A 72,089-nucleotide genomic window follows, 5' to 3' on the forward strand; every position below is an offset into this window, starting at 1 on the left:
TTAAAAACAAAAATCTTGAAATGAAATATGATCTTGACTTAATGGTAGACACATATATCAAGTTATACATTTAAGTCAGAGCTTCCAAGTACTTAAAAAATCACCGGAAATACCTAAGAGAGGTTTTGAAAAGAGTTTTATCCTTTTATTTGATATTTGGAAGAAATATCTGTTATGGGTACGTAGGTCACTAGCTATTTGCTCCTGGGCTTTCCCCTGAATTCAGCAAACATCGATAAACTTCCTGTTAGGTGGCCACTGTCTGAACTGTCATTCTTTGAAGACCTTTCTTTTCAGAAGACAACACTGAAAGAATGTTTCATTTCTGTGTGATTTCAGTTGGTGGTACTCTGGGGATATTTTAGTGAAGTCATTTTGAACATAACATTATTTTGCCACATACTAATCATCAGGCATTAGTTTCCAGTTCTGTAAAGAAGTAAATATTGGCAAGGTAAGGGGAGAAGGAATATATTTTATAGAATATTACGATAAAGCTCAGGACCGACCGTTGACTAATAGGTGTTTTAGTATGTTGTTATAAATCTCTAATGGGAAGTTAAGGGCATTACCCACAAGTAGAATTGTGAGCTCCAAATCACCAAGTAGAGATTTAGAAATAAATCTCTGGGTAGATTTTGTCTCCATTAAATGAGTATAAAGAGAAAAATGAAGTTTGAATAGAAAGCAATTCACTGTTGTTTCACATCTGATCCTTATTTACATTCGTTTGTTCAATTTATACCTTAAGGAGTCATAAAAATTTTTCTAACAGGTATACATTGAACGCTTTTGTATCATGGTCAGAGGCTAAGATAACTGACCATATATTTGCTTTCTTTCCATAACCATATCCCCTACCTTGTCTTGGTTTATAAAAATTACCTGGGGAAAATAGAAATTTGTTGTTTTCATAAAAATAGTATAGTAATTATTGTGTTATATTTGGTGAGAAAAACAAATTTTGAACAATGTATTTTAATCTAAATAAAATGTGAATTTTGTTTTTTAAGAAAATTACCAAATAAAAAAGGAAATTACAAAAAAATCCTTTATAACCTTAACAAAAACAAACTCTTTATCAAACTCTTTAACAAAATATTGGCAAGTGAAATCTAGCAATATATTAAAAGAATGATACACCCAACAAAGTAGTTTATCCCAGGAATTAAAAGTTGGTATCACATTTAAAAGTCAATCAATATTATTCATCATATTGACAAAATAAAGGAACAACACCGTAGAACCTTCTCAATAGGTGCATAAAAATCACTTGACATATTACAAAGTTCATTTCTTATATAAAAAAAAAGAGTCTAAGTGGAAATAGCAGGCTACCTCCCTCACGTGATAGAGAATATTTATGTAAATATTTATGTAAATCATATAGTTAATATAATGCTCAATGGTGAGGTACTATGTGTTTTCCCTATAAGACTGGACACGGGGCAAAGATTTCCCCCTCTTAATGTTGTAATGGAGGTTTCAGCCAGTGGACTAGGACAAGAAAATGAAATAAAGAGCAAATATGTGTTTGGGTAGAAAATTCTAGAGAATGTATAAGCAACTATAGAACTGATAAAGAAATTTTTAAATATTGCAGGATATGTGAACGATATTCTAAAGTAATTTTTTTATATAACATTGATTTGCTGCTAGTAAAAATTTAAAATTCCATTTAACAATTGATAACAATAAGAAAAATATAAAATGCTTAGAAATAAATTAAAAACATGTAAGACCTCTCCACTAAAAATTACAAAACATTGCTAATCCAAATAAGTGGAGATATATACCATGTTTAAGGACTAGAAGACTCAGGTAAATTTGAAAAATAAGAAAAGGGTTGGAGGATTTATACTACCTGAATTTAAAATTTACTAAAGCTACATTAATCAAGACAGTGTGATGCTGGCATAAAGACTAACAAATACCAATGGAATAGAATAGAGAACTGAAAAACAGACTCACACTCATATAATCAATCAATTTTCAGTGAAGTCACCAAAGCAGTACAAGAGGGCAAGGAAAATCTTTTCAATGAAAGGTACCGGAATAATTGGATATTCAAGTGACAAATGTTTGCCCAAAGAGAACCTGAATTTTCTTTTAGTGTTGCTCTTGTCCAATACACTAATCCGATGTATTATCCTTTTCTACTTACACATTAGTAATGTGATATCAGCTAATCAAAGCACTATTTCCACCATCATAGTAATATTCCCACTGCAGGACTATTCTTTATCTTTTTATAAAAACAACCTTTTTAAGTTACAACAGCAATAGTTTTTTCATTAACGAAAGTTCCAATGTTAAAGTATAAGGTAAAAAAAAAAAAAATGACCCATGATCACACAATCCAGACATTTTGAGGTCGTCTTTCTAATCTTCTATATATAATGTCACAAAATTTGTATAATGCATTGCAACCTAATATTGTTTTGCATGTGATTTTCTTTTATTCAGGACTCCTTAAGAGTGTATTCTTTTTGTTTGCACGTAATGTGACAATAATAACTTTCATTTCAACATATTTTCATGACATTTATAATTGCATTTTCTGAAGACATAAATTTTAACTGCAAGCTCAGGGTGCCTGGGTGGTTCAGTCAGTTAAGCATCCGACTTTGGTTCAGGTCATGACCTCATGGTCCATGGGTCCAAGCCCCGCGTCAGGCTCTGTGCTGACAGCTCAGAGCCTGGAGCCTGCTTCAGATTATGTGTCTTCCTCTCTCTCTGCCCCTCCTCTGCTCATGCTCTGTCTCTCAACAATAAATAAATGTAAAAAAAATTTTTTTTTAACTGCAAGCTATACCCCAATTACTCTTCCAATAGACATCTATTTCTGGAGTATATGTTAGATCCATAATGACTCTTCTTTTACGGAAACTGCCCATTTCACAATCCCCTACACACAATGTAACTTTGCTGTTGAACAAGCATGGCTCAGAGAAGTGATCTTGGGACAAATTTTGTTTTAAATTTAAACTTTAAATTGATTTTGTCTGCTTAGTTCTTCTCTTGTCCCTGATGAAATTTAGGGAAGGTCACAAACTGAGCATTTCAAAATTAAATTTAATATCCTGTCACAAGAAAAAACACAGAAGCATTCTCTAGGCAGCCAGATTTATAGTAGATAACCTGTTCTAAGACCACAGTTGACTATACATTGCTAGCAACATGAATAAAATGGGCCAATTATACTCTCACCCAGGAATTTCAAAATTAAGCCCAGAGTAAAGTTTGCCTCTTTATGTGGCTCACAATTATAACCCACTTTGTGGACTGGAGACCGGAGAGAGGCGGTCTTTAGAGAGAAAGAAGCAGGAGGAAATGCACAAAGAAGAAACAGTTATGGACCAAGAGCATTTCCTGGATTCTGTCAGCTGTCAGTTGCTGGTTTCACTTCCTTCCAGAATGCCAGTGGCGCTCCTGACTTGGGGTTCTTTGAAACCCCCAAATCATTGCAATACCCAACTCCCCAATTGTTTTTGTCACACTGAGTTTCTGCTAAAGAGGCCCCAATAATACAAAACTAAATATGGATTATGGGAGGTTTCGTCCACCAACCCTGTTCATGATTATGACAGTCTTTGTCTTGGCCCATGGAAGAGGGCCCTTTTCTGACCTATTTCCTCAAAGGTTCATGTTGGCTTTATAGTGCCCCCTGCTAGCCACGACTTACATGCCCCCACGTTTCCTTACTCACTACTTATATGGCCCCCACTCACTACTTATATGGCCCTGACTTACTAATATGTTCCTTGCTACTCAATACTTGTATGCCTCCTCCCTGCTCACTCACTAAGATGCTGAGTATAGAGTCGCTCAGATCACCTCTGCTCTTTTGCAGCTTCATTGTCACACTTCAATGTGTATTTTCCGGAAGTGAGAGAGTACGTTGTCAGAAAATGCACAGGATTTGATATTCAGTGACTCCTTCGGATTAGTTTTTAATTTGAATCTCTTTGAGCTGTTCCCAGAAAGGCAATCAAGTTTGGTTTGCCTGGTAAGTATTACCAGTAAGTATTTCTGAGGTAGTCAATAATTTTAATTTTAATAATTTTAATACTTTGGGGACGAAGCACCTGACTTTTTTTGGCTTCCGAATGGCAGTAAGTTTTCTCTTCAGAAATTTTGCCTTGGCTGAAGCACAAATTGACATATTTTTAGTGACTCAGGCAAACGCAAAGATGACATTCACTCACCTTGCTAAATAAAAATTTTTCCAGTGTTACCAATATAACTGTTTTTTATTTTTGTTGGTTCCAGATAGCAGTAGACTCAGGATCACCCCAGGTGTCTCACAAGAAGGCTGGATTCCAAGCTACCCATCCCCTTCCAGTCTGGGCTCACCTGACCAGCATCATTTTTATTGGTTAGTGTAGTTCTAAGGACATGTCTAGAAAACCAAAGACAGTAGAGAATTAACACAACCCTAAAGTGTCCTGATAGGTTTTCCTCACAGGGTTTGGAAAATTATCTTTACAATTCGTGTTGCAGACTCCGTCTGCCCTGGGCGAAACATTTTTAGCTAAGAAAGCGAGTTTGCAGAGCATATTTGATCTTAGAAACTTGGTTTCTCTTCACTCTCAAACTATTGTGAAACTTAATTAAATGAAGGTAATCAAACAAACATTACTTACCAATAAATAATCCACATAGTGCTAGGTGGTGTAAATGTTATAAGAAACCACCCCTCTCTGTGAGATATGGACTTTGCCCTCTGGTAAAGTAGGTGGGAAGAGATATAAAGCAACAGTAATAAAACAGTGCAGAGGGATATATATGCTGATTTTTAGAAGTTCTGAGGAGAGAGATGGGAAAAAGTAAACATAGAAGCTCAGTACAGAAGACACACAGAGAGACAGAGTACACCTTTTGTATTTCTGACAATTCTTCTGTCATTCCTTTCTTGGGGCTTAACTACAATGACCTAAAACTTCAATGGTCAGAAAGAACTTTCTAGAAAAGTGGGATTGGAGGTGGGGCCTGAAGGAGGAGACAGGATTTGAAAGGATAAATTGCCAAGTGGACAACATACGCCCAAGTATGGAGATAAGGATACACTCAGTTTTGCAGAGAAGCAGTTAATTTTACTAGAGCATAAGTGCATGTTGGAAGCCATAGGAAACAAGAGTGGGTGAACATGCTGGCTAAAGAGAAGTCGGAGGATTTTAAACATAAGGAGCATAGGGAATTGCTGAGCAGAGAAATAACAGGATGAAAATCGGGGGTGGGGAGATTAGCTGCACAAAGGTCATGACAGATGCATGGGAAGGGTGGAGACTGGAGCCTGGCAGGCTAACTAGGGCATTGCTGTAGTAATCCTTCCATGAAGCAGTGAGGTCATGGACTGGGGCCGTGTCACTGCAAATATAGTGGTTTAGTTTCATTCTTTTGCGTGCGGCTGTCTAGTTTTCCTAACATCATTTATTAAAGAGACTGTCCTTTCCCCATGGTATGTTTTTGGCTCTTTTGTCATATACTAATTGACCACATATGTGTGGATTTGTTTCTGGGCTCTCTATCCTTTCTGGCCGGTCTATGTGTTTGTCTTTATGCCATACCGTCTTGATTAGTATAGCTTTGTCATATGGTTTGAAATCAGGGAGAGCAAGGCCTCCAGCTTTGTTCTTTCTCAAGATTGCTTTGGCTCTTCAGAGTCTTTTGTGGTTTCATACAAGTTGGGGGGGGGGGTGTTCTATTTTGAGGGGAAATGCCATGAGAATTTTTTATAGGGATTGCATTGAATCTGTAGATGACTTTGGGTCACATGGGTATTTGAATAATACTCTTCAATCCATGAGCATGCCGTATCTTCCCATTAATCTGTGTCTTTTTCAATTTCTCTCATTAACGTCTTCCAGACCACATACTTCAAAGGTTTACTATCATTTATATTACCCTTCAGAGAAGATACTCTGGAAAGTTAGATTCTTATTTTAATGACATTGTCGTTACTTAAAATACTTTTTAATTTTCTTTCAAACCAGGTTATGAACTATGCAGACAAAAGTTTCACCACTTACGTTACACCTCACTTTTGACATCAAAAGAAAGATTTTCCCAGGCTGGTCATTCAACTGACATTATACCAAGTAACTTCTGATTATTTCCAAATAACAAATCCAGCCTCAAATGGCAAACATTAGCACCATTGATGCGGCATTTTTAAAAAGAGTGCTGTTTATTAAAGTTAGCCTTAAGTACCCAAATACGAAGAAAAACATTCTGATTCCAAATAGAAAAGCAACCTTATGGGCATAAATGCTTGACTTCAAACCAAGAAAGCTTTTTCACATAACTTTTTAAAAGTATATGTCAGTCTTTTCCCAGATTCTTAAGCAGTTATCCCTGACTGGCTACTTTTACTGAAGCAATGACAAAATTTTCAGGGATGTATTTCCAACTGAGGTCGACTCAGCAATTTCAAAGTAACTGACCAATTTAAATACATGCATTTATTCCTTCCTTCTCATCCGTTAGCCCTCAGTATGTATGAGAAAGAAATGGCCCTATTTTTCAAAGTCTTACAAAAAATAGAAAGGAATAAATAACGATTTCAAAATGCTTCATAATCTATTCACATCATGTTCAGACTTTTATTAAAAATTTTTTTTTAATGTTTTATTCATTTTTGAGACAAAGAGTGAGAGGAAGGGGCAGAGGGAGAGGGAGACACAGAATCCCAAGCAGGCTCCAGGCTCTGAGCTGTCAGCACAGAGCCCAATGCAGGGCTCGAACCCGCAGACTGTGAGATCATGACCTGAGCCGAAGTCGGATGCTTAACCAACTGAGCCACCCAGGTGCGCCAGTGTTCAGACTTTTAGAAATGAAGGACAAGCAAAAGGAAAAAGGGTCTTTCATCTGCCCCCACTTTAAGTAACTTCCCCAGAGTTTCCAGACCAAAAAAAACAAAAACAAAAAAAACCCCAAAAAATCAAAGCAAAACAAAACAAAAAACCCCCAAAATTATCATTACAAAAAACGTCACTTTGTTTGAAATGAGATCTTTTTAAATAGGCCTGTTAGGAGAAAGACAGATACCATATGGTTTCACTCTTATGTGGATCCTGAGAAACTTAACATATATTAAAAATAAATAAATAAATAAAAAATAAATAAATAAATAAATAAATAGGCCTGTTAGTACACATGGACCATAAAATTTTCGTTGCTGATCTTCTTTCTGGAGTAAATGAAAATGCTTATTCATCTTTCTGCATTTTGTGCATCATGTTTCACAGTAAAATACTAAACTGCACTTTATTTAAGCTTGGAAATCCAGTATGAATACAAGGAGGTTGAAATAAAAGAGGAGGTTCCCTTGGAAGCCAGACCTTGAGAAGCAAGAAATGCTCCCTGGTTGCTCAGAGGAAGTTGCATTTTATTGTGCAATTTATTGCTTACACACAACCCTTGGCCTAATTCTGAGAGATGCCACCAATTCAACTGTTGCCCAAACACAGTGCCTTGCTCAATCAAACTCTGTTCATTTGATTTTTAAGACACGGTCTTCCTTTCCTTTGGTCATTGGTAACAATAAATTAAGAGACGGAACTGAATGCCCTAGTTGACACAACCTTTTCTCATACTTGGAATTGAGTCACGTGACCTGGGCTGTAAGGAGAGCACTGGTTTATCCTATCCCACTCTTATAATTCCCTCAGCATTTATGCAATATGTATGTGTATATACATGTACACTTACATTTTTATATTATATATATTATGTAATACATAAAATATACAATAGATATTTTTCACATGAAGTGTAATACATATATGTATATTATTATACATGTTACTGTGCATATTATATACAATACATATATAATCATATACATATACATACCTTTATACGTTAATAATAATTTGATTGTATATCATATATAAATGTATGATAATACAGGTTAGATATGTGTATTTAAATTTTATTTTTGTTTTTATTTATTTATTTATTTTATTTTTTTAATGTTTATTTATTTTCGAGAGAGAGAGAGAGAGACAGAGCACGAGAAGGGGAGGGGCAGAGAGAGAGGGAGACACAGAATCTGAAGCAGGCTCTAGGCTCCGAGATGTCAGCACAGAGCCCGATGCAGGGCTCAAACTCACAAACCTTGAGACTGTGACCTGAGCTGATGTCAGACACTTAACCGACTCAACCATCCAGGCGCCCCTAAATTTTTTGGAATGTTTGTTTGTTTTTGAGAGACAGAGACAGAGCATGAGTAGGGGAGGGGCAGAGAGAGAGGGAGACACAGAATCTGAAGCAGGCTCCAGGCTCTGAGCTGTCAGCATAGAGCTCAAGGTGGGGCTCGAACTCACGAACCGTGAGATCATGACCTGATCCGAACTCAAATACTTAACTGACTGAATCACCCAGGCGCCCCTTTATATGTGTATTTAATATGGACATATTATATATGTATATTTGATATATAATGTTAGTGTATACTCAGTCACAGGTTGTTTTTTACCGGTTTCTTTATTGTTTCTAATGTATTATTTTCCCTTAAACCTATGCCAAGGTCTTCAAGGGTAGGAAAAATGGCTTCTTTGAAAAAGGATTATGATTAAAATAATGAAAGAAAATTATGAAAATTATTAACTTGGGTTCAAACTTGTGCTTTTACAATGGGCCCGATATTCTCATTATATTCCCAATTACCCCAGATATTTACCATATGAAGTTAAACAGTTATATTATCTAAGATGGCATAAAAAAATGGCCACTGAAAAATTTATGTTCAGAGTTCTTGCTTTTCTTTAATGCAGCAAGATATTTCCAGTTGAATTCAACCTACTATGGTAACTTAATCAGATGGAACTTTAAGAGGGCATGACGTAGCAGGGTAACCTTCATTCTGTAGGTGATACAAAAAATTAGGCAGTTGGAATGGGTAGAGGATGCTGGCCTGGATGAGTTAGCAGCATTCTGTGATAAACTCAGATTGTTTTGGCCTGATAGAAAATTTGGATCACCTAGATTTGATTATTAAACTGAGTTCACCAGTAGATGCCAGGAAATAAAGTCACCGGAAACATCAAGTACAAACGAAGGCACTCCTAATAGGAACAGTATTGGAGTATTAATTAGGTTAGCTAAACTGATAAAACAAAACTCCCACAACAGTATAGCTCAGCACTGAGAAAGTTCAAAGTAGGTTCCAGATCAACAGGGGTGCTCTGTGCCCTGTTCTGTGCACTCTTTCAAGAACCCGAGCTGATGGCCGCTTTGATGTCTTCAACCTGTGGCTTTCCAAGCTGCTTGGGTATCACCAGCCCAATGGGTCAGAAAAACGAAAGAGTGTAAAGGGACAGTTCTGGGAGGTTATTATATGCCAGGCCAGGAAGGGGCACACATCACAGCTGGGCACATTTCATGGCTGTCCCTAACGCTGAGGAAGTCTGAAGAACGCATCTCGCCTTCAGAGGATGAGAAAAAGAGAATTCAGTGAATAGCAGATGTCTATGTCACAAAGGTCATACAACAAACAGGTCTGCTTCTATGGTTTCTGTAAATTTCAAGTCTCGGAAATCTTACGAAAATAAGTCATTTTGGGGAGTAGCAGTTAAGTTTCGGGGAGCAGAAGTCAAATGGCATTAGGCTAGGTGACCTTGGCAGGTTACTGGCTGCTCAGAGCTACACTTCACTCATTCGAAAAGTTGAATAACAGCAGAACCTTCAAAGAGTGTTGTGAGGGTCATAGTCCAGCCCATGGAAGACAGAGAGTGTTAAATAGTAGCTTTTACGCTGTTTGTAACGCTTCCTCTTTTCATTTCAGAGCTGCTTTCAGTAATATGAGGGATGTCCCATCTGCTGAATATGTTGTATAACCCAGGTGTCTTCAGATCTCCTGAATTTCTTGGGTTACCTTTGTGAGGGTTCATTTTATGTGTCAACTTGACTGGGCCATGAGGTGCCCAGATATTTGGTCAAATGTTATTCTGGGCGTTTCTGTGAGGGTGTTTCCAGATGAGATTAAGGTAGACTGAGTAAAGCAGGTTGCCTACACTAATGTGCATGGGCCTCATCCAATCAGGTGAAGAAGCTGGGGGGGCTCTTTCTCCTGCTCTTCAAACCACAGCCAGAGGACTTTCCTTGATGTTCTCTCCATTGATGCCTATGTCCCCGTCCAAGTTCTGTGCTGTCCCAAGCCTGGGCCAGGGAACACGAGAGGAGCCAAATATAGGACACAAATGGTCTGTCCGATGGCACTTCAAATCCTGAGCCAAAGTCAAGAGGTGGACACTCAACTGACTGGGCCACCCAGGCACCCCTTCCATAAACATTCTTTTTATTTTATTTTATTTTATTTTATTTTATTTTATTTTATTTTATTTTATTTTAGAGAAATGGAGTGCATGCTCTGGGAAGAGTGGCAGAGAGAGAGACAGAGAAAATTTTAAGCAGTCTCCACCCTCAGCGTGGAGCCTGACATGAGGGGCTCGATCCCACGACTCTGGGATCACGACCTGAGCTGAAATTAAGAGTCAAACGCTCAACCGACTGAGTCACTCGGGCACCTCCATAAACATTCTCAATGTCAATGATGAAAGAATATTATGAAAACGTATAGAGTTGGGAGGGAAAGAGGGGGAAGGGAATGCTTAAGTACTCAGATTTCCTCACCTTTCGTAACTGGGTTGAAATGATATTTAACGTGGCTAAGATTTAGAAAGAAACTACAGAAGAGCTAATACCAGTGGTTGCCTGAGGGGTACAAAGTGGTACTTGGGAATAGGGTTCAAGAAGACTTTTCACTGAATACATTTCACATGATGAGAGTTTTCAGCCATGGGAATGTATTACATTAAAAAAAAGGGTGAGAAGAAATAGAAGTAGATGCTTGCCCATCCAGAGAATCCTTGAGGCACCCGGGTGGCTCAGTCGGTTAAGCGTCTGACTTCGGCTCAGGTCATGGTCTCATGGTTTGTGGGTTCGAGCCCCATGTCAGGCTCCGTGCTGACAGCTCGGAGCCTGGAGCCTGCTTTGGATTCTGTGTCTCCTTCTCTCTCTCTGACACCTGCCCTGTTTGTGCTCTTACTCAAAAACAAATTAATTAATTAAAAAAAGAATTCTTTACAAGGCCTTTTTGCATATTCTTTAGAAGAAATATTGTTCAGAAAGTTGGCATTTCCATATGGTTTTATAAAAATCTATTAATATTTAAATACACTAATAGTAAAAAGCTAGCATTAATTGAGTATTTATAGCTTTCAGACTCCATTCTGAGTACTTATCTGACACTCACATTAGCCCAAGGAAATATTAAAATAAAATATGTAATATATAAATGAAGAGTATACATAAATATACATGTATTTCCCATTGTATGAGGAAATTGGAGATTAGAGAGGTTAAGTAATTTGCCTAACATTAAATGTTCACATCTGGAAAAACAGTCAAAGTAGGATTAGACCCGGGTAGTTTACCAGTAGAAGTAAACAGTGGAAAAAACATACAATCTTCTATAATCTAATGGGGAAGAGGAGGGAAAACAGATGTAAGGAAATGGAGGTAAGTAGTTTTAGGATTGTGTGGAGTGGGTCAATAGATACATTCCAAACAGAAGATGATGTGCATATATATCAGTGATGGTGATAGAGATTATCATAAAAAATAAAAACAGAATTTACCCTTTTAAATTATAAGGAATGCACAGACAAAGCAAAAGAAATGCAAACTATATTAATTAAATACATTGTTTTAAAAAGCAACAAAAATAGAAATCATAACATAACTGTGATACAACTAATACCACATACCTTTTATAACAACAAATAGAAATGGTTTAGATTCCTCTATTAAAATAGCCTCATGCAAGGGAAATTGAAGCAAAAATGAACTTGGGGGACCTCATCAAGATAAAAAGCTTCTGCACTGCAAAGGAAACAATCAACAAAACTGAAAGGCAACCGAAGGAATGGGAAAAGATATTTGCAAATGACGTATCAGATAAAGGATTAGTATCCAGAATCTATAAAGAACTTACCAAACTCAACACCCAAAAAACAAATAACCCAGTGAAGAAATGGGCAGAAGACATGAATAGACACTTTTACAAGGAAGACATCCAGATGGCCAACAGACACATGAAAAGATGCTCGACATCGCTCATCATCAGGGAAATACAAATCAAAGCCACACTGAGATACCACCTCACACTGATCAGAGTGGCTAAAATTAATAACTCAGGAAACAACAGATGGTGGGGAGGATATGGAGAAATGGGAACCCTCTTGTCCTGCTGGTGGGAAACTGGTGCAGCCACTCTGGAAAACAGCGTGGAGGTTCTTCAAAAAATTAAAAATAGAATTACCCTACAACCCAGCAATAGCACTACTAGGAATTTATTCAAAAGATACAGGAGTGTTGATTCATAGCGGCACATGTACCCCAGTGTTTATAGCAGCGGTATCGACAATAGACAAACTATGGAAAGAGCCCAAATATCCATCAACTGATGAATGGATAAAGAAGATGTGGTATACACACACACACACACACACACACACACACACACACACACAATGGAATACTACTTGGCAATGAAAAGAATAAAAACTTGCCATTTGCAACAACATGGATGGAACTGGACTGTATTATGCTATGTGAAATCAGGCAGAGAAAGACAAGTATCATATGTTTTCACTCATGTGTGGAATTTGAGAAACTTAACAGAAGACCATGGGGGAAGGGAAGGGGAAAAAATAGTTTCAAACAGAGAGGGAGGTAAGCCATAAAAGACTCTTGAACACAGAGAACAAACTAAGGGTTGATATGTGGGTGCAGGGGAGGGCAAAATGGACGATGGGTATTGAGGAGAGCACTTGTTGGGATAAGCCCTGGGTGTTGTATGTAAGTGATGAATCATGAGAATCTACTCCCAAAGACAAGAGCACACTGGTTATACTGTATATTAGCTAACTTGACAATAAATTGTATTTGAAAAATAAATAAAATATTACCAATACTGTTAAAATATTTTTTAAAAGTCTCATGGCATATCAATCATAAAGTCAAACTCAACAACAGAATCCCTGAAAGTTGTTCAGAAAGTTATTCAGAAAGATGACAAAGAAAGGACAAAATTATGCTTGGCAATGGTACCTGGATGGCTCAGTCGGTTATGTGTGCGACTTGGGCTCACGTCACGATCTTGTGGTTTGTGGGTTCAAGCCCTGTGTCAAGCTCTGCGCTGACAGCTCAGAGCCTGGAGCCTGCTTCAGATTCTGTGTCTCCCTCTCTCTCTGCCCTTCCCATGCTCGCACTCTCTCTCTCTGAAAAATAAATAAACATTAAAAAAATTTTTTTTAATTATGCTTGGCAAATACAAGCAAAAAACATTTCTGTTAGAGCCAGAACCTTAATATTAGATAAGATTAAATTAAATTTAAAAACATCTATACTACAAATTAAGACATTTTTAATTATAAGGTGTTAACCTTAAAAATAAAACTTCCAGTTATTTTACCAGCAAAAACGGCTTTGTTTGGGAATTAGCTGTTAAGCAAACTTAGGCAAAAACCAAAGGCAAGTGGGCTGAATAAAGGAGAGGAATGCTCTTTATAGAGTAGAGGGGAGGCTGATATAAACAAAAATTCCATTGGAGTAAACTGGGAGTTTTAAGTGTAGTGGATCCTCATTGGCTGGGCTGTTGCCAGGTTAGGAGGAAAACCTTTCTTCCTCCTGCTGGGATAATAAAGCAGTGTCCATGTGCAAGGTCCGTCTGATGACAAGTAGTAGGGCCCCAGGGCTCCCCTGATCCAACCTCCCGACTCCATTTTAGTGACGTTTCTCTTTATTAATTTTCACAAAAGAAAAAATCATAATCAGACTCTAATAGACTTGAAAAATATAGAATCGAAATTCATGAAGGTCAAACCATAAAAATAGGAGAAATATGTAGAATTAGAGTATCGGTAGGAGACTGACCTCACTCAGCCTGTATTGGACTGTCTCATCTGTTTCAATTATTTGTTGCTTCTACACACCCATCCTTCCCCTCTTTACTTGTAGGTAGAATATATTTCTTTCTCCTATTCACTTCGGTCTTGATCATGCAACGTGCTTTGGCCGAAGGAATGGGAGTATGTGCATGGACCATATCTGTTCATAAACTTTAAGTGCACCTGCTTAGCCTGGAACTGACAAACTCGTTCCCTCCAGCACTGGGATCAGGGTGAGGTGGGTGAGGTAGGATCATGAAAGTTCAGGGTGAGACTCTGTTTCGTGTAAACATTTTGACATGTTGTTCAACGTGGATTTTTGTCTTAATATCAATGTTAAAAATATTGAGTGAGAATGGCATTTATCTTGATCCCTGAGTTTTTGGAGTCCTCTTAAAATTTGTATGCAAGGCAAGAGCCCTGGTTGTGACCCTAGTTCCTGCCCTAGACCATGAGCATAGCCTGAACCCAAAGGGTGGCTTCTCCTCCAGTTCTGCATCTGAAATGAAAAGGCCCGGAGCTGGACTGAGCCAGAGCAAGCAGGTACCAGGGAACAGCAACTGATCTGCAGTTCTCATGCACCACAGACAAGAAACGAGATGTATTGTTAAGCCAATGAAAATTTGAGTTTGTTACGCAGCATGGGCTAGTGAAAATCTAAGGTACAGCCTATGTAGATTTAGCACATAAAAGTAAGATGGCTAAGACTGTTAGTAACACAAAAAATATGGTAGATCTTACTCATGTATATACCACACTATTCCCTAAAAATGGAATACACCTTTTTGTGTACATACTCACTTACCAAAGTTAACCATACACTGGGTCATAAAGAAAACGTGAATAAATTCCCCAAAGTAGAAAATAGTATAGGTAACATTCTTCGACCACACTGTAAAAGCATTATGAACTGCTAATAAATATAAAAGCTCCTCCCCTAAAAGTCAAAAATGAGAAGGGAGTCTCTCTTTGAAGTAATTTTAAAGTAGACATCAAAACGAAAGTGGCAGAATTTCTGGAAGGTAACAATAGAAAATGTTAATGGAACATTATGTCTCGAAAGCTACAGGATAGCACTGAAGTAGCACTCAGTGAACAAACTTAAAATACTTGTACTTCTTAGAAACAAGTAAGAATAAAAGTAAATGAATCAAACAGCTAACATAAAATTTATAGAAAACAACAAAACAATGCAAAGGAAAGCAGCAGAAACTGATAATGATAAAATTCAAAAAAATGTGAATGAATATACAGATGCATGAAGAACTGACAAATATCTCTAAGACCCAGTTAACTGGAAAAAATATAAAATGAACAGCAAATATAATTGAGATAAAGTGAGGGAAAGCGTAAAGTCACAAAATGAGCAATGTGTTGGAGAAATTAAAGGAATTACAGGAGGCGTTGGTTAACTCTGAAAATTATTTTTCAAAATGGTGTCAGAGAGCTAAAAATAGACCAAAATAAAAAAAATATATAGGAAAAGGATCAAGAAGAGAAAAAATATCTAAGTATATTGATTGCCCTAGGAAAAATAATATTAAGTAAACAGTTGACAAAAGAACGGCTTCCCCAAAGCATGGATAGCAGTTTTATGGTTGAATTGCTCCAAACATTTAAGAAAAAGAGAAGCCCACATAAGAACAGTTTCTAAGTATTTTCTATAAAGCCAATACAAAATTAATTAGAAAACAAACAAACAAAAAACCCCTAAATCAAACATGTCTCTAAACAGAACTGCAGATCAATCTCACTTATATCAATGGTGCAATTCTAATAAAAGATTAAGATGCAGAATTGAGTAGCATATTAAAGGAATGGGAAGGGGTGCCTGGGTGGCTCAGTCAGTTAAGCATCTGACTCTTGGTTTCAGCTCAGGTCATGATCTCACAGTTTGTGAGTTCGAGTCCCGCATTGGCTCTCTACTGTCTGCACGAAGCCTGCTTCAGATCTGTACCCCCTCACTTTCTGCCCCACCCCAGCTTGCGCTCTCTCTGTCTCTCTCAAAATAAATAAATAGGCACTTTCCATAATTTGGCTATTGTTGAAAGTGCTGCTATAAACATTGGGGTACAAGTGCCCCTATGCATCAGCACTCCTCTATCCCTTGGGTAAATTCCTAGCAGTGCTATTGCTGGGTCATAGGGTAGATCTATTTTTAATTTTTTGAGGAACTTCCACACCGTGGCCATGACCAAGTGGCATTTATTCCAAGAACACAAAGAAAATATATTAGGAAATACATTAATATCATTCACCCTGTACTTACAACCAAAGGAAGAATCACATGGTCATATCTATACATGCTGAACAGACATTTTCAACAACTTTTCAAAATCAAAATTCTTAAAATGAGAGATCAAGATTTCTCAATTTACACCACACTCGTTTGTAAATTAAACATGATTCCACTAAAAATATAACCAGTAACATTTTTAGAATTAGGAAGCTTATTTTATTTTACCTTATTTTATTTTATTTTATTTTATTTTATTTTATTTTATTTTATTTTATTTTATTTTATTTTACTTTTTAGGAAGCTGATTTAAAAAATTTTTTTTTCAATGTTTATTTATTTTTGACAGAGAGAGACAGAGCATGAACGGGGGAGGGGCAGAGAGAGAGGGAGACACAGAATCGGAAACAGGCTCCAGGCTCCGAGCCATCAGCCCGGAGCCTGACGCGGGGCTCGAACTCATGGACCGCGAGATCGTGATCTGGCTGAAGTCGGACGCTTACCCGACTGCGCCACCCAGGCGCCCCAGGAAGCTGATTTTAAAGTTTCCCTGGGATAATACACATTCAAGATTAATCAGAAAAAAATTGAAAATGAGTAATAGACAAGAGGGAACTATTTCAGGTTTTGAAGGAAATTCTACTGTTAAAGAAAATAAAAACAGGGTAGTACTGACACACGAACAGACGAATAGCTAAAACAATGAAAACCCGAAAATAAATCCAAGTATATAAAGAATTTGAGACACGATATAGCTGGAATTTTAGGTAGTTACATATTTTAGGTATTTAGGTGGGAAAATGATGGATTTGGGGACAACGGTACCCATCTGGAAAAAAAAAAATTGGATTTTTACCAAACTCCTTACATTAAAAAAATTCCAAGTGGACCAAAGTTGTAAACAAAAACACCCATAAAATATTTAGAAAACATATAAGAAGGTTTAAAAATAAAATCTGAGAAAGATTTTCTCTTTTAATGTTTGTTTATTTTTGAGAGAGAGAGAAAGAGAGAGAGGGAAAGAGAGAAATTGGGAGGAAGATCCGGAAGCCAAACCAGGCTCTAGCTTTCACCACAGAGCCCAAGGCAGGGCTCAAACTCATGAACCCTGAGATCATGACCTGAGCAGAAGTTGGACACTTAACTGACTAAGCCACCCAGGCGCCCCAAGAGGAAGACTTTTTAAAGCATGAGTGAAGATACCATAAAATGAAAGCCTGACAATGTAAATATCAGAAATTTCTGTATGACAAAAAAATTATTAAAATTAAAAGAAATTGACAAACTTTTTGGAAACAACAAATGAAATGCATATCACAAAGATTAATTTGTTAAATGTATAAAAGCCCTTACATATAGTTTTCAAAAGATAAATTATGTCAAAGGAAAATGGGTGAAAGTCCCTAGAAAAGGTAATCCAAAAGTTCCTATGCATGTAAAAAAAAATGTGTAACCTTACTGAAAATCAGAAAAATGTTAATTAAAATACAGCGAAATACCATTTTCACCATTTTGATCTTGGTATACAATGCTTTCTGATGTTTAGCTCAATAGTGAAATAATTTAAGAACTGAAATGTAGTGTAGATTATGTATCACAAATCTACAGATGCTGTTTAGTTAACACATTATTTTATGTTTTTTTAAAAAGATATTTGGCCTTTCATCTATAATATGACCAGGGTATATGCAGGGTAATTTGTAGACACTGATTTTTAGGGTGAAAACTGCATCTCATATGTTGTAAATGCAGAAGTGTGTGTGTGTGTGTGTGTGTGTGTGTGTGTGTGTGTGTGTGTGTGTGATTTTAGCAGTATTTTTCTTCTTATGCTCATATTAACCTTCAAAGTACGAATTCTCGGAGTCCAAATATCATTATGTATTCTCTTTCTAAGACTTGGGATAATAAGGTGGTAGAGGGAGGGCACAAAAATAAGGTGGAAAATAGAATTGGAGGCATGGGCAGTTATCTGTCTGTCCTGCCATCTCAAACATGCCCCTCACCCTTCATGACTGTGGATGGAGGTCATATCCATTGCCAATATGGATCAGCTTTTCCTTTTCTGGGCAGCCCCATAAAGTAGCTTGGCATCCTAAGTGTGTCGTATCTTACTGGGGAAATAAAACAGGACACACCTTTGTATTTCCTGGTCCCAGAAATTTCAGCTTTTTAAATTCCCAAGGTGGGCAAATTGGAATGATACAATTTTAGTAGGTAGACTAACTACATTTAGAACGTGAATTTCCACAATGTCATTTTGCGGCATTGTTTTTAGAATTAGAGCTTTTTGAGAAGGAAATAGTCTTGTACTTTGTTTCTCTGATTTACTGTGATGGAAAATGTCTCTTGACTTTAATAGGTATGCTGAGAAACATTGCAACATGTAAATTTCAGTGGCGTAGTTATTTTTGAATAATAATATGACTCCTTCTTCCTTTTGTTTCTGTCATTTCTTCCAATTTAATTTTCTTTTCTTCAAAAAATAACCAACAGTGCTCTCATTTCTGTGTGTGTGTGTGTGTGTGTGTGTGTGTGTGTACAAAGATTTGCACAGCCTTGTATATGGATTGTGAAAATAAAATAGTCTAATAGTATTGAGAAATTTCAACTCATCCTTGTGACAATTGAATCTATAGTTTTAATTTGACACAGGGCCTAGCATAAGGAAGGAGGTCTGTGTTATTGTTACTTAAAGGACACCAAAAATTTCAAGAGAGAGATACTATCATTATTCCCATTTTAAAGCTAGTAGGTCTTGGAGCCAGTGTTCAAGCCATATTTTCCAGGTAATCAATCTATTGAACCTACCCCACCACTCAGGGTTTAGAACCCAGTGAAATGTGTAAGAACATGAAATTAGGTTGCCTACATAATGTGACTCTGTGCTATAGTCCTGGATAGCAAGAAAGGACGATAATAAAGTGAAGGGAAATAACCCTCAATAATGTTTTTCTCCAAGGATCAATATCATTTTATATTCCAATTGATTTTGAGAGCTTTCTTCTGAGCCCTCTTTGGACAATTAATAGGATGCCTGAGACTTATGGATGTTCCCTTATCTGAACGTAAAAAATAAACCAAGAACTGTTTATTTCACACTCAAGTGCACAAGATTGAGAGACACCTCTAGGGTTCGTTTCGTGTGTTCTCTGACTTCTGGCAGGAATGTGACTCAGCCATTCCTTGATTGTTATATTTATTCAATATCAAAAATCTGCAAGGAAAGAAATTATACAACCTCTACTTGCATTAACTCAGTTTCGAGTTTCATAACTCTGGCTATTGGGAACATGTTCAATTCTCTCAAGAACATAGGCTTCCAATACAGTAGGTATCATTACCTTTATCAAGGCAAAGACAAGTAAAATGCAATGCATTAGTCTAGAGTAATGACCTTAGTCTCCTTAGAATCCTATAGATTCTGCTTAGCATAGAACATTATGGATAGTAGGTGCCAAATAAATGCTTATTAAATTGAGCTGAAAAGCGGTGGGAAAATTGTCAAGTTATGAAAGCACAACTTGAGGCTTCATTGCTGCGTCTTACTTTCTCAATTCCTGAAGTCACTTAGATTTAGTTTAAAAAAATATATATGGAACAAAAAAATGCTGATTTTTCTATGAAGTTCGTTCAATTATTCATTCAGCAAATATTTATTGAACATCAGGTGCTAGGCACTGCCCCAAGTTCTGAATATTTTAAATATATGTATTTAATGAATGCTACTATGTGTATATAATAGTGTGTAACCATAAGAACCCCAATTGATTCCGTGTTAACTGACTAAAAGTTCCTGATGTGAGAATTTAATGAGCTGTTGCTATAAACCCTTCACGGAACGTGATCACATTCTCTAATACCACTAATCAAATAATGCCAAATCTTTTAATGTTGCCACCAGGTAACCTGCACATCCCCATTCAGCACCTTAAATTATGGAGTTAATTAGTGAGTTGAGAAAGGTAATGTCATAGCAAGAAAGAATTCATAGACTAGGAATTTCAGAAACTAGGCTCTGAAGTGGCGTCACCTACGTCAAATCACTTAATTCTGCAGGATGAGTTCTCTACCTGTAAAGTGAAATGAATTAGAAAAATGTTAAAGCCTCTTTTAAGTGTCATATTCTATGATATTAAATTGATTAACATCTAATACTTCTAAATTGTAGAGGAAGATAAACTCCACATTATGAGTTTTGGCTCAATTCCAAATCATGACGCAAAAATTTCCCTTTCTTGTGATATCAGGCAGGTAGTGCATACATGTGTACAACGGAGGGGTTGAAAAAGGAGGGGTGCAGAGAGCTGCCTTGTGCATATTTATGCTATCGCCAAAACTGAGCTTTTATTTTGCAAGTTAAAAGGTTTCAAACATCAAGGAGGAGTTTAGTTCGCTGTGGTTGTAATTTAGCTCCTCCGGCTAATATTGGATACAGAGAAAGGCAGCAAACCCTGGAAAGAGAGTCTAGTTTCAGTGGTAGGGGGAAAAAAATAACGGGAGACTTTCACAATTTAGATAAAAAGAATACCGCAATGGGAGGGAAAACAAAAAAAAAAAAACTAGACCAGGGGATGGTGTGGAGGAGTAGGACACCTGCCAAGCCTCCTATCAATAGGTGATTTCAGACGCTAGAGCGACGGGAGGCCCAAGTTCTTGCTGAGGGAAGGACTGGATGAAGATAAAACGGTCTATTTCTGTTTTAGTGGCTTAAAAATGCATTCCGCAGGTAGTGACCTATCCAGACCACCTGACTTACTTAAAAAAAAAAAAACCGCAAATAAATGAATCTAAAATGTTGAGATATTTACGCCCTTAAAAAAAAATAACTTGTACGCAAACATCTTTATCAAAAGCATTTTATTCGAGGCCGAAGATCTGAAATGCCACCGAATCCATCACACGGGTTTGAGCACCCCTCACACCACCGCAAGGTGGGTCGGGCTGCCCCTCAAGCTGGGGCTCCAGCATCTCGCAGCATCTCCGTGCCTCGCTTTCCCCGGGCTACGACTCCAGCTCTCACCAGGCGCGCCCCCGGGGCCTGGGGGCGGGGAGGGAGTGGAGGCGGTTCCCTCGGAGCACCCAATCAGCAGTGGGGCCGGGCGGTGGCGCTAGTGACGTAGGCCGCGCTTCCCTCCGCCCCACTGCGGGCCGACGCCGGGCGCCGTCAGCCGCGCGAGCTCGCGCGCGCGCGGGGAAGGGGGAGGAGGAGGGCTTTGGGGGCCGGCCGGCAGTCGGAGGGCGGCGGGTCGCGAGAAGGGGGAGAGTGAGCATGCGCAGCGGCTCCGGGGACGGCGGGGGAGGTGGGGACCCGTGCGCGCGCGCACGAGCGGCCCGCCGGAGGCCGCGGGTGGAGGGGGCGGTTCCTCGAGTGTCGGCGGCCGGAGGGTGGGCAGGCTGGCGGCAGGTGCCGCCGCGGCCGCCGCCGCAGACTCCTCCGGGTCTCGGGTCTCTTCGTCCTCCGGCGGTGATGAGCTGGGCCCCGTCGGGGGCTGCACCTGCCGTCTGCCCATCACCCCGGGCCTCCCTGCGTGACCTCGGCCTCCTCGCGTGCCCGGCCCCCGCGGCGCGGGGCTGCCCCTGAGAGGGAGCGACAGCGGCCTCTTCCGCCCCGAGTCTTCGCTCGGGGGCCGCGCGGGGAGAGCGCCCGGCCCCCTCCCCTCCCCCGTCCGCCGTCCTCAATGTCTCCCCGGCGGGGAGGGGGCTGCCTGGGAGACGCGCTGAGCTGCCCCCCCCGGAGGCCCGTCGGCGGCAGCAGCAGCGCCCGGCCCGGCGCCCCGCAGCCTTCCCCGGCGGCGGCGGCGGCCTGGAGGAGCCGCGCACCCGCCGCCGCCCCCGGAGCCTCGCAGCCGCCGCCGCCACCCGGCGCCCGAGGAGAGGGCGGCGGGCGCCCCCCGGGGAAGATGAAGGCGGAAGGGGGCGATCACTCCATGATCAACCTGTCGGTGCAGCAGGTCCTGAGCCTCTGGGCCCACGGGACGGTGCTGAGGAACCTCACGGGTAATTGATGCGCCCGGGGTGGGGACGGGGATGCGGTGCCGCCCCCTGCCTCCTTTCTCCCTCCCGAAGAGGGGCCGCGCTTCAGCCGCCCCACCCCCGTGCGCGCCCCGCTCTCCGGCTCGCGGCCCCTGGTCCCAGAGAGGAAGGTGTTAACTGGGTGCACTTCGCGCCGGTCCCCGGGGCGCTGCGAGGGTCTGGATCGCGGGCGGAGAATCCCCGACCCCCGCCTCCTGCCCGGCTCGGGGAGGGCTCCCGACGGCGCTGCCTAGTGTAGTACGCGCCGAATAGCGTTAGTGCCGAGTCTCGGGCACAGTTCGCGTGGATTTACCAGCCCCCCCCATCCACGCGCGCACGCACATAGACACACGCACGCACACTCCGCTTCTTGATGCTTAGGTCTGTTTCTTTCTGACACATCTCAGACCGGATACAGGGCTTAAATTGTGTGTTCACAACGATCAGATCAGTTTGCATCACCTGTTAAATTTTTGTTGCTGTAGATGACTAATGAAGTAGGGTATAGTGGGCCAGAGACTGGGCCAAGGTCTAGTGCATTCTAAGCATTTCAGCTTTGACCGTATTATCTCCTCCCTCCTAGTTCCTATTTCCTTTTGTCTGTCTGTCTCTCTCCCTCTGGCCTCAAGCTGCCGCTTCTGTGACATTTGAATATTTATTTATTTACTTATTTATTATCATTTTTTGTATTTCCCTTCATTCGTCAAGGCTGTCAGGAGGGAATTGGAGTTCACTACATTATAATAACCTAAATTGTAGTTGCAAAAGTGAGCAGTAATGCCCATACATTTTTATTGCATCTGTAGGCTTGCTTTGTGAAGAAACTTCCAGGTTTGTTAAGGTGGAGATTCTTACACTCTGAGTTCTGAGTTTTAAAAATACCCTTTAAAGATGAGTGTTTACAAGAAGGAAATTCGGTTGCAATTTGGCGACTCCTCAGTTCTCTGCTTCTCAGAGAAAAAACTTAGAAACATACTCAGGATTTAATTCTTGAAAACATATAAGGCTAATTTTGGTAGAGCATTATTAGTATTTTAAAATCCATTACGTCAAATTGGTTAAGAGTGTGGAGAGTATTTTACAAATATAACCTGTCCTGACAAGATACACATGTGTGAATTATGTATATTGTCTTGTATATGTATATTTCTCAGATATTTGTAGAAAAGAAAATTGATGGAATTTTATACCACAGATTTTCTTGAGCACTGATTTTCTTGACACTGATTTTCTTGAATGTGACAACTATAAAATTAACATCGGTTCTGGATTGATTCATGGTGTCCTCACTTTGAATCTGTGGTTATTTGCTTTGGAGCAAACTGACCTTACATGATGGTTGAGGGTCAGAAATACGTTTTTGTTTCCAAAAAAAAAAAAAAAAAAAAATACATCGACATGAAGACCATTTCATGATTCAGTTGAGTTTAGAGATACCTTATGTTCTCTTACTTCTGGCTCTGCTTTTATTTATCCACCATTCATTTCTCAAATATTGTATTGATAGTGTTTGTAGGAGTGAAGTGAAAAGAACTTAAGAGTTTGTATTTGTATATGTTAAGGACTGGCTTAGCTCATCATTTATTTAGAGAAAATTAGTTTGGGGAGTCACAGAGTAGTGTAAATGTAACTTCCCACTTGGCCAGATTTGACAATGTTTTTAAAATGTTTAATAAGATTCCAGTCATTATAGTGGCTTCCAGTTCTTCAAGTCCCCCATTAGGTTGATAATAGCAGTTTCAACCCAGGATTAGCTCTCATTTCCCCCTAATATAATCTCAATAATCATTTTCTCATCAGACTTTGCCGTTTCATGCAAGATATGCTGAACATCCAAAACTAGTTCCTCAGGTCGGACTGAGGAACACGGGGACCTCTGTTATTTCCTAAATAATGAGTCTGAATGTGCAAAATTCAGTTTGTGAGGATAAAAACGGAGGGAGATAATAGATTAGAAGTCTTCTTTGCCAGCAGGTCGGCATACCACATATTAGGAATCACTTCACATCGAAAAAAGTGGATTCTAAAAGTGGTAATATTGTGATGTGGTTCCTTATGGCCTTTTCATGCTGGTGACCTTAGTGATCCCTTATGTACCTTGGTCATTAGTCATGAGATGCTCCCTACAGTGCCATTTAGAATTTGGTGTACCAAAAACAAATACACCTCCTAGAACAAGACAGCCACCACTTAGTGAGTGCCTGCTATATATCATATATATATGTCACTTAACATATATATGATTTCTAATCTTAATAACTTTCCAAAGTAGAATTACAGAGAGGCCCAGAGAGGGAAATTAAATTGCCCCAAATCCTGTTGCTAATGTGGCTGAACTAGGATTTCAACCCCAGGCTTTGTCCACAGAATTACTCTTTCCGCTTTTCACGTGACTTTTACTCTTCCTCTTTACTTTCTTCAGGCAGAATGAGTTACTTGCTTCCCCCTGCTACTTCTCCATGTATATGCCTTTATTATTATATTGTTCAGTTATACTATAGTTTTTGTGTCTACTAGACTGTGAGCTTTTGGAGGGTGGGTCATTGTCATAATCAACGGAATTCTGGAATTTTAGCATTCTACCTAGTACATATAAATACTCAATGCATGTTTTTTGAATTGCAGTTCTAAAATAATACTTAACAGTTGCATGCTTTAAACATTCTAGTTGCATTATTTTCCAGACACGTCTGTTGGAGTGAATGTGCTGTTAATCAGGAAATGAGTCATTTAAGCAACTTTTATGGATAGATGGCCATACCTTTAAACCACACATATGCCTATTAAATGCACTTTTTTGGGCTAGTTACCATGTGTTCTTATATTTTATTTAATCTTTTTAGTAATCTGGAGAAAGATGATTGTTTATCCTTATTTTATGGATTCAGACATTGAGGCCAAGAATAATTTGGTTAGCTCTGATAGCTAATATGTGAAAAATTATTACCTTTTTTCAGATTATGGTAACACATTAACTCAGAAGGCATATAAAGTTGGAGCTGAGATGGCTAATACAGAAAAAAGCGTAGTGTAGAACCAGACTGATTTGGATTTAAGAAGTGACTGTGTGAAAGACTTATAGAAATCCGGTTAGTAGGAATTCTGGTTAATTAAAAACAAAAAACAAGAGGAGAATGTATTCTCATTTCTATTTTTTTTTCTTTACACAACCCGACAGGTGTTATTCTTATGTTTGTATTTTATCCCAGAAGCAGGGAAGTTTTTGTTTTTTTTTTATGTTTTTTTTTTCTTTTTTGAGAGAGAGAGTGTGAATGGGGGAGGGACAGAGAAAGAGAGACACAGAATCCGAAGCAGGCTGCAGGCTCCGAGCTGTCAGCACAGAGCCCGACGTGTGGCTCAAACTCACCAACTGTGAGATCATGACCTGAGCTGAAGTTGGATGCCCAACTGACTGCGCCACCCAGGCGCCCCAGCAGGGACGCCTTTTTGTATTGACTTTTATTTTTCTTAGAGACCTTTAGAAAATAGTCTTGTGTATGTATTACTTTGATGGAAATAAAATTTTTAAAAAGTGATAATAAAAAAAAAGTGCTAATAAGAACCAGAAATTAGAACTAACTTTAGAGCCAGAAGTTATGTAGTTTGACTACTTCATTTTAGAAATAGTGACACATCATCATGGAAGTGACATGGCTGGGGCAGTTAGTGACAGAGACAGGCCTTGGGATGATGTTCACTGACTCTTAGTTCTGTCCCTCTCACTTGATTCCACATAGATTCTTAACTCTGGCGCGTCTGATGATAAATCTTAATATACTTAAGAATATCCTGGCAGTATTCGCCCCAGTGAGCCCAAGAGTGTGTGAATGCAACTAAGTTTTGGCCAGCAAATAAAAGATACTGGAATATGGAAGATATGATTGAATAATAATGCTTTCCCCAAACTTGAAGTTACGATTGCTGGTGTAAAAGTTAGTGATCCATATTTATTATATATCCGGTTTTAGAAATCCTACCAAATTTGGTCTATTTATTTTTTCTCCTTCCTGAAGACCTAGTATAGGGATTGCCTGTAGAACAGATTCGTATCTGGCGACCCCATCCCTTCAGTTAATCGCCATTGCTAAAGTTCTCTTCTGTATTCACCACTTCCCAAACCGTGTAATTCACAAGATTCCAAAATTGTTAACTGTGTGTAGGTTAGATGCTTCTTCAGCTTACCAAAGTAGAGATAAATGCCTTCCCCTATGAAATAGTTTTTCATTCTCTCCATATGTTCTAACCCCCCCACCCCCGATCTAAAATTATAGTCTATGAATGTACTCTTTCCGTTTTATGGGTAATTTGACTTAAAAAAATAATCTACAATGAAATGCATTCCTTTGCTTTACTTTTATTTTCTTCATCTACTTTGGCTTCCAACTTTGTGTTCTGACCCAAATTTGGTTGCTAAGAGTTTAGAGGAGAATTTTTTGCTTACCACAAGGCAGGATCCCTAAGCCCGTGGGTAAACACAGAGCCAGGCTGGTATTGGGAGAGGGATAACTGGTCCCTGAGAAAAAAGGCACGGGCTGGCCTCAGGCTCATCTCCTTTCTCACTGCCAGCTACAGATGTAGGGCGGGTGCTCCTCTCTTTCTGTTGGTACAAACATTGAGAAGCTGGGGATTCAAACTGGAAAGAAGGTCAGATGTCTTTGTGTATAAAATATATATGTGCTCATTTTTCTGTTAAACATATACTTACAGTAAGTTCCCTTTTAGATTTTATAGTTGCTAAGCTACTGTAGTGTTAATACTGTCAGCAAAAAAATAAAGGGGGGGGTAGTTTGTATCTACTGTACGTGGTTGGAATGGTTCACACTCACATGTATAGCCAGAACCCTCAGTATGTTCCCAAGTAGGTATGCATCTTCCGGGGTGCCCTGTGCCCCAGCTTCTCATTGGGTTAAGTTCTTCCTAAATGCTCTACTACAGGAGGTTTTTCCTGAAATATAGGTGAAAAATTCCTTACTATTTTGTGGTACAGAGCCAGTAAATTAGTGGTGGTATGATTCGTACTTTATAGGATTTTGCTCTTTGGAAATTTTACCTGTGTATCTTATTGAGAAAGAAGCTACTGTAATTTTTCAAAAACCGGAATTGTCATCTTCAGGTTCTTTCTTAATTTCCTTCTCATTATCTTTGACTCATGCATCCGTATCCTCTGGCAATACCAAGTCTGACATCCAGGTGACATTTCTTAAACCTAAAGCAATTTCAGGACAGGCCTTAGGACTGGGTAAGCTGTAATTGTGACTCTTTCGTAGCTAACTACCAGAATATAAACTTATCTGTGCTTTGTTTAGTAATTGAAAGGAAGGACTGGAAAAGTAAGATAATTCACGAGGAGGAGTCAAAATGACTAGAGCTATTTTTTCTTGTAGAAAGGAAGCCTAAACAGAGGAGGAAGGATGGGTCGGGGATGGGGAGGAGTCACTGGAGCCAGGAAAGGAAATTGGGATTAAGAATAGTTAGATGTAAACTATAAAACTCCTGGAGAAAACAGAGGCAGTAATCTTTTTGGCATGGGCTGTAGCAACATGTTAACTATGTCTCCTTGGGCAAGGGAAACAAAAGCAAAATCAAGCTGTTGGGACTACACCAAAATAAAAAGCATCTGTACAGCAAATGAAACCATCGACAAAACGAAACAGCAACCTATTGAATGGAAGAAGACCTTTGCATACGATCTACCTGTTAAAGGATTCATACCCAAAATATATAAGGAACATAATAAGTAAGAAGAATGAATAATCCAATTAAAAAATGGGCAGAAGGCCTAAATAGACATTTTTTCCAAGGAAGACATCCAGATGGCCAACAGACTCATGGAAAGATGCTCAACATCACTCATCATCAGGGAAATGCAAATCAGAACTACAGTGACATCACCTTACATCTGTCAGAATGGTAGAATCAAAAAGACAAGAAATAACAAGTGTTGGTGAGGACGTGAATAAAAAGGAACCTTCATGCATTGTTGGTAGGAAGTAAATGAGTGCAACCACTGCGGAAAACTGTGGAGTTTCCTCAAAAAATTAAGAAGAGAAATGCTGGATGATCTAGTAATTCTACTACTGGGTATTTATCTGAAGAAAATGAAAATGCTAATTCAAAAAGATACACGCACCCCTATTGTTACTGTAGCATCATTTACAACATTTATTTACAATAGGCAAGATGTGGAAGCAACCCATGTGTCCGTTGGCCGACTGATGGACTGACTGATGAATGGATGTAGAAGGGAGATCTTGTCATTTGTGGTAACATGGATGGACCTCGAGGGTATTACGCTGAGTGAAATAAGTCAGACTGAGAAAGACAAGTGCCATACGATTTCACTTACATGTGGAATCTAAAACCAAAACAAACCAATAAATGAACAAAAAAAAACAGAACAATCTGATGGTTGCCAGAGGGGAGGAGGATGGAGGGATGGACAAATGGGTAAAGGGGAGCGAGAAATACAGGCCTCGGGTTGTGGCATGAGTAAGTCACCAGCCAAAAGGTATAGAAGAGGGAGTATAGCCAATGGTATTCTAGTAGCATCGTATGGGGACAGATGGTGGCTACAGTTGGGGAGAGCACAGCATAACGTATAGACTTGTCCAGTCACTGTGTTGTGCACCTGAAATTAATGTAACATTGTGTGTCAACAACACTTCAGTTAAAAGTCAGATGTAAGAAGAAAACCCCCCCCACCCCAATACAGCATGTTGAATTTACCATAGTATCAGATGAAAAATTCTAATAAATTCCAGAAGTCTTAAATAGTTGTGTTCATTGAATATTCACTGCAGGCCCGATACTGTGCAAAGCATTTTGCACGCATCTCTTTTCTTACAATTGAAGTGGCCTTGTGACTTACTGCTTTATTAAATGTATACGATTAGATCAGGTACCATAGGCTGGTTGTGTTTTTAGTGACTAAGTATTCCGGCAATAAAAGTTGGTCATAGAATAAACAGTGGCAGTGGAACCATTTGAAAAAGATCTCATTAGACTCTCAAATTCCAGTAACCTTAGCTAAATAGATTAAACTTGAAAAGAAAAGGAGATTTTTCACCAAACTTTGTACAAGTAGGAAGAACCAAACTTTTACGTGGGTCCAGTTGAATGCGTTCTTATAAATCTTGGGATATGATCTAGGAGGTCTTTTGTAAAAGTGAAGTGGTATAATGGAAGCTTTTGAAAAGCAGGGGATACCTGTATGCTAACTACTCTTGCATAAAAGTGTCTAGCTAAGATGTTTTTGTCAGGGTTGTGACACTGGATTTTCATGATAAAATTCCTCCCTTCTCCCATTTCCTACGGTCGATTACTTTGATACAACATAGCTCTGAACCTTGCTGCCTATCACAATCACCTGGGTCTGGTTAAAGGTACAGATCCAGGGTCCCGGTCCATATTTATGGAATTGGGATTTGGGGAGCAAGCCTATATTTTTAAATCTGAAACTACATTTATAGCTAGCCCTTCTGGTGATTTTGTTATTGAGAGCTCAAGGATTGGGGACATCCGATTTTTAAAAATTAAGTTTCGTTGTGATCAGTTTGTAGCTGTGTTGTGATATATAAAGCAAATTAATATGGAGTATTTAGTATAACTAAAGACTTATTAAATTTTCAATATAAATGACTCATTTATTTCCAAGAGGTTGCTCAAACCCAGTTGTTAAAAAGTGACTCTTTTAATATTAATTATTAATATTATTAATATTTTACTGTTTTAGTGATGTTTTCTTTATATGTACTACTAGCGATAGAGAATGATTCCTATTAAATGATAGGATTTTGAAAATTCGAGGTGGTTTATGTATGTTACATCTGAAGTACATGAGAGAATTAAACATTAACAATAATTATGTAAACACTTAGATAATGTTATTGGAATTTCCCCTACAGAATAAGTGGGGTTCTGTTAGATTTTTGTATGCAAATAGAGTCTAAAGAAGCAATAGAATCTTGAAATTTATGGGTCAAGAAATTTGGTTTTATCCTTAAATGCTACAGATTGGTTTTTGTACTTTAGACAAGCCACATTATTTCCCAGGCCTTGGTTTCTTCATTGGTAATACAGTCTGATGTTGGCAGTTTTCATGTTGATGTTAAGGGAAGGCTGATTTAAAAATTAGAAAGTTCTGAGAGAAAAGTTTAGTAACTATGAGTTAAGAGAAACTCTTACCATTTGCATATAAACTTGTTTCTTTAATCTTTAAAATTAAAAGATTTTTAAATTTCTTCAGAGCTTCTTCAGGCCTTTAATAGGGTGAGGTTTAGGACCTAGAAATTCTTTGTTCTTGGAACATCATTTAAGAACTCTTAGAATTAGGCCTTTTTTTTTTTTTGGTTTTTAGGTTCATTCTTAGACATTTACTATCTCATTTTAGTGATAATTTTATCTTTTTTTCCAACTACTTTATAAAGAATTTTTTATTATGGGAATCCTAAGACCTACATACTCATCATCCCCTTTCAGCAGTTATTAAAATGTGGCTAATCTTGATTCACTTTTTCTCTTTCATAGGGGAGGGGAGAGTCTGGAGTATTTTATTTAATTAATTACCTAACTAATTTAAATTTTATTGAAATTCATGCTAGTTAACATATTATGTACTAATGGTTTCAGGAGTAGAATTTACGGAGGGCACTTGTTGGGATGAGCACTGGGTGTTTTACGTAAGTGATAGAATTAGGCCATTTTTTTAAAAAAAATTTTTAATGTTTATTTTTGAGAGAGAGAAAGAGAGGCCCCAAGTGTGAACAGGGGAGGGGCAGAGAGAGAGGGAGACACAGAATCCGAAGCAGGGCTCCAGGCTCTGAGCTGTCAGCACAGAGCCCGACGTGGGGCTCAAACCCACAAACTGCAAGATCATGACCTGAGCCGAAGTTGGATGCTCAACCGACTGAGCCACCCAGGCACCCCAAATTAGGCCTTCTTAAAACTTGGTTTAGGAAACTCTGGATTCAGTGTCGGAAGATCCCTTCTAGTTCTGAAATTATGTCTTTGTTTTACTTTGTTTTGTTTATCCTTGTGCAGTATGACTGCTTCCTCAGGATCACTGTCAGTGATATAGCCACAGTGTGACAGTCCTGACCATGCACGTCTATTACTTACTTTCTGAATTTTCCTGGTTGTGCTTTTATTTCTGAGCTGTCACTCATTTGGTCCTTTATTTAGATTTAACTTTAGGAATTTGTTTATATTGAGAATTTCATTATACGCTCGTTGATGTAAAAAGTTCATTTTTCAGTGTTCAGTGTCAATATCCCTTGGAAATACTGTATCATGAGATTGTAAAACATTTTGACAATTGCTGAGAAGACATTTTAGATCAGTAACTGATTCAAACAAACATGTTGTTACTGACTTTTTTTTTTCTTTTTTGGTGTGGCATGTATAATTTAAGATACTTGAGGACCCACAAGTGATGACAATTAAAACCATTGTAAAATGCTGTGTTATAATTTCATAACAGATTCAGATTTTGCCACTTAATTCTTACACTTTTGTAACTGAGTAGCTAATCAATTATGAGGAAGAACAAATTGAATGACATCTTTTAGGAAGACAGTGCTATGACTTGAATATAGAGCAGCTTTTTAACTATTTTAAATAGCCTTAACCTGATTTCTTTAAAGCAATGATACTCTGATTGTTTTAAATTAAGAACTTGCTTTTCTAAGAAATTTCTTTTAGTATTCAATGATAAGTACTATAATTTACAGTTTGAAATTATATAATTAGCTGGAAAAAGGGTAATTTCGTAGAAGTGGGTAATAACACAAGTGTTGCCATAAGCTTTGAGAAGGGCGATATATTAAAGCAGCTCTTGAAGGTGTCACAATTAAATTTAAAAACTAGTGTTTTTGCTTTCTTTAAGAAGCAGAAGCAGACAGCTATTAAATATTTACAGTAGATGTAACTTCTGTGTTAAATGAGGTTTCGAGTGGACAAATGCAGCAGCTTATTTTTAAGTCCGGTTAATATGTTAAGAGTGATTAAAAATAGATGGCCAAGCAGACACATGAAAAGATACTCAACATTGCTCATCATCAGGGAAACACAAATCAAAACCTCATTGAGATACCACGTCATCCAGGTCAGAGTGGCTAAAATCAACAACTCAGGAAACAACAGATGTTGTCGAGGGTGTGGAGAAACAGGAACCCTCTTGCACTGTTGGTGGGAATGCAAACTGGTGTGGCCGCTCTGGAAAACAGTGTGGAGGTTCCTCAAAAATTAAAAATAGAATGACCCAAAGACCCAACAATAGCACTACTAGGAATTTATCCAAAGGATACAGGTGTGCTATTTCAAAGGGGCACATGTACCCCAATGTTTATAGCAGCACTATCAATAATAGCCAAGTTACGGAAAGAGCCCAAATGACCATCAACTGATGAATGGATAAAGAAGATGTGGTTTATACAAAATGGAATACTACTTGGCAATGAGAAAGAATGAAATGCAGTTGCCATTTGCAACAACATGGATGGAACTGGAGGGTATTAATGCAAAGTGAAATAAGTCAGAGAAACAGATGTGTGTTTTCACTCATATCTGAAATTTGAGAAACTTTAGACCATGGGGAAGGGAAGGGGAAAAAATAGTTTAAAACAGAGAGGGAGGCAAACCATAAGAGACTCTTAAATACAGAGAACAAAGGGAGGGTTGATGGGGGAGGTGGGGGAGATGGGGTGGGGGTGATGGGCATTGAGGAGGGCACTTGTTGGGATGAGTACTGGGTGTTGTATGTCAGCAGTGAATCCCGGGAATCTACACCTGAAGCCAAGAGTACACTGTATATACTGTATGTTTAGCTAACTTGACAATAAATTCTATTTGAAAAAAATAGTAAAATAAAAACATCACTGCCAAATTAAAAAAAGAGAATGATTACAAATAAGACAAATATATTCTATGTTTATATTCATTTTAACCTTTTTTGTTCATTTCTTTGTATAGAGTTAAGCTTCCATCTAGTATCATATTCCTTCTGTCTGAAGAGCTTCCTCTAATAGGTCATGGAGGTGCTCAGGTGGTTCATTCTCCCAGCTTTTTTTCTTTCTGAAAAAAAGTCTTCATTTCTGAAAGCTGTTTCTCCTGAATATAGATATCTGGCTTTACAGGTTTATATTTTTTCCTCTTTCGGTCTTTAAAAAATGTCGCTTTATTGTTTTTGTTTGATAGTTTCTGACGGGACGTTTGCTGTACTTTTTATCTATTTTCCTCTGTATGTCATGTGTTTTTTCCCTCTCACTACTTTCAATATTTTCCCTTTATCTTTGGTTTTTATTCATTTCACTGTGATGTATCTAGGTGTGGGGGGCGCTTATTTTTATTTTGTTTTGGTTATTTTGGGAAGTCTTTATCTTTGCTTGAGATTCTCTGAGAGTCTTAGATTTGCAGTTTGGTATCTTTCATTATTTTTAGAAAATTTTCAGGCACTATCCCTTCAAATATTTTTCTTCTCCATTCTCTTTTTCTTCTCCTTCTGGGACTCCAATTACACATTATGTTAAACCATTTGAAATCATTCCATAGCTCTTAGATGGATGGTTCCTCTTTTCCCTCCTCCTCCTCCTCTGGTCCTATTCTTTTCTCTCTCTTATCACAATTTGAATAATTCCTATTGGTCCATTGTTAAGTTCACCGATTCTTTGCTTAACTGTGTCAAGTCTGTTGATGAGACCAGTGAAGGAATTTTTCATCTCAGATATCGTGGTTTTTGTTGTTGTTGTTGATGATGATTTTTTTGTTAATTTCCAGCATTTCCATTTGCCTTTTTCTTGGAATTTCCATTTTTCTGCTAAAATTCCCCATGTATTTATATGAGTTTGCAACCTTTTCCATGAGAGCCTTTAACGTGTAAATTACAGTCATTTCAACATCCCTGTCTGATTGTTGTAAAATCTGGATCATTGCTGAGTCTGGTTCTGTTGATTGCTTTATTTCTTGACAGTAGATTGTTTTTCTTATTTTCTTTACCCTCATTCTATCTCCAGTATGTTTATCATTTGGTTAAATTAAATTTATTTTTTTTAATTCAGACATGGCAGTGAATTCTCCTGGGGCCTTTCTTGCCATTGTTCTTCTTGTTCAGGCCTCTGTTTCCCGTAAGATCGACTACCTATGGTGCTCTGAAGAGCCCGAGGTATTAGAATATATCCCATTGAAGTACCATTAACTAAAGATTCAAAGTGTCAGCTCTTGCTAATATATGAAAGTACTGTACAAAATTAAAGTACTGCAATAAATATTTGCAGCTTTGCAGACCATATTATCTCTGTCATAGCTCCTCAGCTTGCTTTTATAGCATGAAAGTAGCCATAGACAGTATGGATGAGTATGACTGTTTCGGTAAAACTTTATGGATGCTGAAATTCAAATTTGGATTAATTTTGATGTGTCGTGATATACTGTTCTTTTGATTTTTTTTCAACCACTTCGAAATGTAAAAACTATTCTTAGTGCACAGGCTATACAGAAACAGGTGGTGGTCCAGCTGTGGCTCATGGACCATACTTTGCTGACGTCTGATTGAGGGGACTTTTTCAACTTTTAAATGCATCATCCCCCAGAGAGTCTAATAAGCCACCTATATGGGACATATCCCCAAACTGAGAAGTCACTGATGTTAGAAATCAAAGGCTGTGGATTCCACACCTTAGGTTTGCTGGAATGAGAACAAAGCTTGAGATAACCTAATGTGAACACAGACTGTTTAAACATATAATGTGCACCATTTCTTTTTTTTTTTTTAATTTTTTTTTCAATGTTTGTTTATTTTTGAGACAGAGAGAGACAGAGCATGAACAGGGGAGGGGCAGAGAGAGAGGGAGACACAGAATCTGAAACAGGCTGCAGGCTCTGAGCGGTCAGCACAGAGCCCGATGCGGGGCTCGAACTCACGGGCCGTGAGATCATGACCTGAGCTGAAGTCGGACGCTTAACCGACCAAGCCACCCAGGCGCCCCGTAATGTGCACCATTTCTATAAAGAAGGTAGAAACCATGAACAGTTTCAAACTATGGGCTTACTGGTATGATATTTTCAGCTTGGGGCATAGACTATGTTGAGTACACAGTTAGGGCTCAGTATCTGTTGGTTAATGATTTTATTAGAACGGTCATATATCCTCTAGAGGATTAAAAAATGTGTTTAGTATTTGTCTAATGAGATGGTTTTGTTGTTTCTAGGACTTTTGGATGTTTTAATAAATATCTCTTAAGTAACTTTAGCCTAGAGTAGTGATTTCTATCTGTCTCGTGTTGTGATTGATAGAGCTGACGGCAGTGTTGCTGTTTATGTCCTACCTCCAGAGGCTGCTTTCCTTTTCTATAGGTTAAGTTTTGCGAGCAGCCTGGTTTGAGAACCTTTGGCCTAGTGGGGCATCTTCGTTGATGAATTTTAGAATCAAAACTATTTTTTTAAAGACAGTATGTTTGCAGCAAAATTTATATATATATGTATATATACATATATATATATATATTCAGGCAGGTGCTAAAAATAATGTATACAATAATGTAACCCATCTCTTATCTCTAAAAGATAGCCACTGTTTTCTGTTTGTGTATTTTTCTGTGCATGTACAAACATTCTTCAGCAAATAAGATCATACAGTAGGTACCATTCTTTGACTTGTTTTCACTCAGCTAGTATATTTTAAACATCTAGAGAAAACCATTTCTCATAAATAATTTTGTCCAAGGATTCAAAACAAAAGCACAGAAGATAATTTTGAGCAACTTGGCAACGGGGGCTGATGAGAGACAGAGATTGGGAGCAGGGCTATTTCTAGTCTCGTTTGGAGGCCGGGACATATCACAGTTCTCCGGCAGCAAACACAGTGCAACAATCCAGGCAAAATTCATCTAGGCTGAAGCTTATGGTAGCCTTGACTGGGAAAAAAAATAACGAGAGGACTTCAGGAGGTGTGCCCAGGAAGAAGGAATATTTCCTTCCAGTGAATTAAGGTGATTGGTACAATGGCATGCTTCAGAGTTTTCTGTTTGTCCATTGTATTTTTAAAATTTTGTTGTGCATCTTGCTTAGCACCAGCCAAGGCTCCCTCTGGCATCCTCTTTCCACTGTTGCTCACTTTCTAGAAGGTTGGATGCGGCAGATGGACCAGTGGGCCCGTGGGTGTCTACGTTAGCTGTGTGACCCGGGCAGTTTAAGAAAAGGTGGCGATATTCCACACCTGTCCTCTTAGTACCTGTCCTTCCTCTAGGCCTCGCGGATGTATGTTCTTGCTCTGCTCTTAGGATACTGCAGTTCTCTTTGCCTGAACTAGCCCAGTAGGTTTCCTGAGTTTGCCAATAGTGAGCAGGGGCCTTAGACAGACTTGCCTTATGCAGAGTAGATCAAGGTCTTAGGTCCTGTCCGCTGACCCGGTTGTGTGCATCTAGTGGGGAATTGACAAGAAGAGTAGTAACCTGAAACCTAGGTTAGTTGTAGATATTCTCAGCGGAGTTCAGTGTTTTCCACGATGAATAATAAGGTTTTTAAAAAAGAGTGAGAAATGTGAAAATAAGTTTGAGTTTATATAGTTTGTGCTCAGTCTGCCTAAGCGATAACCCTAGACTGGTCATGAGAGGACCATTTGAGGTTCTATTTTAGCTGTATAATGTCTTTGATATCTTGGGGCTTTATAGAACATTAAATTTACATTCCCCAATGATTAGGTCAATTTATGGTTGAGGCCGAGAACTGTATAGTCACTAGGCAGACACCATTACTTGTAATGTCAAATAATCCCTCACTCATACTGTTAAATATAGTCAAGAAATTTTTCGTTCTGTTTGTATTTCAAGAACAACATAGATCTGGTAAGCTGTCCGAACGGGGGTTGGGATCTGAGGCTGATTATTGACTTCTGTTTAAGAGTATGTGCCTGCTGCTGTAGAACCTTTCCTTATCTCTGAGCTCCCTTGATGAAAATGCCCTGCTCCATATTATTATTCCTTTCTCTTCCCGCTTTATTAGGTTCGCTTCGGAAAATTATATATTTTAAAATAGAAATGCTTCTGAGCAGGTGAAGCCTTTGTGTCCTTAAAGCATTTATTATCAGCTGAAGCTGTTTGTTTGGGAGTGACAGTCCGGAAGCACGCTTTCCCTGAAAGCTGGCAGAGAAAAACCTTAAAAGGCAGGCTTTGTCCACTTTTCCTTAATGACCAGCATCTGTCTCTTAGGCCGTTGAGAAGCAGGCCCGGCAGTTCACCACACACTGGAAAATACACCTGCTGTCTTTTTCTCCAAATGATTTCACATTATCTGAGTCCATTCCGAGTGTTGATTCTTAAGAATTTGGCAGAGTGGAAATGATTTTGTTTTTAAAATCTGTTTTTTGTGTATCCTTTTTTTAAAAAAAATAAACTTTTTACTTTGAGAAAATTATAGATTCACATGCATTTGTAAAAAATAATACGTAGAAAACACGTGTACCTTTTATCCAGTTTACACAATGGGAACATCTTGGCAAACCACGGTGTAATTTCAAAACCATGATACTGACATTGATCCATGAACCTCATTCACATTTCACCAGGATTACGTGTATATGTGTACTTACTTATGTGTGTGTATTACATGTTTTTGTACAGCTTTATCCCTTGTGTATGTATCCACCACTGCAGTCAGAATTCAGAATAGTTCCATTGCCACAAAGGTCCCTAGTATTAGTTTCTTACATCCACACCTTCCTTCCTTAATGAGCTTTTTGCTAGTTTCTAGTCATTTGTGGGCATGACTTAAAAGAATCATCTTTTAAATTTATAGCCACACTTAAAAAAATTTATTTAGTTTTTTAGTGTGGTGAAAACACATAAAATTTAATCATCTTAGCTATTTTTAAAAAACATTTTTTTTTAATTTATTCTTGGGAGAGAGACAGAGCATGGGCAGGAGAGGGGCAGAGAGAGAGGAGGGGACACAGAATCCAAAGCAGGCTCCAGGCTCTGAGCTGTCAGCACAGAGCCCGTCTTGGGGCTTGAACTCATGCACCACGAGATCATGACCTGAGCCAAATCCAGACGCTCAACCCACTGAGTCACCCAGGCACCCCGGTCATCTTAGCTATTTTAAGTGTACCCCTGAGTAGTGTTACGTACATTCACATCGACGTATAACAGATCTTCATATCTTTTTCATCTCATAAAACTGCAACTCTGTACCCATTAAACAGCAACTCCCCAGGAAAGGAGTACTTTCCTTTTTTTTTTTTTTTAATTTTTTTTTTCAACGTTTATTTATTTTTGGGACAGAGAGAGACAGAGCATGAACGGGGGAGGGGCAGAGAGAGAGGGAGACACAGAATCGGAAACAGGCTCCAGGCTCTGAGCCATCAGCCCAGAGCCTGACGCGGGGCTCGAACTCCCGGACCGTGAGATCGTGACCTGGCTGAAGTCGGACGCTTAACCGACTGCGCCACCCAGGCGCCCCAGTACTTTCCTTTTTTAAGGCTGAATGATATTCCGTGTGCACGTGCAGCCCACTGTTCGTTCATTCATTCGTTCACTGGTGGACATTCGAGCTGCTTCCACTTCCTGGCTGTTGTGAATAACACTGCTATGAACACGGGTGTGATCCTGCTTTGGATTCTTTTGGATACATACCCAGAAGTGGAATTACTGGATCATATGGTAGTCCTTTTTTAAAATTTTTGAGGAACCACCGTCCTTTTTCCATAGCAGCTGCACCATTTTCCTTTCCCATCAGCACTGTATACCTGTACTTGAATGATGTTGGGATGAACAAGTTTTAATTCTTCCATTTCTGTTCTTTATTTCATGACTGTTTTGTTGGCCTTTCCTTCACATTTGCTAGTGAATGCTAGCACAAATAGATATTTTGCATTATAGAATGTTTGCGCACCAAGGATGATTCTCAAGGTGTCATCCAAGCATTTTGATGTCCTCTCTTTCCAGTATGAGTAACAGAAACCTTACCTGAACCAGTTTAAGTAAAAAGGGAATTTGATTATAAGGAACAGAGGTGCTACATTGAATCTAAGGGTAGTGATGTGGCAGGCCTTAGAAATCACGGGAGTAAGGGACTGGCTGTCTCATTGAGGGATCCATTTTCCTTTCATCCTGTATCGCGGTTTTCCTCATGTGCTGATGAAATGGCTGTTCACAAAACCTTCGGCCACCCAATGACTGAGATGCTCCCGTGGTCCCAATCCAGAATTCCTGGGGGAAGGGAATGATTGGCCCAGCTGGGACCAGTTGCCTGCCATGATGTACCTCACGACAGACTTGGTTAGGGAGACGGAGTCAATGCAAGGACCTGGCAAAGCCATCAGGAGATGTGTGGATTGACTGGGAGGCAGTAGGTAGCCAGAAAGAAAGGGAGTGAGCAGAGAGACAGAATGAAAGGTGTGCTTATCAACTGTAACCTAAAATGGACAGCAACTGAGGCCACATTGAAGAAAGGACAGTGGTGCTTGGAAAGGTCTGGGTAAGGACCGTTAAAATGATCTGAGGCAAAGAATTAAAAAAAAAAAAAATTCCGAGTGATGCTTTAGTATATAAAGTTGAAAGCCAAGAGGGGAATTGCCTGAAATTCTTAAAATCATAAAAGAGAATCACTGACTGATTTCCGGAACGATTTGAATTAAGGAGTAGATTTCAGAAATGTCTTAACACTGTTATTTAGTGTAGAACATAGAAAATGACATGTCAAACAGCAATTCGTTAACTTTGTTCCAAGAGCTCTGCAAATATATCAGGGGTTCGTCAGACACATTGATGGATTATAGCTCAATGATGGAGACATTTAGAGGAAATTAGAATGTAGCCTTAACCTTCTGAAGTCCTGGAACTATTTCCCCAGCAAGCATTAGTGACGATGATAACTGCCAAGCAGTGGTTAGTATTAGTATTTAGTAATACTATGTATGAGGTACTGTACTGGGCACTTTTATACCTGTTACCCCACTTAACCCTCCTCCAGACCGTGGGGGCTCACCGTTTGTTAAACCGAATTTTCCCGGGTGTTTTCAACTGAATTATTAACACTCTGCTTTTCCTTTCAGAGATGTGGTACTGGATCTTTCTCTGGGCTCTCTTCTCCTCTCTGTTTGTCCACGGTGCTGCAGGAGTGTTGATGTTTGTAATGCTGCAGAGACATAGGCAGGGGAGAGTAATCTCTGTCATTGCAGTCAGCATCGGATTTCTGGCTTCTGTAACTGGAGCGATGATCACTAGTAAGTTGATTTTGTTTTGTTCAAGGACCTAATTGTATGTGCACCTAACGGTTCTAGTAACTCTGTTCTTATGATGCATGTGACGGTAGTGTAATCTTCCGTGTGGAATATTTTCAGCCCTGATTACACTTTTGGAAGGAAAGATCAGCTCATTTATTCATTGAACAGATAGTTTTTGTGCTTCTGGGTGAAGACTCGTTACGCAAGGTTTGGTGGGAAATAGAAAAGCTTGTAAACGTTGGCAGGGGGCGAAGAAATTCATGGGAAAATTTCTCGTCTAGTGGATGTAGCTTTTGCTTTAAAGGAACTCCCTGTCTAGTAAGGGAGAGAGGTAGGCACACAAATTTGACTTTGGTAATTGTCATAAAAAAAAAAGTGAAAATATAGCCCGTAGGTCCTTCACGTTTTCTGCCTGTGACTACAAAATAAAACCGCACTTTCTTCTGAAGCACAAGTTATTGTGACACGAATGTCCCCTGACCTAGTAGAAATTGGCCCCTTGAGAAGGTCCCCTGGCCGCGTACAACTTTGCTAGTGCGCCGCCCCGTGTGCGTTTCCTACAAGCCCTCAGGGGCCTCCCCTCCGGCCGTTTCTTAACACCGGACGGAGGCCCCAGCCTCTGCCTTCGGTTCAGCGAGTTCTAGCTCCTGCACCGGTCGAGCCAGGACTCAGCTGCATCCTGTTGGGACCGGAGGACACTGCAGCCGCTGCCAGGACAAGGCCCTGCAGACAGTGGCTGCTCGGCTCTGCCGCCGTTGGTTTCTGTCACAACCAGTGAATAGTGGAGGCTCCCGTTGCCCTTAGTTTCCGGCCTCCATCCGTCCCTCTGGGACGGCTCACTGCTGCCACAAGAAGGATGTCGAACTCTCTGGTTGGTTCTTAGCCCCGGAGAGAAGAGTGAGTCCTTTCCTTCTGTAGTTCGAAGGCCTCCTTTTGTATCCCACTGTCACCTTTTCCCAGAGTGACCGGCATACCTCGCACCCTGGGAGGAGAGCCCCGTTTGCATGTCTCTGCCTCTGTCCCGTGGCACTGATATGACAGTCACGAAATAGTTGTTTTTTCATCCTTCATTTACCGTCTGGTTTTTCTGTGTTATTCTGTATTAGGTTTTCGTCGTTGCTGCCCGCAGCCTATAACTTTATCATGTGGCATGTCGTCCATTTTGCCACAGAGAGGCCTTATGATTATTAAAACATTTTTTAATGCTTATTTATTTTTGAGAGAGAGGGAGAGCATGTGCGGGAGAGGGCCAGAAAGAAGTAGACAGAGGATCCGAAGCAGGCTCTGCACCGTGAGCACAGAGCCTGATGTGGGGCTCGAACCCACAAACTGTGAGATCATGACCTGAGCTGAAATCAAGAGTTGGACACTTAACCAACTGAGCCACTCGGGCACCCCTGCCACAAAGAGGCTTTAAAACAAGTACTCCAGTTTAGCTGAAGCACAGGATATGCATAGTAAAGGAGTAGAGATTCAGCTGGAAAGACCCAGTAGAGCCAAATCCTAGAGGATCTTGGAAGGTGAGCCAGAAAACTTGGGCCTTTTTTCCTGCAGGGCATGGAAAACGAGAGTCTTGAATGGGGTCGGCAAGGGACAAAGCAGTCCAGTGGAAAAAATTGTTTTAATAGATGATACATGTAAAGGACCGAGAGAGCACTCTGAAAGCACCTTCATCCCTACTGGATTCCCAACAACAATAAAAGGGTACCCGGATCATAATAGATATTCAGAAAATACTGGTTGGGGGGATAGATGGAGTAGGGGAGGAAGTGCAAAGGGAAGAGAGGAAGAAACGGGGGAGAGAAGAAGGGAGAAACAAGGGGGAAGGAAGAGGGATTGAGAAGCATTAACTGCGATCTGAACTTGAGCCTGGGATCTAAACTAGCTGTGGTTGGAGATGACCTATGGACAATGGCAAAGGGAAAAAATCCGAGTTGGTTTTATTCACTGTGGTGTCATACAGAGAGGCTTGAAAGGGACTGCTAGTGTTTTTGATGTGCACCACTGTTACAATTGTGGACCCACCACCAGAGGAGGGAAGAAGGGATAGCTTGTTCAGACGTTGTAAGTAGTGTGTGGATATACGTGAGTTTACTGGCATAAATTATTGTAAAAGGTTAGAGAGCAGGAGAAATGTCCTTCTATTTCCATTTATCTCTAATGATGCATCTGTGTATGTATTACCTACTTGCAGTTCATCCAAGAATAAAATAAGCCAACGATTTTAGAGACGGCAGTCTTATATTTTACGCCCTTAAAAACATAAATAGTCTGGCATAATTTCAAGTAAAGATTCCAGGTTAGCAATAAAACATTTAAATTTCTTCTGGCTAATCTCTTGACCTGGAGATACTTGAATTAAGAAAACTAGCCGAAGTGTGAATATTTTAACTATATTTATGTTCTCAATGTTTGTGTCTGTGCACTCATAGCTGTATATTCAGGTCTGCAGACGATTGATTAATATCTATTCTGAATGGGAAAATTGGCTGAATATAGATACATCTATTAAATTTTGCTACTTCTTAGATTTTATTCTGAATACAGTGATCTTTCATTTTAGTTGGTATTTTTTTAATGTTTATTTATTTTTGAGAGAGAGACACACACACAAAGTGTGAGCAGGGGAAGGGCAGAGAGAGAGGGAGACACAGAATCCGAAACAGGCTCCGGGCTCTGAGTCAGCACAGAGCCTGATGTGGGGCTTGAACGCACGAATGGTGACATCATGACCTGAGCCGAAGCCGGACACTCAACCGACTGAGCCACCCAGGCGCCCCTCATCTTAGTTGGTATTAATGAGAGTTGGGAGAAACTGGGTTTCCATATAATGCCATCAGCTGGCAGTGTAGAGCTAATTTTAGCAAATCTGAAGGTATAAAGTGACATGTCTTTGTTCTGATCACTAATGAGTTTGAACTTCTCTTCCCATGCTTATATATTTAGAATTCTTTTCCTGCAGATTGCTTCCGTAAGTTATGTGTTTACTTTTCTTGGGGGTTCTTCTTTTCTTCTCATTAAACTACAGGGGTTTCTTACACATTTGAGATACGGGTCCCTTGTTGGTTTTGGATTTCGAAAGGAACTTCTCAGTCCTTTATCAGTTACCTTCCTCTAGAAATCCTTAATTTCCATGTGACCAGCTCAAAGAGCGTTTTGCCTTATGGTCTATGATTTAATTTAAGAAGTTCTCCCCCACACCAAGGTCAAAATATATGCTGATATATTTTCTAACGTTAATTTTATAATTTTACCTCTGATATAAAGATCTTTACTTCATCTAAAACAAGAGTCAGTAAACATTTTCTTAAAGGGCTAGATAGGAAATATTTTTTTAATGTTTGCTTGTTTATTTATTTGGAGCACCTACGAGTGGGGGGGGGGAGGGTGCGGCAGAGAGAGAGAGAGAGAGAGAGAGAGAGAGGGAATCCCAAGAAGGCTCTACCTGTCAGCCGATGCGGGGCTTAAACTCATGAACTGTGAGATCATGACCTGAGCTGACATCAAGAGTCAGACACTTAACTGACTGAGCCACCCAGGCGCCCCTGGATAAGAAATATTTTAAACTTTGCAAGCCAGGTGGTCTCTGTGACAGCTCTTCGGCCCTGCCATTGTAGTGTGAGAGCAAGTATAGACGTGTGTAAATGAATAGGCATGGCTTTTTCTAGTAAAACCTTATTTACAAAAACAGGTGCCTGGCATTCAGACATAATTTCATCAATTCCTGACTTGGGTCCTGGTGAGTCTCATTTTGGGTTTGGTATTAGACAGCATTCCAGGTATTTCCTCCCACATAGTAAGTCAGTTTCTACCACACCACCCACTGGAAAAAAATGCATCATTTCTGCACTGATTCACCTTGTTTGCGTATTATGTTCAAGGTACAAGGGTCTGTCTCTGAACCCTGTTCTGATTTGTTAGTCTTTTTATGCGTTCTTACAGCAAGGTCACATTTTCTTTATCGCTACGGTTTTGTGGTATTTTGTATCTGGTAAGGCTAGATTCCGCTCATTTCTTTTCCTTCTCAAAGTCGGCATAGCTATTTATGGGCTTTTATTCTTTCATATAAATGTTAGAATATGTCTACTCAGTTGCTCAAAAAGTATAATTATGGTTTTTATTGGGATTTAATTGAATGGAGAGGTTGCTTTGGGAAGAACTGGCATATTAAACTGTTCCACCCAAGAACATCTAATAGATTTCCATTTATTTAGGTCATCTTCTAGTCTTTTGTTAGAGTTTAAAAATGTTTTTCTCAACAAGGGGGTTGAATACTTTTGGTGAACTTAATTCTCAGACTCTTCCTATATTATGGTGGTTGTGCTTGGTATCTTTTGAGGACATTGCTTAGTTTTATTGGTGTAGAGAAACACCGTTCCGTTTTCTTTTTTTTTTTTTTTAATTTTTTAAAATATTCACTTACTTTAGAGAGAAAGAGAGAGAGAGACAGAACGTGAACATGGAGAGGCAGAGAGAGAGGGAGACACAGAATCAGAAGCAGGCTCCAGGCTCCAAGCTGTCAGCACAGAGTCTGACGGGGGGCTCGAACTCACAAACTATGAAATCATGACCTGAGCCAAAGTCAGATGCTTAACTGACTGAACCACCCAGGCATTCCAACACCGTTCAGTTTTCTGAATTAACCGAAAGATTAACAAAGCAAAAACCTGGCTCTTTGGGAAGATACTAAGATGAATAGACTGCTGGCAAACTAATTTTAAAAAGTTGAAGGCAGAAAAGTAAAATATAGAACAAAATAGAATAAATAACTACAGACTCAATAATGTAGAATAAAGAAATATAAAAGTTTTTTGAACAGAGATATATTCCTAAATATAAACTGTCAAAATTGGCATAAGAAAAAAGAAAATATGAATGGAACAATCAGTATATTTGAACAATTGACATGTTGAAGACTTTCTCCTCCCAAAGGAACTCCAGGCTCAAACAGGGCTCACAGAGGAGTTCTACCAAATTTTGAAGGAACGGTTTAGTTCCTGTTTTATCCAAATTATTGCAGAAACGGAAAGAGAAAAAGCTGTGCACAGCTTATTTGCTGAGGCCAAAGTAATCTGGGTAAGCAGCATAAAGAGTGCACAAGAATAGGAGGGTATGGGCTCATTTACCTCGTGAGTGTTATCCTAGGAATGCAGAGATAATTTGGGATCACAAATGACTATGGCTGTATGCCAGGAAAACACGATTTATGGAAACTGAAATTTAAATTTTGTGTAATTTTCATGCATCGTGCAATATTCTTCTTTTGACTTTTTCAAAACCATTAAAAAATGTGAAAACCATTCCTAGCTCCCATGCTGCGTCCATGTGATGCGGGGTGCAGGTTGGACCTACGGACCACCGCTTGCCAGCCCCTCATCCGACTGCACAAGCTGACGGAACCCACACTGTTAAAACCAAATCTGCCTTGGCCTTCACGTCCACTCTCTCTCTCAGGAACTATGGAGGGCGACCCGAATCACTTTCACAGGTGTGGCGCCGTGGGCCCTTTGTGTTGTTGGATATTGACATCTTCTGTCCACTGGTGGCTCTTCGTCTAGTCTCTCCTGTCCTTGTAGGTTCATATCTTTCATGGGCCTCCACACCATCGCAGCATTGCTTTCCCCACTTCATCCTCACTCTGCCAGCCTTCGCTAGTCCCTTGGTCCTCATGGGGGTCTTCCCTTATTTCTAATTGATTCTGTCTGCCGTTGTTGGGAGGGGCAGTTCCGAACATGTATCATTTACTTCAAACATCCTGTTTTGCTTGTGTCTTCTTCATTCTTGCATAACTTAGCCTTGTATTTCCCCAAGAAAATAAAGACCATAATATTTGTATTCTTTCAACTGGCTAGTGTTCAGCCAAATAGACCTTAAAGAGAGTAAAAACTAAAGCTCAAATTGGGGGGAGGACCTTTGTTAGCACATATAAATATAGAAAGATTAATATCCGAACTATATTCTAGAAACCCTATGAATCAAAGAAGAAAAGGACAACTCAGTAGAACAAAAGGACAAAAGATTTGACAAATGTTTTATGGGGCGATGAGGTGGCTCAGTCAGTTGAGCGTCTGACTTTGGCTCAGGTCATGATCTCACGGTTCGTGAGTTCGAGCCCCCCCATCAGGCTCTGTGCTGATAGCTCAGAGCCTGGAGCCTGCTTCTGATTCTGTGTCTCCCTCTCTCTCTCTCTACCCCTCCCCCACTCACACTCTGTCTGTCTCTCTCTGCCTCTCAAAAAGAAAGAAACGTAATTTAAAAAATTAGAAAAAAAAAGATGTGACAAACATCTTGTAAAAGTAGAAAACCCTACTGGCCATTGATATGTGAAGAAAAGCTCAGTCACATTAATTATTATCAGGGAAATGCAAATTAATCACAGAGATACTTTTTGCCCATCAGACTGACAGAGATTAAAAAAAAAAAAAAAGATACCAACTGCTTCTGAAGATATGGACTAATTAGAATATAAATTGGGGCAACTTCTTTGGGAGACAGTTTAGCATCACCTTAGCCAAGTTGAAAATGCCCGTAACATGAGACGGAGCAGTCCTACTTTCACCCATGTGATGAAGAGAAATTTTTGACTGCTTCTGTGTGCCAAGGGTTGCACGCAAGGATGTTCACAGAAGCAGTGTTTGTCATTGCTCAGTATTGGAAACAAAGGTCATTGGCAGTGGAATGGATCAATTGTGGTATATTCATGTGTAGAATTCTATGCAGTAGCGAAAATGCACGAATTATACCTACGCCACACGCACGATACCTTTCAGACCTGTAAGGTGTACAGTATCCGTTTACAAAAAATTAGTTTATTCAGAAAGCTAAGTCATATATATTTTTAGGACACAGGAAGGTGGTAAAGCCAAAGAAAAGCAAAGGAATGATCAAAAAACAAAAACAAAACAAAACAAATACAGGGAGGGAATGGGACGTGACTGAGCAGAGTCCACGGGAACTTCAAAGGAAATAGAGACGTTCTTTTCTTCAGCTGGATAACAGTACTTGGGAATTTGTTATTTTATAACCTACGTGTAGTTTTATAAATACTGTTTCCTATCTGCTCACTATTCAATAGCAGTGTTCCCAAGTACATTTAAGAGGCACACGAAATTGTTTGCCTGCAGATCTTTTAGATCGAGAATTCCACTGACGCAGTCTTTTCTGACCAGTGCTTCTGGGTGTGAAATCATACAGGACTTCTGCACATCTGCTTCTCTTGGAGGGAGGTGGTAACTTCCAAACTGGTCCCTAGCTGATTATCAACAGGAAAGAAAATGAAAATTTATATTCTCATTTGTTTTATTCTCTGCATAACACTCTTTTGACGACACCCCCAAATCAGTGCTCTGCTCAGTTGTAATCCCTACTTTCAGTTTGGTATGTATCTCCCCAGATTTCTATTTATTTATCACATTTGTTTGTATTTTCCTATAGACGTGTTTACATATAGATGCACTTACATGCGGGTGTATGTACTAGTGGAGAATATATAGTCTTGTGTTCCATTGTCTTTGTTGCATAAATGACATGTCTTAGGTCCTTTCTGAGTTGGTTCATAAAGTTTATATTTTTCCTTTGAAATTGTATGGGTTTCATGGTGTGGACTTGGTATAGTTTAACCACTCCAGGCTGATGGACTTGGGTTCTTGCTTTTGACTTTGTGGAGTTTTAGGGTTCTTTGTTTGTGTTTTTGTTTGGTTTTTTGTTTGTTTTGTTTTGTTCTGTTTGCTTTTACAAAAAGTACTGCCTCGGTTATTCTATGTGTGTTTGTGTGTGTATATGTGTGTCTGTATTCTGGACATTAATCAAGTATATTAATCAAGTGTTCTAGTCTGTCCCTTGATGGGTTCTGCTTATTTTTGTGTAGTCTTTCAGCAGTCCTCTTTTCCTAAGATCATAAATATATTCTCTTATATTTAAATTTTTTTAGCATTTTTATTTATTTTTTGAGAGAGAGAGAGAAAGAGAGAGAGGGAGAACATGAGCGGGGAAGGGGGAGAGAGAGGGAGACACAGAATCCAAAGCAGCTCCAGGCTCTGCACGGTCAGCACAGAGCCCGACACGGGGCTCGAATCCACCAACTGTGAGATCATGACCTGAGCCGAAGTCGGACGCCCAACCGACCGAGCCACCCAGGCGCCCCATATTCTCTTATACTTTAAAATTTATATTCGTAGTTTCGTTTTTAGCATTTTGTTCTTTAACCCATCTGAAATTTATTCTGGGGAGCGGTTTGAAGTAGGGACCTAGATTTATGGCGTCCAGTGGTAGCCACGTGTTCCAGCACCATCTGCCGAATGCTGAATGACCCATGGGAAACACCTGTGTCATCCACTACTGTGGCAACTACCAGCCAAAGTTGAGAGCGCATCCTAGGACCAGTCACTCTCCCAAGACTTACCAAGCATCACCTGTTCGTCTTCACACGCGCCCATTTTACAGCTGAGGAAACAGGGCACACAAGAGGGGAAGTGATTGCCGTGGGTAGCCCATTTGGAAGGTGGTGGATCGCAGACTTTAATCCACAGGTCTGGCTCCAGAACCCACGCTCTTCGCGTCATGTAAACGTGTGAAGAAGTTTGACTTGACAGATTTGCTTCCCATTCCCTAGGCCGCTGGAGCTAGTTGAGTGCTCAGTGTTTCCTCTCCTTTGGATCATTTTTGAAAACTTCATGCTGGAAGGACAGAGGCCAAATGGTGTTTTTAAAATTGGCGATAGTCTTGGAAATCTAGGGTAAATCCTCATAAAAGCAGAGTATTTCTCAGGTTTAATGTAATTTCTGATAACAGAGAAAGCATAAGATCTTGACAATTTTTTAACGTTTGTTTATTATTGAGATGCAGAGCATGAGCGGGGGAGGGGCCGAGAGAGAGGGAGACACAGAATCCGAAGCAGGCCCCAGGCTCTGAGCTGGCAGCACAGAGCCCGACGAGGGGCTCGAACGCACGAACCGTGAGATCATGACCTGAGCCAAAGTCGGACGCTTAACCGACTGAGCCACCCAGGTGCCCCAGATCTTTACAATTTTTAAAGACTGTTATCCAATTCTAAAATTTGAGGATATCACCAATTACACTAGTGAAATTTATTACTTGATTAAGCAAATGCAGGTGCCATTAGAAGTTTTATTTAATGTTGAGATGATAATTATTCACTTTATGATTTTCTGAATTCCTTGTTCTCTCTTTCAAATAGTGTCAATGTGAAATGATAGACTGCTTTGGGGATTTACAGCCAGACTCACCTAGGTTGAAATTCCAGCTCTTGTACTTACTGTATTTCCACGGGCTAGCAATTGAGCCTCTGTGAACCTCTGTTTTCTATCTTTAGGTAATAATACCCTGGAGTGGTGTGGATATTTAAACCAGGTAATATTTGTAAAGGTACTATCAAGAAACATAGTATGTAGGAAATATGATACACATTTTAATTTCCTTCTTAAAAAATGTGTCTAGGGGCGCCTGGGTGGCTGTCAGTTAAGTATCCGACTCTTGGTTTCGGCTCAGGTCATGATCTCACAGTTCGTGAGTTCCAGCCCCGCGTCGGGCTTTATGCTGACAGTGCAGAACCTGCGTGGGATTTCTCTCTCCCTCTCTCTCTGCCCCTCCCCAGCTTAGTCTCTCTCTCTCTCTCCCTCTCAAAATAAGCAAACAAACATTTAAAAATGTGCATATAAAGTCCTTGGCTTAGATTAATAATTTGTTTTTCCCTGGTATATCGCTTTAGAGAAATATGGTTCCTTTTATTTGGGAGATTTTAAGAGAAGTACAGAGATAATTCTTAGCTAATTTTTATGAACGGATTTCTATCTCAAATAATGGTCATTTCAGTGTCTCTGAATCCTCTACTTCTGGTCTTGCTTTTTGTTTGGTCATTCTAGGATAGAGAGACAGTTTTTTTCTAGAGGAAAGTTTTAAGGCCATCTCAGTCTGTAAGAAGGCATACTGTAACTTAAATGTTTCATTATATATACTATATTAATAAGGTGAAGTATTCAATCATATGGGCTCTGCGACTCCTGGGAGTTCTCTCAGGAATTCTCCTGGAGAATCTCTGGGATTCTCTCATTCTCAGAAGTGTGCATCATCTAAACATTTCTCCCAGAACAGGTGTTGAGTTCATCTTCCATTTTTATTAGATGTCAAGATACTAGTCTCTAAATAACTTTACAGGTGTATGCTTTATTAAGAACTACAATAAACTACTTTATATGGTAGATTCTGAAATGTAGCAGTCTGCTATTCTGATTATCTTATATGACACCTAAGAATTAATTTTTTAAAAAATTTCTTAGTTAATTTAGAATTTTGATTAACTTCTGTAATTTTCTCTTTTCACTAATAATTAATACATTGCATTGTATGTTGATAAAAGTAGTGGTGATGTCTGGCCAGTTCAACGCCCAGGTGAGAGATTCCAATAGCAAATTATTCCTTTTCTATGAACCTGTTCGGTGCCTAGTGACAGCGTGTACTGTAAATACGTATTTTACAGTTGAATAGGAAAATAAGAGGCCTGTCTTCCAGTTACGTGACGTGGTAAAGCGTGACTTTTGCCAACCCCAGGGAAACTTCCGCGGACGGTTCACAAAATGAGAATGATCGATTGCTGAAATGCAAACACCGACGTCGCCTCGGAGCGGGGGTCACGGAGGGAATGCGTGTGTGATCTTGTTTCTCTACCCCTCTCTCGTCCAGGTGCAGCCGTCGCCGGCATCTACAGAGTAGCAGGGAAGAACATGGCCCCCCTGGAAGCGCTGGTGTGGGGCGTGGGACAGACTGTATTGACATTAATCATCTCCTTTTCAAGGATCCTCGCCACACTCTGAGGTTTCGGTGGGAATGTCTCACGTCACCGAAGGAAACAGATGTACAGCTTCTCAGAAAATGGCGTTGTTAACGAGCGGGAGTGAAATGGTACCCGAACGTGGAAGGAGCCGGGTCACAAGCGAAGGAAGGCCTTGAGCTGTGTGCAAAGATCGCCCTCTGGTGTTCAAGTGATTGCACTACCGCACTGCACCTTACGTGCCTCCGTCCCGGGCCAGGCGCATTACACTACCGGAAGCTACGAGAGGAAGCACCTTGTTTAGCTGCCAATCAGGTTAACGCTGGTGTTGAATCACCGTTGTTAACAGTGTTGTGTTAAGTTACAGGGACGTTTGGAGGAATTGATATATGTGCCAAACTCTTCTTCTTCTTTTTTTGTTTTTTAACATTGATCATGTGACAATTTGCAAGTGTAGATGTAGACGAGTGCTGTGAACCACATCCGACATGAATTCAGGTAACTAGTGAGATTTTTGTCGTGTAACGCTAAATCCCGTATGAGTGCTGAATACCGGATCATTTAATATGATAGGGAAATTACTTGATTTTTCACGTTGAGCGTTTCTGGGATTTAGGGCTTTAGTATGTTTAGGCATTATTGTTATTTACTTTAATTTATGTGGAAAATAATACTTAATGGAAAACTAGCTAAACTCTTTTAAGGACTCAAAGTAGACCTGTAGGGTGCATCCTTTCCAGTCACTTAAATAACACTCTTTTAATAGGTTCCCTCCTAGGAAACTATTCTGTTGATATGAATTCAGAAACTTTATGGGTCACACACGTTGATTGTAGTTTGTGTGTCATGAAAATATAATTTGAAAATTTTCTTATAACCTTTGTAAGAAAAGAAGTCTGAAATGCATGTTGCATTCTTTGACCCTTCTAAAGAAAGTTTTGCCATGTGAGTCATGGAGAAAACATCTTTATAACTAGTATCTTGGTGGGATTATATTACTTGTTGCACATATCTTGATTTTTGACAAAACATACACAATCTTTAATCTTTCATTCTGGAGTATTAACTATATTTAAAGAGTGGCCTAAATTAGGCCGTGAAAACAAAAAGCCTCATTTGTAGATAAGTAACAAGTAAGTTATATACGAAGAGTAACAAACTATCTTACTTTGGGCATGTGGTAACATGATTTCGCTAAGTAAAAATTGGGGTATATAGTACATAATTTTAAAATTTGGCAGTTAATCTCAGCATATTAGTACAGTCCTGAGCATGTAGTAGAGTGATTCTGTTGTTCAGTTCTTGTTTTATGCTATTATTTAAATTTACTAGAATGAAAAAGCCCTGAGCATACAACACTTTAAGAGATTCTGGCAAGATGTAATCGTTTTTAAGAGTACAGGAATAAGGGAAAACACAGATCCTGGTTGAATTTGTCTCCTACTGAGATTTTTAAAAATACCAGGTATTCTTACAAATGTACTAACTCAAAAAGCCACTGCAGAAAATATCTTAAGGTCAATCCAGAAAATAATCTGCATACTCTAGCCTCACTGTTTTATAAATGATTTGGTAAAAAGTAGTTTTCTATTAGGTCCTGTTCAAATGTAAGAACTTCATTGCCCACACTACTTCTGTCCACCAAAAAGCAGAATATGTATGCATGATTTACCAATAAGGAGTTGGGGTAGGGGATACTTTTACCAGTATGGAGGCCAATTTGGGGGGTTTACTAATGCTGTGGCTTGGAAATCTGTTTTAAAAAAAACCAGTAAGCAACTATGCATCCCTAGAGATCTTTGGAGTAAATCTTAAAATTGATTCTTTTTATTATGTACAAGCCTAGAATTATGTTCATGTGTTCTTTCTATTCCTGATGTTTTCCTAAATTAAATGTAGGCATACATTTCCCAAGTCGGTTTGATTTCTCCGTTTCTTTCAGACTTGAATTGTGTTCTTTACTTTGCCTATTCTGTCAATAATTTCAAGTGTTCATATTCTTTGAGAGGAATTACTGATAATGTGTTTACATTGTTTCAGATCTATCTACAAAATGGGTATTTATTTCAACATATGGTTATTTCATGATTTAGGAAAGTTATCATGGTAAGGGAATAGGGAGCTCATGGTTTGGAATCCAAAATTAGCCACATTAAATCCATCAAGGTGTGGACCAAAGAGATTTTAACTCCTGTTTTTACTCTGGAATGGAAGTATAATTGGATGGAGAATAATTAGTCTGCAGCTGCCCCATCAGGTTGCTTTACGTGATGAAGTGTGTGTGTGTGTGTGTGTGTGTGTGTGTGTGTACTTTGAAACATTAGGGGAGTTTTTGGTTTCTTTGCTGTTTTTAGTTCTTTTCATTGGGATTTTGTGCAACTGTCCCTCTCTTGATGTTTTGAAATGCAGCTGAATAGAGTGAATTGATGAAATTGTCTTAATAGCTATTTCTATAGCAAGATTTTTTTTAATCGGTGGTTTTCCTACAGAGACAATAGATGCTTGATGATATGTATCTACACACACGTATATATCATTACATACATATATCTAAGGCTGCTATATATGAATATAGTCTAATTGGGAAGCTTTTGTTCAGTGAACGCTTTTCATGTTCTAGTGGAGAATTTTGTGTGTTTGTTCAGTTGAGTGATCTTTTAAATAGGTAAGGATGTGTGAGATTTTTGAATTTGGGGAAATTTTTCTTGGTTTAGTCATGCTGGAGACCCTTTTTTATGATATGACAGAAGCCCTTATTGATGTATTTGGGTGACACCTTCTTAAAATTTGTATGTGATCTAGCAGTAAACTTTCTATGTGACATATGCAGGAAGGAAGGGGGAAATCTCCTTCAGCGTTTACACTCCTTATTTAAAAAAAAATGTTTATTAAAATACCACTGACAGTGAAATCAGTTCCCCAAAGAAGAGACCTCTGGCCCAGTGCCCAAACAAATTCTTATTTAACAGACTGATGAGAACTGTCCATAGAGCAGAATTAATCAGGGGGGCGGAGCCATCTAAGCTACAAGTAATAAGTCACCCTTTTAAATGCAAGAGGTGCAATGAATCTGCACCTGAGGGGTGACTCTACTGGTTGCTAGGAGGAGGAGACTTCTAGACGGTGGCCCTGTTCGGTGTTTGCGGCTTAGTCTCTCTTACTCTGGATCTCAGTGGATACTAGCCAGTGTTATGGTTTATTACCCAGTATACTTACTTAGTATTTGCAACGTAGGTTTCCACGGCCCAAAGTAAGGGTTTTGTTTGTACTTGAAGTGAGAGCTAAGGAGATGAGCTGCCCTGTATAGCATGCATTTGTGATATAAGGAAGAGGGGTAAGTTAAAATCAGTGTTGTCGAAAAGGTCTTTGTTAGAGAACATCTAATGAAGACATGAGCGGGGCCGACACTCACCAACTGACTCAATTTTGTGAATGTTTTTGGTGGATCTGCTGTCTTCAAAGCGCTGTGCTGAGTATTTCCTGTAGTAAGTACAGGGATGACCGAGATGGATCCTGCCCTTGAGTCCTCCAAGAGCCGGCAAGATGATTACAAATCCTAAAAAGGTTGGGACACTTGGCTTCCCGAGTTTCGGTTCGAGAGCTTAAGTCCTGTTCCCTCCCCTCAAATTCTGTTTTTCCCAGCTTATCCACCAAAGGAAATATCTGCAACTGAGATCTCATTACTGGGGCAGAGTGGAGAGAATACTAGCCTCTAAGCCAGCAACATCGATTTCAATCCAGGGCGCAGCACTCGTTGATGTTTTGTTCGTGAACGCAAAGCAGTACATGTCTGGTAGCAAATGACCAATAGATAGTCGTTAGAATTTTTTAATTACATTTTTTAATACCAACTGAATACGTTGTTTTATAAAATTCATCTGTTTTCTTCAATTTCCACCTTTTCCGTGCATATATTTTAAGAAGGAAACTAAAAAATGTCTCTTAATAATCTTGCTTCCTTTACCTCCTCTCCATCTCTCTCTCTTTAAAAGTTTTTAAAGTTTATTTATTTTGAGAGAGAGAGAGAGAGAGAGAGAGGGAGACAGAGAGAGTGAACAGGGGAGGGGCAGACAGAGAGAGAGAATTCCAAGCAGGCTCCACACTGTCAGCACAGGGCCCAATGCGGGGCCCGAACTCACAAACCGCGAGTTCATGACCTGAGCTGAAACCCAGAGTTGGATGCTTAACTGAGTCCCCCGGGCGCCTCCCTCTCCCCGTCTTGATTTTGAAAATCAGCAGATACTCCTCTAAGACCACTTCTGGGAGGTGGTGGTGGTGGAAATGGCCAGGACCAGCAGGGCTAAATTGCCAGTCGTGTTCACCACTAGTTAAAAGAGGAAAAGGGTGAGGGTAACCGGCGTTGACTCCTTTGCCTTATCCTGCTCACTTCCCTTGGATCATTCAGGCAACATTCACTGAATCTCTCCCACCTGCAGCTTACTATCCTGGTAGGGATGGGAAAGGGTGTCCTTTAGGAGTCCCATCTTTCCAAGCTGCCGCCCTGGCCTTTGGGCTTCCTGTGTCGGAAGGAGAACTGGGCTTCAGTGCCCGCCAAGTCCTTCCTCCCACGGACCAAAGGTGCTCACGCCCAGCCTGTTTGTTTCCAACTTCAAGGGAATACTGCTGCTTTTCATTTATGTCCACTTTATAATTCAGGAAGTCACAAGATGCTAAGAATATTGTCTGAAATATTCTCAAACGACTTCACTCTTGCTACTAAAATGCTTCCCTCTCAGAAAAGTCTTAATCACAGTCTCTTCCGAGAGTCCTCACCTGCTTGTAAGATGTGAAGAACACGGAAAGTTAGGAAGAAATTCTGGTAGGCCCAAATTACGGGGAAGTTGGCAATAAACTTGCTGGGCAGCTGCATCAGTTGTTCCTTTTAGGAACCAGAGGTGAGACTCTCGGTGCTGACAGTTGGCTGGTCATCCGTCAGACCAGGTGGCTCATAATGTCCCCGAACTCCCAGTCCTTCTTATAACGTCTTGCAGGGAGACTCTTCAGGTGCAAAAGGACATTATTTGATTACAGATGAGAAAGTTTTTCAAGCACGTGGCAGCATTTTGTAGCAGCGGGGTGTTTAAAGATGGGAAGAAAAGCTGGGAGGTAACGCAGGAAAGCCTGGGTGCGCGCCATGAAGGCCCCTACGTGATGTGAACACAGCTCCCCCTTGTGTTAGGGTCGTAAACTACACTGTGTGAGTCAGTCTCCTGCACGTTGAAACATGCTGTTTCTTTATTTGTGAGGCTTAACTGGCCACAGAGCATTTGAAATCCTAGTACATTTGTGTGTGTGTGTGTGTGTGTGTGCGCGTGTGTGGTAGGTTTTCCTTTCTCATGAAAGGGTCTCTGTTCGGTGTAGGCAATACAGTGTTTTTGAGGAGGCTGCTGAAATAGTTATCTAAAAACCTATCTGTGAATTTGTTTGGGGAAGTGGTGATTAACATACAAAGGATTTTCAGTAAATGTGGGGATGTACCAGTTAATATTTTATTAATGGACAGGAACACCCACATTCTTTGAGTGAACTGAGCTCTGAGCTGTAACTGTCTCCTCTCCCGCGTTTAGAGGCCTCACTTTTACATTCTTTGCGGCCATTGCACGTATGTTGAACTTACATAATAACGCTTTCTGGATTTTGAGAACTAATTTTGAGTTTCTTAAAAACCTCCCTCTCCGTTCCATACAGATGTCATATGTTATAGTTTAAACATACGTACGGTGCGTTCATAGACTCAAAAGAGCTGGTTTAGAAGAAAATGTTCTTAACACCTTATGGGTAGGTATGCAGCTGTAACCTTACCGAAAAGTAAATGCTACAGGCAAGCCAAGAGAGCATGAACCTCTTACATGTTGTTTTAGATTACACTCTGCACCTATGTAGATGTTCCTTCAGTTGTAACATAACTGTCCCCTCTTGGGGAACGTCTTTAGGTGTGCAACTGAAACTAGAAAGCTGTGTCACACATACATATAGAAAGAGGAACTATAATTCACACTTACCGTAACGGTAACACGTTTTCTCCTAAACACATACTGATAATTGCTAAAGATCATCTCTTGTTTTAGAGCCCTGTACGAATGAATAGGAACTTGGTAGTATTGCTGCTGCTAAGTTACTCTTGTTTTTAAATGAAAATATTTGCACATCATCACTAAGTATCTTGGGGGAAGGAACATTTAAAAGTTTTCTCCACGGAGAGCAAAATAGAGGCACTTGTTGGAAAAGTAATTAAAAGTGATTTACTTTCAATACTGGATGAGTTGATGGTCTACACTTTCTTGGTATTTGTGATATCAGATGCATCTACGATGGAGAGATTTTTTTTTACAGTTTTGGCTCTCAACACACACACACACACACATACACACACACGTGCGCGAGCTCTGTATATTTAGATGAACAAACAAAAGTGCACAGTATTTTTCATTTTAGTCCTATAACTTGGTAAAATTTGTAGGATTCTACCATGAAGTATTAACCCCTGACTCTAGTCATTCTAGGACAAGGGGATCAACTTCACGTTCACCAACAAAACTGTCTTGATTTAAATAGCAAAAATATAGTTTACCCGAGAGGTATTAAAAACTCACTTTCAAATTGTGTCAAGTCTCAGACCACCGATGAATCATTTAGCAAAACAGTCCAGTTTTTAAAAGCTAAATGATGCGTTAGTGCCTTGCAGTTAAGACACGTTTGCAAAGTGAATGTGGCAGGATTCAGGATTGGCACATTGGCACTGGAGGCTTAGCGGTTAGGGACGGCGTAATCGAAATTACTCCTTGTGGTTTGTAAAGATCAGCCATTTTGCCGTTGACTCTGACAGATGACAGTTCTTCTCATTACGCTTTCGTGATGTGCTGTTGGTCTGTATCTTTTTCTTTTCTACAAGAAAGCTTGAGCTGGAGAAAAATGTAGTCCAGACAAGTTAACGTGGGATTTTAAAATTTAGTTTTGTTGGAAACTCGAAATTCTGGTGTGAGCCGTGTCAGTTTTATACTGTAGTTCAAGGGCAGACACTTTATGTAACCTTTAGGCATACGTTTACCATCAGGGATTTATTTTTACTATAGAAATACTTAATGTACTGTGAAGTTCAAAGACGGGAAGGATACATGTTGAACGGGGTAACGCACAAAAACAAAGGCATACGTGATGAAGTACCCTACATTATGTGAACACGGTCTCCCCCTTCTGTTAAGACTGTAAACTACACTGTATGAGTATGTGTTTGTATTGTGCATGTTTACATAATACGTTTAATTTTGAAGGATTATTTTCAAGACTATGTTTATGTATAATACCTAACAAGCTGTAAATATTGTATACTATTGATTTTTAATTTTATATAAGCAATTTTTTTATTTCCCAATTCATGTATAAATCTCATTGTGTACATAGCGTAATTTCCTGGACAACACAAATTTTGCAGCGAACTTGAATTATCTCAATTGTGGTAAGCATCAGGTTAGCCTTAGAGATGTCGGTCTTGGTTTTAAATTCTTTTTCACCACTCATTTTCTTCAAAGGGCAGCAATAAACTTAACATGTGAGTTATTTGTGACTATGGAAAGTTGGTCTGCAAAGACAAGACCGAGGTTCCAGCCCATTGCTTTCAAGAAAAGATGCACAATTAGTATCATCCACTGTCTAATCACAGGACCGTTTCCGAGGCCCGTGTGTCTCTCCTCTTTGTAATAGACAGGGCGAACCCTTTCCCGACACACACATGAAACAGCTGTTAAAAGCAACTCCAGAACTTCAGTGTTGTCATTACATGAAATTTACTGGATTAAAAATTTGTAATATACAGTATTTTAATAAAATTTCTGTATTCAATTTCATGCACTTATATATAAATAAACCTGTCTTTAAAAGCTTTATGGGGCGTTTGACTGTTGATGACAGAGCTTTTCAACTCACTCCCTGTAGTCACGAATGTTTTCTCGTACCCTCCTGTCAGTTCTTCTGGGCCGGTTCTGCGTGCGGGTTTTGGAGGGGCACCAAAAAGTAAGCGAGAGGTCCTAAAGACAAACTCGGCTGACTTTATAGTTTTGCCTAGGACCAGTTGGAGGCCACATAAACATCTTCTTCTAAGAACGATTGTCTTGAAAGGCACACTATTGCTTTTGTTAATAAATGGCTACCACTTACTGAGTGCTTATTATCGGTTCAGATACTTCACGTTCATTCTTTAACACTTTCCGGGGATTCTTTAAGTGGATTACTAAGGTTTGCTATGGCAGTCCTTCACAGACAAAGCATTTGAGAAACTTCTCAAGGTCGCACAGCTAAAAATGCTATGCCGGGGTTTTCTTACTCTATTACCTATTGTTTCTGCACTGTGCTATATTGGTTTCTACAGAGCATTCTGGGAGCTCCTACCTGTAGTAAGATAAAATCTCATTCTTGACCAAGACCAGATGGTATTCTGGGGATTTGAAAAGTTATCGACTCAGGATTTGTATCATCAAATTTAATGAATATTTTGAATTTTTGTTGGGGATTTCTAGGGGCGAGGGCTAGGTACCCAATTAGGCTCATCTGTTCTCCTGCCTGAGAAAAGATCGGGACCAACAGAGCCAGTCGCTGTAATTGTTACAAGCCCCGCAGGAGTAACAGCTAGCTAACTTGAAAAACTGTGCCAGCAGGGGCGCCTGGGTGGCTCAGTCGGTTAAGCATCCGACTTAGGCTCAGGTCATGATCTCATGGTTCATGGGTTCGAGTCCGGCTCTGTGCTGACAGAGCCTGGAGCCTGCTTCGGATTCTGTTGTCTCCCTCTCCCTCTGCCCCTTCCCCGCTCGTGCTCTGTCTCTCTCTCTCAAAAATAAGTAAGCGTTGAAAAAAAATTTAAAAACTGTGCAAGCAAAGTGGAGGTGAACTTTCTTTTTCACGTACACTGACATATTCATGTAATTACTGAATTGAAATGTACTTTATTTTTTCTAGATAACTTTTTCATTCAACCATAACAATTGTAAAATTATTATTCCCTTCCATCTTAAAAAAGTTCTTGAGCAAAGTATAAATCTTGAGATTAAAAAGACATTTTCAGGGCGCTTGGGTGACTCAGTCCGTTGAGCAGCCAACTCTCAATTTTGACTCAGGGTTCCTGGGATCGAGCCCCGTGTTGGGCTCTGTGCGGAGCATGGAGCCTGCTTGGGATTCTCTCTCTCTCTCTCTCTCTCTCTCTCTTTTTCTTTCTCTCTCTCCTCCCCTTTCCCTCTCCCCCACTCGTGCTCTCTCTCTGTCTCTAAAAATACAAGACATTTTCATTTTGATTCTATTATCTTTGGCTCTTGAAGTATTTTTAGAAATGGGTAAACTATCTGGGAATTTTGCTATTTACTAAGCATGGAAGAGAAAATGTCAGTTTCAGATTCATTGCCATGGGTGCAGAACAAGAGCAGAGGGAAAGCTAACCTGGGGGAAGGATGCTCAGTTATGACACTGAGCCCCATGACAGAGAATGGGTCCTGGTCGCACTTGTGGAGGAAGACTAGCCCAGACTTACTGAATAAGTACTTAATGCCACCCATATTTTAAAGTTGAACCCTTGTTAATTGGTTTTAAGGTACAGGGAGAAAGGTTAGCGGGACCTGCTGACAGATCTTTGAGGAGTAGAATTTGGGTTCACCTCCAGCTTCTAAGGGAATCTTAACAGAAGAATCTTCCCCATTCCACTGTGCTTGTTGATCTGCCATTAATTTCTCCATTATTCGTTGTTATCAGACATCTTTCTTTCGGCCAGTTTTGTGAAGAGCCTTCAGGCTCAGAGAATCCTGGGGACGGATTGGCAAAATGGAATCCCATCAGTTGGTTTTCTTGCGCAGCGAGAGTTTCATCACTAGGTGGCGCAGTGGTTCTATCTTATTTTCCCCTGCTTTTGTCTTCGCCATTACCTGCAAACTCCCCGGGCGCTTTTGGATTCCTTTCCGTAGGATACATCTGATGTTCATTGTTTCTGAAAAAAAATACGCGTGAGGAAATTAACTATGAGAACAATCACGAGCTACAGGTTATCGCCAACCAATTTAACTTGCCAGAGAATGTTTAAGATCGCGTTCAGGGGTTATTTGCAAATCAGAAAAGCACATTAATTGTACGATTTTGGTAAGTCATCAGTCTGGACCTTGATTTATGTATTTTTCTCAAATTTGTTATTCTGACTCTTAACACAAAATGTTTGTTTTTTTTTTAATCTAATAGCCAATATTGTAGTAAGAGTTACAGGGTTGGTCAACTTGTTGGAAAAAAAAAAAAGCAAATACACCAGCGTAGCGCTATGGGCCTTGTATCATGAGACTCGGTTTAAAATTCCTGCTCTGCCATTGAGTATTTGAACTTGGCCAAGGGTTTTCACTTCTGTGACCTTTAGTTCTCTCATGTTGCACATGATGGGTGCTCAGCACTCTGTCCCATTGGCTTCTCCCTCTTGTGTACTGAGTGCACCAGGAAGGGGATGTCCTTCTAGACTTTGTGCTGAGTTTTGGTAGTAAGCCCGGCTAGCTATGTGTTTCAAAGTCGGAGCCGGATTCTGTTTGCGTACAACACACAGTGCATTTCCAGAGAGGGCTTCCTTCACGTTGAAACTGTCCCACGGAACCGTGTGCTGCTTTGGCAGCAATCTGCTGAGGGAATTTTTCAGAAACATACCTCAGTAGCAAAGAGCCTGGTTAGGAAGAAAAAAAAAAAAGAAAGAAAGAAAGAATGGCTAAACTTGCCCAGCAAGCAAATTCCTTGCATTCCGCAAACCAAATACGTACAAGATGAGGAAGCCAAAGCAGCCAACATAAATTAAATCCCTCCCCCCCACCCCCCACCGACGATGGCTGTGACTCTCCTGTCAGCTGTGCCCAGAGCCCTCAGATCCTGTTGTGAGCGGGGGTTCAGTGGCTTTGTTTATTGTTCTGCAAAGACAGCCTGTAGTTCAAACTCAGGGAAGTGTCGGTCTTTTCAGCTCTAGAGTTTCGGACCTTAAGAGCGCAGAGGGAGGGAGGCAAACCGTAAGAGACTCTTAAATACAGAAAAGGAACTGAGGGTTGATGGAGGGGAGGTAGGGGAGAGGGGAACATGGGCGACGGGCCCTGAGATGGGCCCTTGTCGGGATGAGCACTGGGCGTTGTAGGGAAGCGGTGAACCACGGGAATCTACCCCTCAAACCAAGAGCACGCTTTATACGCTGTTATGTTAGCCCATTTGACAATAAATTATATTAAAAAAACAAAAGCCTCCTTACACAGGGTGGTCTGCAGAAGCCATGCAGAGAAACATGCCCCTGCGCTCAGAGTCCTTGAGAAATCGAGACCGAACTTCAGCGACCAGAGAAGGTACCAACCAGATTTTCATAAAAAGACACCTCTCCCCTTCCCTTTGCTTATTTTTTTTTCCGCGGGAATTGGCGTTGGTGGGTGAGCCCAACTTGGGATACAAGACACTTGTGTTATCTTTGATGCCGCCAACAGGAGGAGGGACAGAGATGGTGGGAGATGTAGGGCTGAGGGAGGGACATTTTTGAGAGACTTGGGACTTTGGAAAGCTCTGTGCAGGTTGACTGACTGGGAAGGGATCAGATCTGGGACTTCTCCCCGGTTCTGACCCCTTGGGCACATGAGGCCCCATCTCTCTATGCCAGTTTCTTCTGGAAACAGATCAGCTTCTGTTGTCTTCTCTTAAATGCAGGTTGAAACTTTCAAGGGGACAGCATCAGTATAGATCCATCATTCACGGACTTTCACGGACCCAGATGACTTTGGAATCACGAATTTGACATTTGCCGTATCATATCTGTTGTAAAGTTCCAAGCTTTAGTTCATCTTTAGATTTCTTATTTGGAGCTTGTTTAACTTGGGAGGCTTTTTGCAAGATGAATGAGAAGGGATGAAATTTTCAAATCTAGAGGTGCCTGGGTGGTTCAGGCAGTTAGGCGCCCAGCTCTTGATTTTGGCTCAGCTCATGATCTCGCAGTTCATGGAATCCAGCTCTGCATCGGGCTCTTCATGCTGACAGTGAGGAGCCTGCTTGGGATCTTCTCTCTCTGCCCCTCCTCTGCCCGCCCATGTGCACGCTCTCTCGAAATAAAAAACATTTGTCAGGGCGCCTTGGGTGGCTCAGTCGGTTGAGCGTCCGACTTCGGCTCAGGTCATGATCTCACGGTCCGTGGATTCGAGCCCCGCGTCGGGCTCTGTGCTGACAGCTCAGTGCCCGGAGCCTGTTTCCGATTCTGTGTCTCCCTCTCTCTCTGCTCCTCTCCTGTTCATGCTCTGTCTCTCTCTGTCTCAAAAATAAATAAACATTAAAAAAATAAATTAATTAATTTAAAAAAATAAAAAATAAATAAATTAATAAAAATAAGAAACATTTGTAAAAAAAGAAATTTTCAAACCTGAAGTATAACATTTTTTTTACAAGTATTTGGACGAAATACGTAAACCCTTATTATTAATAAGATAATCTTTTTTTTTTTTTTTAATTTTTTTTTTTCAACGTTTATTTATTTTTGGGACAGAGAGAGACAGAGCATGAACGGGGGAGGGGCAGAGAGAGAGGGAGACACAGAGTCGGAAACAGGCTCCAGGCTCTGAGCCATCAGCCCAGAGCCTGACGCGGGGCTCGAACTCACGGACCGCGAGATCGTGACCTGGCTGAAGTCGGACGCTTAACCGACTGCGCCACCCAGGCGCCCCAATAAGATAATCTTTAAAAAAATTTTTTTTGATGTTTATTTACTAACTTTTGAGAGAGAGAGAGAGAGCATAAGTGGGGGAGGGTCAGGGAGAGGGAGACACAGAATCCAAAGCAGGCTCCAGACTCTGAGCGGTCAGCACAGAGCCCAACGTGGGACCCGAACTCATGAACCTCAAGATCATGACCTGAGCTGAAGTCAGACGCTCAACCGACTGAGCCACCCAGGTGCCCCTAGGGTAAGCTTAATAATAATGTTGATATTCAACTTTTACTCTGAAACCATTTTTCACACCTATGATCTCACTTTATCCTCATAATTTGCTCTTATTTGAGGAAAAGATAAAATGCTTTAATTTTTTTAAATGTCTTATTCTTATTTTTTTTTTTAAGTCAAAGCCATTTACCTGAATAAACACAGGTATTTTATGGGCAGCTCTTTGGACGAATGCTGATAAGAGCAGACCGGGAATGGCCATAGCATCCTCATTGCCTGGAGTCAGGTAATCCTCAGAGGCCCAAAGAGATCCCCTTGAAAACTGATTACTTCTTGGACAACCCACGACTAGCTCATTCTTCTTCCACAATGCTTTGGCTTAAGACATTTTAAGAAAGGATGCAGAAGGCCCATATGTATTCACTCGAGACCTTATTGGGGAGTTAACCTGTTCTCTTCCATCAGAAATATCTCCCTTGTGATAAACGTGTTTAGTCCTAAGACTCACGCACCAGTGTTGATAGAATGCTCATGTCAGTAGAAGTGCCGTCATCTTTAACTAAGGTTTTCCCAAGAGTAAGCTCAACCAAGCAGGCCATGACTTTCATAAATAAAGTGGCGTGATTGTCAAAGATTCTTGATTCACCTTAACGGGTTCAATGCACGCCACAAATTACCTGGACTGGAAAAGTTGCCACGTCAAAGCAAAACATTGAGTCTTCCTAGACATTTTGCGTTCAAAAGAGACACAAAGACAAAGGTGTAGTTTGGGTATCATAGGGATGGGAAGTAGGGACATCCGTGCTCCAGGGACATCCGTAGATTAGGGCCTGCAGGATGTCAGCAGCAGGCTCGTTGGCTCTGATAGGAAGAGTCGACAGCACGAATCAGGATTAAGTGAAAACACATCCACCCGTGACATCAGGAACCCGTTTGTGGCATTTGAAACAGCGTTGGGAAAATTATGAAAAGCTCGAAACAAAATTTAGATTACAACAGTGCCCATAAATAAAGATAGGCTCAACATTCTGTCAGCTCCTTCACATGGGAGGAAACAAGAGGCAGAGATCATAAATCAGTGAATAAGTCCCAAGGAATTTTTGCCTGACATTGAAATTGGCACCACTTTACAAATATTTTATCTCTTAAAGCGTTTCTTTCTCAAATGTACATCAACTGTCTTCACTCGCCGCCGTCTCTGGAAGGGGGGCAGAAGTGGTCCAGTGTCAAAGGATTTCTTTACATGCAGAATACAGAATTGAGATGGATCAAGAAGATAAGATTTTTTTGGCAAAAGAATAGTCCCCAAAAGGTTACAAAATAAGCCCTTGAAATAGGTTTTGTCATGGGGGCACCTGGATGGCTCAGTTGGTTAAGCGTCTAACTCTTGATTCCAGCTCAGGTCACGATCTCACGGTTCATGAGTTCGAGGAGCCCCGTGTCAGGCTCTGCACTGAGTGTGGAGCCTGCTTGGGATTCTCTCTCTCCTTCTCTCTCTGCCCGCTCCCCTGCTCTCATGGGCATGCATCCTCTCCCCCCCCCCAAAAATAAATAAAATAAACTTAGAAAAAAGAGAAAGAAACGGGTTCTGTCATAGGATCAGGGCTTTTTCCATATGCTGAAATGAGAACGATCAAGCTAGAAATAACTAAGAATTTTTTTTAAACTATCCATTTAGTGTCTTTATTGTTAGAAAATATCCGATGTCCACTTCAGAAATACATCAAATCATTTGGGAAGGTTCCAGTTTTTGGATGTGCACCTCAAAAAGAGTTCTGTAGTTATCTTGGCTGTGGATAATTCAGCCTGGACTTCTTTTGTCCAAAGCTACCAATAACTTGGGCTTTTAAAAAATAATTATTTATTTATTTATTTATTTATTTATTTAATATGTAATTTATTGTCAAATTGGTTTCCATACAACACCCAGTGCTCATCTCAACAGGTGCCCTCCTCAATACCCATCACCCATTTTCCCCTCTCCCCCACCCGCCCTCCATCAACCCTCAGTTTGTCCTCAGTATATTTAAGAGTCTCTTGTGGTTTGCCCCCCTCCCTCTCTGTAACTCCCCCCCCTTCCCCTCCCCCCTTCTGGTCTTCTGTTATAACTTGGGCTTTTCATACAGTAAAACTTTGGTGAAATAAGGCCCAATCTCTCTAAAATTTCCCAGTCTTGCAGTGTTTTGAGCCACAAGGAAACATGGGTTTCACGTAAATATAAATAGCATTTATTAAGTGTGTTCCAAAAATCGCTAATTGGGAGAGGCTCTTGAGAAAAAGAATTCCCTGGACAAGTAAGTGATAAAACTTGCCTCTGTATTCCTGACTTGGAGAGTCACAACTCACACAAGCATATTAAGTAAGGACTTTGCAAAGCTTTAAGAACCCTATTTGGCTTTGCCTCGTTGCCGTGAATGTTCTGAAAAGTGTCTAGGGCAATAAGAAGAAATCTCACTAGCTGATTCTGTGGTCTTCTGGAAAGCACTTCCAAACATTTTTAAATTTCTACCTGGTGGGGGGCGCCTGGGTGGCTCTGTAGGTTAAGCATCCGACTTGGGCTCAGGTCATGATCTCGAGGGGTGTGGGTTCCAGCCCCGGGTCGGGGCTCCATGCTGACAGTGTGGAGCCTGCATGGGATTCTCTGCCCTTCGTAGGATTCTCCCTCTGTCTCTGCCCCTCGCTCACTCACGCATCCGCTCTCAAAAATAAAAATAGAACTTAAATAAAAAAAATTTTTTCTACCTGCTGTGCTCATCCCAAAGATGTCTGCCTCAATCACACTAAATATGAAGTAGAGTTTTAATATCTGAGTTTTAACCTAAGTTTTTGATCCCCACCACCCCGTGCCGCTCCTTGCTGGCTTCCGGTATATGCTGACCTTCCGATTCCTGGTCCTCCTCCCGGTCTCCGGCCGTGGGTACCTTCTGGGCCTTACGATGTCACGTTTGCCAGATGTATGTCAGGCACTTCCTAACCTGTATGTCCTTCTGGGGCTTCCCTGTCCCCAGTCCCCTGGCTGGCATTTACTCTCCGTGACCTACTCATATTCAATGGGACCTTCATGTAAAATTCAAGGTTGCATCTGGCAAATGTCAAGCGAGGGGGGCAGGCTAAATGTCACAGCGTTGCCAGGAGCTGGGAAGGTCAGGGGCGGCTTCGTGAGGAGGGAAAGGATGCACAGGGATAGTGCAGGGGGAAGAAGAGTGGAAACCCAGGTGGCGATCGGGATGTGCAAGAGAGTTGCAGACAGGTGCGGGGGAAGCAGGCGGCAGCAGAAGGTAGGGCTGGGAGGCTAATGGACACCACACGGAAGAGCCCTGAACTGGGCCCATGAACTTGAATTGTATCCTCTAGGCAGAGGGAGCCACGGAAACGTTCTGAGAACGGCTGTAAAAGCCCATCTGCAATGAGAGGGGAGGAGAGGGGTGGGGTCCTGGCGCCTTCCCATCCTTCCTGTGTCTGCTTCTAGCTACTGGACGGCAAGAGCGAGGGCTTTGGGTCCGAACCCTCCACCGCGTCCCTCCTAGTTTTGCCACTTAGCGTATGATCTTGGGAAAATGACTTCATATCTTTGTCACGTAGCGTATGGTCTTGGGAAAATGACTTCATATCTTTGCCACTTAGCGTATGGTCTTGGGAAAATGACTTCCTATCTCAGAACCTCAGTTTCCGCACGTGTGAAACGATTTCAAGCTACCTCGCCGGGGACTAGTTCTTGTCCGGGGGACGAGTTCAGGCCTCGAAAAGGGACTGTGCTCTGGGAATAAACCACGGCTACAGATGTAGCTGGGAAAGCTGTGCACCTGGCCAGCGTCCGCAGCTTGCACAGCCCCGTTTTCCAGAGACATCGATGGGCGTGCTGGCCCGCGGGACCCCCTGAGCCCGCACAGCCCTAAGGGCCCACGGCAGAGATAATCCTGCTGCTGGGGTATTTTTTCCTCTTGAGTTGCTGTGTTAGTGCGGTTGCCCAGGAGCCCCTCCACTCTCTGCTTTCTACATTAGCAGGAGAGGCAGCCTGAGCTGTCCTTAAGAGAAAAGCGGCCACCTGGGCTGGCTCTGGGGAGTGACTTCTTAAAACCCAATCTGCCCAATTACCTCCCATGCAAAGGAGACAGTCAGAGGGAGGTGAAACCAATTGACCCCGACCTGGCAGTTTTTGCCGAGAACTGGAAAACTGAAATTCCCTCGTGGCTTTTCCCTTCCTTTTTTCTGAAGTTCGTTAGCCGGGGGAGGGACTGCCGGATGGGAATTGTCTGTAATAGCTCTCACCCGGACACGACTTGGGGCCCAAGGTGTTGCGAATAAGTAAAAGTAGGCTCTCGTCTGTGAGGGTTTATTTTAAACAAAAGACACTTCGTAAGTAGTTATTAGCAGCCAACATTTTACGTTCCTTCTGTCCTTATCCTGTCTCTCCCCCCATCGGGATTTTTCTAAAATTGGTTTTAACCCCTCACCCCAGACTCTCACTTTCTGGAACTAAAGGCCTCATCTTACTCTCTCCTCATGTGTAGCTTCTTTATCAAGTCCCTTTGGTCCCTTTATCAAGTTCTTTGGTCCCTTGTTCCCGCTCCTGTGTGTCTGACACCCTCCCAGCACGGCACTCAACACTGTAGCCTATCGGATGAGGGGAGCTGTGCCCGGACTTGGTCTTGAGGAACTTGAGTAGGCTCTGAGTTATAGGGGAAAAGCCAACGGAGAAGGAGGGAAAGATAAGAGAGACAGAGATGGGGATGGAGGGAGGGAGAGTGAGGGAGGGAGGGAGAGAGAGAGAAAGAAAGAAAGAAAGAAAGGGAGAGAGAGAGGAAGGGAGGCAGAGAGAGAAATGGAGGAGAGAGAGGGAGAGAGAAGGAGAGAGAGAGAGGAGAGAGATTGAGAGAAAGGAGAGGCAGAGAAGGAGGGAAAGAGAAGGAGAGGGGGAGGGAAGGAGGGAGAGAGACAGAAGGAAAGAGAGAGAGGGAGGGAGAGGAGAGGAGGAGAGAGAAGGAGAGAGACAGAGAGAAGGGAGGGAGAGAGAGACAAAAGGAGGGGGGGAGAGAGATTGTTGGGGCAAAGTCTCAGAGGAAAGCAGGAAAGAGAGGAGATAGCTTTTAGAAGGTCACACATGGTTGGAGAGGGAGAAAGCATTGGCCTTATAAGGTGTCTCTTGCAATGATATGGAAGAAAGGGATAGAAGACTGTGTGTGTCTTCAGGAAAGTAGGTACTGTTGATACAATATCTGTATCACCTTATTAGGAAATCACCAGACACACCCTCCCAGTAGAGAATGGCAATCTCTTTGCCTTTAAGAAGGAAGAGCCTTGGAGCTTGGGTTGGGTCTTGCTTAGTTCAGTGATCTCACTGGGGGCCCCTGATATGCCTGTTGACTGTGCATTTTCTGGTCTTATGGGGCCCGGGGTAACTTTCATAAAGAACATTTCAAGTCGACATTTTCATTCTTGTGTGCCCCCAGAAGCCCAAATCCCGCTAAAATTTTACAGGCTGTGTTTTGTCTCATCAACGTCCCTACTGATTAATTGCATTTATAATGAAATATCAGATCTTTCAAATGAACTCGATACCAGCGGGATTGTTAGAATATCTTTGTGGATTTATAAATAGGTATTTAGGGGCCTTCAAACGCTAGGCAAGAAGCAAACTACACAGAGCTGGATCAATAAATAGTTTATGAAGCAAATCATTTGTTTACAGTGTAAACTGGTGGAAAGTTCCTCAGGAATGGTCTCCGCAGTAGGTGCACAGAACATTTTTGTCTGTTTTATTACAAACATTAAACAGCTTAAAGCTGCACTAAGACCTTGGGGATCCATTAGAGACATATGTTACGAGCCGTAGATTTAGATAACAGTATCCTATCAATGGAAGTTTCTTGAATTTGACAACCACTGTGGTTACCTAAGAGGGTAGCTTTGTTCTCGGGTAAACACTGGTGTCCTCGGGGGTAAAGGGACGTAATGCGTACAATCTACCCTCAAGTAGTTTAGGAGAAAATATATGAGGATGGGGGGGGGGTCTGGCTTCATGGACTTCGCAGGATTCTTGCTGAACATGGACGGTGCAGAGACAAACGTCAAAGCCTAGTTGAGAAGAGAGTTCAGGAGAACCTGGACTTGAGTTTGGTCCAAGAGAACTTCTGTCAAATGGCCAGCAGTGGTTTACAGAAAGAATAACGTGAATTGAGTTGAATGACAAGAATGAGTTACTCTCTGCAATTAGCTTCTTTTACTCTGTACACCCTTTACTGCCAAGGCTGACCTTGACCAAACTTCAGTTAGGCTCCTCTGAGCCCTCTTTTCGACTAGGCCTCCAAATTGGCCCCCTTCCTGGATTTGGCCTTCCCAGCCCAGACTTAGCAAAGAATCCTGCGAGGTCATCTGGCAAGAGTGCCCTCATCTTGACATGTCCTCTGAGTAATATCGACCCACCCCTCCCCTCCGCCCTTGCTCCTTGGGTATAAATCCTCATGTGTCCTTGCCTTATTCAGAGTGGAGCCCAGTCTCGCTCTCCCTTCTGCAATAGTCTTGGGGAAAAAGAAAAGCTTTCATACCATTTTAACAAGCATCCGAATAATGTTCTCCTTAACAGCACACCTTGGGTCCCAGGTCTTATTTTTATGGAAATGCTGAGACAGCTCCCAGCTTGGATGGAAGTGCTTATGGATCTAACAGGGAGAGGGAGTGTTCCATGGGAAGACAGGCGTGCAAACAAGGAAATGGCAAGTTAAGAGCTGTAACGGTGGTTGGAATCAGCTGCTGTGGGAATCCAGAAGACAGGAGCATTTACCCTGAGCAGGTAAACTGAGCTGTGTACTAAAGAAGGGGCAGAATTTTGCCAAGTAGAGACACAGAGGCAAGAATATTCGAGGAGGAGAACTGTGAATGGGGTTCTTCCATGTCTTGGCTCAAGCAAGTAATTCCGCTGGTAGGGACTCCAGGTACTATTTGGGGGTCCCCCTCAAATCACTCAATGGGGCGCTCAGCTGCTATGTCTACCCTCGGGGGGTCAGGTGCACGGGCATCTGGAGACCCTGCCCCAAGGGAAATGCTCATTTCCACGGCCCACATGCAACAGTGCCCTGCCCTTGCTGCTATAAAGGGATTTACTAAAAAAGAACCTTGGCCCTGTGGTTTTAAAGGTCAAAGGAATGTTTCTCTCTTCCTTTAAAAATAAAATCTTTCTTTTGGTTCTTCTGGAAGTTACGGAGAAGACCGAAGGGGGTGAAGCAGGGAAGGAAGAAGGACAAGAGACATTTGGCACTGGAAAATGACTGGAAAATGACTCCCTGCGTGTGGAAAATGTTTTAGTAGTTTCTCCGAGGCAGGACTTGAAGCAAAGAAATCATGCAGAAAAGCACATGGAAAATCAAGCAAAATATTTTTAGCTAGTTGACCTTTTTTGTAAGAGTAGTATCTCCTTTATAAGGAAAAATTACCCGAAGAATGTTCTGGTACTAATAGTTGGAAGGGAGGCCAGAGCGGGAATAAGCCAGAGGTAAAAATAACCAAGTTCATGGTACACGTTTGTGGGGCCTGGGGGCGCAGCACCCCATCTTTCTGAACTGGGTGATACTGGGGCTCTGTTCTTGCATCTGGTGTTACTGCCTCCCTGGCCCTGCTGGGACGTGTCTCAGAAGCACGGCTCTGTTCTCAAATGTTCCCTTCCAGCTCCTTCCCTCCCTCCCTCCCTCCCTCCCTTCCTCTACTCATGTTTCTTTACTGTGTTCAGGAAAGGGCAGCACCTGGGAGGTGGTCTTGAGAACACAGTCGTGAGAGTCACAATGGCCTGAACTTGAGTCCAGGCTCTGCCTACTCTATGAGTGGCCTTGGGTAAGTTACTTAACTTCTCCGGGCTTCCGTTTCCTCATCTGCAGGCTGGGAAGGATGGTACTACCCACCTCACAGGGTGGCTGGGGATGGTTAAAGGAGAGAACAGTACGAGGGAATTCTCAGGACAGAGAGGGGAGCTCTGTAGAAACCAGACTGAC

At 40.7% G+C, this 72,089-nt stretch overlaps 1 protein-coding gene across 2 annotated transcripts; it reads left to right on the forward strand.

Moving 5' to 3' along the window:
* Nucleotides 1-22,020: 22,020 nt before the first annotated feature.
* On the forward strand, nucleotides 22,021-53,120 carry TMEM170B (transmembrane protein 170B). Of its 2 annotated transcripts, none has more exons than XM_047103304.1 (3): nucleotides 22,021-22,191; nucleotides 40,250-40,420; nucleotides 51,119-53,120. In XM_047103304.1, exons 1-3 carry the CDS (start codon nucleotides 22,095-22,097, stop codon nucleotides 51,247-51,249), a joined length of 399 nt encoding a protein of 132 aa, XP_046959260.1. In that variant the 5' UTR covers nucleotides 22,021-22,094; the 3' UTR covers nucleotides 51,250-53,120. The 2 variants fall into 2 exon arrangements, with proteins under 2 accessions (XP_046959260.1, XP_046959259.1); XM_047103303.1 differs by lacking the exon at nucleotides 51,119-53,120 and adding an exon at nucleotides 45,728-46,500.
* Nucleotides 53,121-72,089: the final 18,969 nt, after the last annotated feature.

Source organism: Lynx rufus, unplaced genomic scaffold (genome assembly GCF_022079265.1).
Source record: "Lynx rufus isolate CCGP_SWC_20201006 ecotype Redwood Valley unplaced genomic scaffold, mLynRuf1.p SCAF_6, whole genome shotgun sequence".
Classification (NCBI taxonomy): domain Eukaryota; kingdom Metazoa; phylum Chordata; class Mammalia; order Carnivora; family Felidae; genus Lynx; species Lynx rufus.

Excerpts from the sequence above, each read along its gene's own strand:
- TMEM170B (XM_047103303.1), top strand. The coding sequence starts at position 22,095 with ATGAAGGCGGAAGGGGGCGATCACTCCATGATCAACCTGTCGGTGCAG. Across the intron at positions 22,192-40,249 it reads GGTGCTGAGGAACCTCACGG|AGATGTGGTACTGGATCTTT; the intron begins GTAATTGATGCG and ends TTTTCCTTTCAG. Across the intron at positions 40,421-45,727 it reads AACTGGAGCGATGATCACTA|CTCCCATGCTGCGTCCATGT; the intron begins GTAAGTTGATTT and ends AACCATTCCTAG.